At 33.2% G+C, this 67,301-nt stretch overlaps 3 protein-coding genes across 3 annotated transcripts; 2 read left to right on the forward strand and 1 right to left on the reverse strand.

Moving 5' to 3' along the window:
- Window positions 1-1,946: 1,946 nt before the first annotated feature.
- Window positions 1,947-19,693, forward strand: LOC149962845 (meteorin-like protein). Its single transcript, XM_090170373.1, has 4 exons — window positions 1,947-2,466; window positions 8,605-9,077; window positions 11,991-12,047; window positions 19,160-19,693. The coding sequence occupies exons 1-4, from the start codon at window positions 2,354-2,356 to the stop codon at window positions 19,471-19,473; spliced, it is 957 nt and encodes a 318-aa protein (XP_090026499.1). The 5' UTR covers window positions 1,947-2,353; the 3' UTR covers window positions 19,474-19,693.
- A 17,438-nt stretch (window positions 19,694-37,131) lies between these two features.
- On the reverse strand, window positions 37,132-38,662 carry LOC149962846 (uncharacterized). Its single transcript, XM_090164462.1, has 2 exons — window positions 38,614-38,662; window positions 37,132-38,537 (listed from the first exon to the last, which is right to left on the reverse strand). The coding sequence occupies exons 1-2, from the start codon at window positions 38,660-38,662 to the stop codon at window positions 37,132-37,134; spliced, it is 1,455 nt and encodes a 484-aa protein (XP_090020588.1).
- A 3,530-nt stretch (window positions 38,663-42,192) lies between these two features.
- Window positions 42,193-59,276, forward strand: LOC149962847 (uncharacterized). The gene is made up of 3 exons (XM_090170374.1): window positions 42,193-42,579; window positions 43,094-43,208; window positions 59,041-59,276. Exons 1-3 carry the CDS (start codon window positions 42,372-42,374, stop codon window positions 59,096-59,098), a joined length of 381 nt encoding a protein of 126 aa, XP_090026500.1. The 5' UTR covers window positions 42,193-42,371; the 3' UTR covers window positions 59,099-59,276.
- The last annotated feature ends 8,025 nt before the right edge of the window (window positions 59,277-67,301 follow it).

The raw sequence follows: 67,301 nt of genomic DNA on the forward strand, positions 1-67,301 counted from the left end.
TCAGGGTAATCAAGATTAAAAAATCTAATCACGATTTAAACGATATTTAATCATTCTAATCATGATCTAAACTTTTTAACCAGGATTTAATCATTTAAACGAGATTTAATCATTCTAATCATGATCTAATCTTTTTAATTAGATTTAATCATTTTAATCACGATTTAATCAATATAATCGGTCGAATCGAGAATTTATCATTAAAATCAAAACTAAAGTACGATTTAATAATACTAATCACGATATAATTTTTTAATCAGGATTTAATCATTTTAAACAGATTTAATCATTTTAATCAGATTTAATCATGATTAAATCAGATTTAAACATTCTAATTATTATTAAACGTGATTTAATCAACTTAATCGTGATTAAATCGGATTTAATCTTTTGAGGGGTGCGTCGTTAATCAAGGAAGTGACCTGCCCCTCGCTTTTGAGGTATTGAAAGTAGTAGAATTTAATTCTAATTTGCGTACGTTAGGTATTACGATATCGATTCCTCACTTGTGAAAGGGCCAGTTTGAATTTGGAGGGCGGGGGCCTCATCTTCAGGTGTTTTGTCAAACGGAAAATGCCCGATACGTCACGTGACGTAAGCTACATGGATTTTAACCCCAATTTGTCAAACCATTTTATCGACTTTTAAAATTACAACCGTAATAAAAGCCAAAACGTAGCGGCAATTTTCCAAGATGGCGGACAATATAACATGAATTTGAGCAAGACTAAGTGCCCAAATTGTTTCTAATGAACCTTTAATATCCCAGAATAAAGACTTGGCAGCGTGACGTATATAATACGTCACGCATGCTTTTTCCAATTGGAAAAAAAATTACCAGCATGGCGGCTATAAGGTACGGCGTGACGTCATGCTGCAAAGTCCCTATATTGAAGCGATATAGAAGTACTGATGGGACTAAAGCTAGCCACAATTCGGAGTTTACGACCGTCATCTTGAATGCAAGATGGCGGATATGAAAGTTATCCAACCATACGTATATTGACCAATAACCCGTGAGGGCATTTTGATGAACACATTACGTAAGAAATAAATTCCTTTACAATTTGTTCTTGGTCAAACCCGAAATCGGCTGGACATGGCATTCTCAGATCAAATTAGAACAAATTGTTGACCGATGTTTACCCTTCAACGCTTGTAGGCATTTTAGAACCTCAACCGAACAAAAACCGAACGAATTATAATTTCAAAGCCTATTTTTGGTCTACGGGGGGTTTGGGAAAGGTCACCTTTTGAAATCGAAGGTCACATTCCAATGATATACAAATGACCTCTATAATGTCATTCGAAAACAGGGGAACCAACGAAAATTCCGAAACAATTTTTTAGCAAAAATAAGAAATTTGTAGTTGATTTATAAGATATTACAGGAGATGTTTGACAAAATAATGAATAATATAAGATAAATTCCATTAAAATTACAGGAAAAGAAAGGATTCACGTATTTATGAAATGAAAATCCAGTGTTTTTAAATGGAATTCGGCTTAAAGTTAATATTTGTTTCCTGTATTTCTAAAATTATTTCTAACTTTGTAGATTTTGTTATCAAAAGACAATTGCAATCGGTGAAGCCCGAACAATTCCACAAATATAGGAAAAATTAGAAAATATTGTATTTATAGGAACACATTGAAAATAAAGAAAAATAATAAAATATAGTCAATCTGCGAATAAATACACTTAATATTCTAAATTAGTATCAACAAATTCTTAAAATATCTCCAACGCCACGACGCAAAACAACAAAATTCCGTAAAAAATAAACAATATTAGTTCCGAAAGTCGACGATAGATGGCGGTACTGCGGTCGGAATTTTCTCTAACGAAAATAAAGGGGCGTGGCCTGGAAAGAAATCCCTGGGAACTGACTGTGCAGAGAAAACCCACGAGCCGCCGCGCACGAGCCAGACAGACAGCCGCACTTGTTGCGACTTGACGCGTTCAGCTGCCGCTTATTTCGAAAAAGAAACACTCCTTTTTTCGCCAGTCTCGGTAACTATTTGAAACCATCCGCTAACTATCAATATCCTGGTTATACCGTTGCCGCTAACGAATAACCGGCGGATAGTGACATTCGTCGTCAATTTACGATCCAAGGAGCGTTTTAATTCTCGCGTTTTCGTGATAAAAATTGAATATTTCACTTCTCAATCTTGGCAGTCGTCGGTACTGCCCCCTCGCAGCGAGAGTGGAAATAGAAGCGACGCGTTTCGGAAATGCGTCGGAGTAGTTCGCCGGCGAGGATCAAAGTCCGTTTGGGATTCGTGAGAAATTGATTTTCGCGTGTTTGTCTCGTTCGGGACTCGGGTGGTGGTTATTGGCGCGCCGACCATGGGACTTAGAAGTCGGGGAAATATACGTTTTGTGATGCTAGTTTTCGTTGTGTTCTGTTTAAGTATTTGGAATGTCTCAGCCCATCGGGATTCTTGCAATTGGAGTGGAAGGTATGTATTTGCTACAGTTTCATCTTTTCCCCAAATCTAGTTTGTAGGGGTTTTAAAAGAATTGGATTTGGCGCTGGTTCTATATGGCTATTAGAGTAGTTTTTTAGGATATAAGTTTTTGCTACATTTTCATCCTTTAAAAATGTAGTTTGTAATGGTTAATATGGGTTGTCTTGAAGCTTTTAGAATATGGGTTGTCATGAAGCTTTTAGAATATGGGTTTGTTTTGAAGCTTTTAGAATATGGGTTGTCTTGAACATGGACTAATTAATTGTTAATTAGTCCATGGGTTAGGTTAGGTTAGGCTAGTTCAGGTTGGGTTGGGTTGGGTTGGGTTAGGTTAGGTTAGGTTAGGTTGGGTTAGGTTAGATATGGTAGGCAACTATTTCACGTCGGGTCTTATCAAAGTTATTTTCCAAAATTAAACCCGGAAAATATCAAATTTCAAGGGAAAAAGGTCTAAAAATACACGTCGGTACGAAATAATAAATATTTAAGACATAGTTTAGTCCAAATTAGATATACTATCGTCACGGAACCTACGATATATAAATATGTATCACTAACGGTATATTGAATGAAAACCGCGCAAAACGCGGTTTTCGGTCGATTGGAATTCGGTTTGACATTCGGACGAATGGGATTTCGGTCCAATGGTCTACAATCTTTTTAGCTTTTCGGTTGAGATAATTTCTTAGTTATGCAAATTAATATAAAATTTACTCTAATAAAAAATCAAAATATTTATTTTTAAGTTTGAACCCCTTCAATTTCCGAAATAATTTAAAAAAAAAAACTAAAAATAACTTGTTAAAAAGTCCAAAATCCACCCTTTAAAAATTTCCTAAAACAAATCATTTCCCAATGAGATAAACGTATGAAGAGATATAAATATCAACTTCTGATTAAACGGATATTAAACCCCCTCAATGAGAACTTTGTACTCTGTACAATTTTATCTAGGATTACTTATTTCCCAAACGTACTAAACGCAAGCACGTCAAAATACTTTTTTTTTTCTAAATTCTCAATTTTTATCGCTCGCGGTACAAAGTGCTCGGAGCTCAGCAACAACACTTCAAGTGGAGGGAAAATCGACTTTTATCAGTACTTCGTGGGCCCAATATTCGAGAAAACGACCGCCGCAAATTTTTACTCTTATCTAAAAAATGTCCATTTCACGCCCAAGGCACGCTGATTAAATTCACGAGTGTCATTTTTGGTTTATTGCTTTAAAAAACGGTTTTAGAATTTGAAACCAAATACGTGGGTTTAGAATTTAATCATTAATTTTGAAATTAAAACCTTTTATTTAATTAAATATCGGATATTTAATTTTACTAATTTTTATTTTTTTAAAACCGACTAATTTTTTTTATATTATGCTTGTCACTAACTCAATCTAAAATTTAAGTTACTCTCCGTTACTATCTTTGAAAATCCGTTAATTATCTTTAAAAATAAATTAATTATCTTTAAAAATAAATTAATTATCTTTAAAAATAAATTAATTATCTTTAAAAATAAATTAATTATCTTTGAAAATCGATGATATCTGATTGAAAATCGATGATATCTGATTGAAAATCGATGATATCTGATTGAAAATCGATGATATCTGATTGAAAATCGATGATATCTGATTGAAAATCGATGATATCTGATTGAAAATCGATGATATCTGATTTGAAAATCGATGATATCTGATTTGAAAATCGATGACTTCTGATTGAAAATCGATGATTTCTGATTGAAAATCGATGATTTCTGATTGAAAATCGATGATTTCTGATTGAAAATCGATGATTTCTGATTGAAAATCGATGATTTCTGATTGAAAATCGATGATTTCTGATTGAAAATCGATGATTTCTGATTGAAAATCGATGATTTCTGATTGAAAATCGATGATTTCTGATTGAAAATCGATGATTTCTGATTGAAAATCGATGATTTCTGATTGAAAATCGATGATTTCTGATTGAAAATCGATGATTTCTGATTGAAAATCGATGATTTCTGATTGAAAATCGATGATTTCTGATTGAAAATCGATGATTTCTGATTGAAAATCGATGATTTCTGATTGAAAATCGATGATTTCTGATTGAAAATCGATGATTTCTGATTGAAAATCGATGATTTCTGATTGAAAATCGATGATTTCTGATTGAAAATCGATGATTTCTGATTGAAAATCGATGATTTCTGATTGAAAATCGATGATTTCTGATTGAAAATCGATGATTTCTGATTGAAAATCGATGATTTCTGATTGAAAATCGATGATTTCTGATTGAAAATCGATGATTTCTGATTGAAAATCGATGATTTCTGATTGAAAATCGATGATTTCTGATTGAAAATCGATGATTTCTGATTGAAAATCGATGATTTCTGATTGAAAATCGATGATTTCTGATTGAAAATCGATGATTTCTGATTGAAAATCGATGATTTCTGATTGAAAATCGATGATTTCTGATTGAAAATCGATGATTTCTGATTGAAAATCGATGATTTCTGATTGAAAATCGATGATTTCTGATTGAAAATCGATGATTTCTGATTGAAAATCGATGATTTCTGATTGAAAATCGATGATTTCTGATTGAAAATCGATGATTTCTGATTGAAAATCGATGATTTCTGATTGAAAATCGATGATTTCTGATTGAAAATCGATGATTTCTGATTGAAAATCGATGATTTCTGATTGAAAATCGATGATTTCTGATTGAAAATCGATGATTTCTGATTGAAAATCGATGATTTCTGATTGAAAATCGATGATTTCTGATTGAAAATCGATGATTTCTGATTGAAAATCGATGATTTCTGATTGAAAATCGATGATTTCTGATTGAAAATCGATGATTTCTGATTGAAAATCGATGATTTCTGATTGAAAATCGATGATTTCTGATTGAAAATCGATGATTTCTGATTGAAAATCGATGATTTCTGATTGAAAATCGATGATTTCTGATTGAAAATCGATGATTTCTGATTGAAAATCGATGATTTCTGATTGAAAATCGATGATTTCTGATTGAAAATCGATGATTTCTGATTGAAAATCGATGATTTCTGATTGAAAATCGATGATTTCTGATTGAAAATCGATGATTTCTGATTGAAAATCGATGATTTCTGATTGAAAATCGATGATTTCTGATTGAAAATCGATGATTTCTGATTGAAAATCGATGATTTCTGATTGAAAATCGATGATTTCTGATTGAAAATCGATGATTTCTGATTGAAAATCGATGATTTCTGATTGAAAATCGATGATTTCTGATTGAAAATCGATGATTTCTGATTGAAAATCGATGATTTCTGATTGAAAATCGATGATTTCTGATTGAAAATCGATGATTTCTGATTGAAAATCGATGATTTCTGATTGAAAATCGATGATTTCTGATTGAAAATCGATGATTTCTGATTGAAAATCGATGATTTCTGATTGAAAATCGATGATTTCTGATTAGAAAATAACTGTTTTATCTGAAAATAATCAAATCCGGTTATTTAAATCAAATTGTATTAAATAAGACTTTGGAAAAACAAATCTTAAATTTCCAAGCAGAAACTGAATAAACCATAATATAAAAAATGTATAACCTTCGAAAGGTCGTGGCAAATTAGTCACTTTCCAACAACGTATCTCCATAAACACCTTTTCAATTACCCGACTCTTCGCAATAATTGAACATGCAACATGCGATGCAACGATTAAACCAAAAAAATGCATACTAAATGACATAAATTAAGATCTTGGTTATTTCTATGGCTCTGGTCGTAATTATAACTAGCAAGGTGTCAATCGTCACCTCCCATCAACTATCAAGGTGTGAAAAGTAGAATAGTTAATCTTTTTCGCCTTTAAACCTTACCGACGTAATTATAGGTGCCTATTTTTGGTGCTGCCGACATCGGGACGAAAAAATCCAGGTGTCAAATTCGGAATTTTGACAATTTCTTCGAGTCGTCCTTTTCTTTTGGCCAGTTTGGAAATTCGTTTTCTTAATTAAATATGATCCGCTGTACCTATAAATTTGGTGATCCTACCACACCTGCGAATTTTTAGCAATTTTTGGGAAACATAAATTAAGGTGTGGTTTTAGCTCGGTTGTAATTTTGGAAATAAAATTCATTGCGATAGTTTCACTGATTTAAATCAAGTAATTTTCTTATATCATTAAATCAAGTAATTTTCTTATATCATTAAATCAAGTAATTTTCTTATATCATTAAATCAAGTAATTTTCTTATATCATTAAATCAAGTAATTTATTTCAGGTAATTTTTTAAATCAAGGAATTTTTTCTAATTCATTAAATCAAGGAATTTTTTAATCAAGTAATTTTTTAAATCAAGTAATTTATTTCAGATAATTTTTCAAATCAAGTAATTTTTTAAATCAAGGAATTTATTTCAAGTAATTTTTTAAATAATTAATTTAATGTATTACAATGGACGAATTAAAAATGTAAAAAAAAGGAATCTAAAACAGCTCCAACAATTCCCTTTAATAAGGAATTAAAAAACTTGCATATTCCCTTTAATAACAAATTCAAATGCTTCATATTCCCTTTAATAACAATTTCAAATGCTTCATATTCCATTTAATGGGAGATTGAAAACATTCACATTCCCTTTAATGAGAAATTGAAAACATTAATATTCCCTTTAATGAGAAATTGAAAACATTAATATTCCCTTTAATGGGAAGTAAAATTGGTTTATATTCTTTTTAATTAGAAATTTAAAGGATAATTCCAAAATTTGCCCAAACGGAAGCGTTAATTACCACTTAAGTCAATAAACATTTTTAAAATAATTTCCAAATAAATTCCAAAGCAAATAACAACGTGTTAAAATCCAACAGATGTTTTCCCACGAAATCTTCCCCAGAGAAATAATTCCCACCAATTTTTGAATACACAAAACAACTTCTAAAACTATTTAAGAACACGAGAAAATTCCTAATAATAAGAAAAAAATATATATATTGGAAATTTTTTAAGAAATAAAAAATGGTATTTGAAAACCTCCCCATGAAATATCCGGCTCTTTTTGAGGTGATTTCTGTGATTAAATCGCTCCGCTCGGGGGCGTTGAGATCGCTCGCCATTTGATTTGGGTAGCGCGTGCATCCCCAAGGGCTCATGGTGGGGAATCTTCTCCATTCTCCGCCAGGGGGAGCTAGCCGTGGTCAAATGAAAATGATTTGATTGAAATCGCCTGCCTCAAAAGCCCGGAAGTCTGGGACCTTTGAGGCATTGTACTGTCGCTGAGCCTGAGGTCGTGTTGTGTCGGAGAGGACAATTGGTTCGATGTGGGGGGCGGCTAATTATTGTACGCATTGTTGGCTTGGGGAATTTGTTAAATTATATTTCAGAAATAAGAAAGTTGCTGAAAAACGAATTCAGAAATTTCCAAAGAATTTATAGACCTTACTTAATGATTCTTAATTATCAAAAGCGACACACTAACTAATCTTTTAGAAATAGATTGCAAACTTATCTAATTTAATGTTAAAACGTTTACCAAAAATATTTCTACCACAGTTTTTAAATAAAATATTTGAATTATCTAACTTAACTAAGAAATACTCGTTTAGAAATAATTTCCCAGCGATTACAAGGTATCAATCCACTAATAATTAATCGTTTAGAAATCGATTGCCAGCTTATCCCCAAGAAATTTGTCCACTAACTAATAATCGATTAGAAATCGATTGCCAACTCATACCCAATAAATGCGATCACTAACAATTAATCGATTAGAAATCAATTGCCAACTCATCTGAAAGAAAACTGAGCACTAACAATTAATCGATTAAAAATCGATTACCAACTCATCTCCATTAAATCCGATCACTAACAATTAATCGATTAGGTGAAACTATCGCAACTAAGAACTAATCGAGTAAACCCTGTTGGTTATTTACCGAATCGAATAGAAATACATAAAAATTAAATATTATATGAACCACGTCGTCATAACATTCAATTTAGCGTTCAATACTAATTTAACAATCAATTTAGCGTTCAATACTAATTTAACATTCAATTTAAGGTTAAATATAATTAAATTGAATTTAATGAGCGTTTTGATTATTTGCAGTGGTCTGGACAGTCCGGACGTGGTGGACCAGCATTTGGCCTCTTCGCGCGTGGTGCGTCCGTTGACATTGATGTGCTCCAAAGGTCGCGTCAAGTGGGCGTATCCCAGAGGAGGACTCAAGATCCACTTCCGCCCGCGTCCCAGCGGCCACAGAGCGGGGTCAGAGTTCAAAGTGTGCGTGCGCGTGGATCCGGACTTCGCGGGAGCCCGCGTCTACCTCGAAGGACACCGGAAGTTGCACTTGTTGCACGCCGGAAGCGCGGACAGCCGGCCGCACCAGCTGATTCGCTGCTTCGTGTCGGTCAAGGGCGGGGCCTCGCTGTACGTGGAGGCGGTCCAAGTCGAGGGGGAGGGCCATTGGTCAGTTGACAACACGAACAATGTCATTCAAGGTCAACTGGCGCGCAAGATCGCCACTTTCAGCTACGACGTGCGACCCCTCAGTTCGAAAGAATACGATGATGACTTTGAAGGTAATTTACAACTATTAAGTTATCAGATTATTTAGTACCAGAAGTAAATGAACCGTAGTTTTCAGACTGCTATACTCTCCATGTTGGAGGCGTTTACCTTATGAAGTTTCATTTTGACCTCGAATTTGAAATTTTGCGCGTTCCTAGGCCATAAAAAAACGATTATTTAAAATAATTTCAGGGCCCCCAGAGGTCCTATAATTCCTATAAAATCCTATATTTTCCAAAATGTCCTATAACATCCTATATTTTTTGCAAAATCCCCCAAAAGTCCTATAAAATCCTATATTTCGCCCATTTTAAATCCCGCCACTCAGTTAAATTGCTAGATTTAGCTATAGGATAAATTCCTATACCAAGTCATTCTAGTCAATACTTTTGTTATTGTTAACATGGATAGCTACTAGTATATTTTTGTGATAAAATGGTGAAATAGTTTCTATTTTTTAAAAGAAAATCAAAGATTTCTCTAAATATGGAGTTTGTTTTTAAATGCATAAAGTTAGTAAATGAAATAGCTTATTTTGTCCTATAAAATCCTATAATTTTGTAAAAATAGTCCTATAAAATCCTATATTTTTTTAAAAGTAATCCTTTTTATCCTATAAAAAAATTGAAGATTTTAGTGGAGGCTCTGTAATTTATTCAATAGCAAAACGTAGTACCAGAAGTAAATGAACCGAAGTTTTCAGACTACTATACTCTCCATGTTGGAGGCGTTTTCCTTATCAAGTTACATTTTGACCTCGAATTTGAAATTTTGCGCGCTCCTAGGCCGAAAAAAAGTTTATGTTTTTATGAAACCATTTTTTATACATAGAAATGGTTGTATCCACAACTCCCAAGTGCCATTTATCGCGTTAAAAGACGAGGATGGAAATTAGCTTTTATTTGATTCGATTTTCTCATCATTTTCATAAAGAAAACGCCCTCCGATTCTGAGCGCTATTTCGAAAACTTCGGTTCATTTACTTCTGGTAAATGACCTGACTTCCTACATTTTCACCTATTTTCCTATAATTTAACGGCTTTTTGAAAACATTGAAAGAATTTTTTTGTACACTGCTACTTTCGAACAATTTTGTGAAATGTACGGGCTTTGTATACAAAAAAATATCAATACTCTTAAGTTATTCGAGTCAAAGTATACCGATATGCAATAATTTTTTTATTATTGTTTCCTATATTTTCCTATTTTTTCAAACACTATCCACAAAGAGTAGCTCTAGTGTTACACCAGACCAGTGTAGTCAATTCTGCGTAACACTTTGTCTCCAATATTTCGTTCTGGTGCAAACACTATCCATAAAGAGTAGCTCTAGTGCTAATATTTCGTTCTGGTGCAAACACTATCCATAAAGAGTAGCTCTAGTGCGTAATATTTCGTTCTGGTGCAAACACTATCCATAAAGAGTAGCTCCAGTGCTTAATACTTCGTTCTGGTGCAAACACTATCCCCAAAAAGTCGCTCTATATAAAAACCACAAGTTTCCACGGATAAACTATTTAGCAAAAGAAACTCGAATTTTTTTATTTCATCCAAGTGACATTTAAATGAATGTCATATATATAAGTCCTACTAAGACGTCTGACAGCCACATGTGGGTTGAATTAAAGTGTGGGGGGAGGAATCGGGGAAGTTCGCGAGGACATTCTGACACAGTGCAGATGAAATCAGACGTTTTTCTTGACTCTAGCGCATTCCCCTTGAAAGGTTTCTGGAATTTCGGCTCTGTACTCAGCCTAGCGTAAATTCGAGTGCAAAGAGGTCAAGTTTCCCCTTCATTCTGCTGAAACGGAACCGACCGGGGAAGAGTAGTGGTTCGTGTGGTTCGGATTACAGTCTGAGGTGCCGTGGTAGCGTCGAGAGTCTCGGATCTACCACTGAGCTTTTTACTCGGATGGGGCTCCGAAAAAATGAATGAATTCTAAGTACCATATTGTTTAAGTGGGGGTTGATATTGTACGGCTGGTACTTATACCACAACAAAAAGAATCGGCTAGGCTAATCACCCGAGGCACCACCTTAGGCCTAAGTCATCAAGCGACTTTTAAAGCCATTAATTCAGTTGGCCGGGTTTCGATGCGTAGGAGGGTGGTGGCAAGCCCTGCATGCCACGCGAGCCAACAGCTCTCTACTCTTAACTATTATTATTATACGAGGGTACTTAGGATTTATAAATGTAATTGATTCGTTGTAAATAAGGTATTTGTCTAGGATTGAACACTCGATGTAGTTTAGAGTAGTGGTTTGGTTGTGATCAGCTTATTTTCAATGTGAACCATATCCAAATTAAATCTAAACTTTGCACTTAAGAACATTTACAAGCTCCAAAATTTAGTATTACCATAAGTGTATAATATACTTGCGGATGAAGTATTCGGCTACTTATATGGCTTTAAAATCCTATATTTTCAATTATGTCCTATAACATCCTAAATTTTCGCTTGATGACTTGGGTATTAGCCTAGCTGATTATTATTATTATTATTATTATTATTATTATTATTTTGAATGAAATTCTGAACGGTCGATTTGGTATGATCGAATCTAAAAAATGTAATTTCTAAGGATCGAAACTTGAAAAATAAAACCTAAAGGCAGCTAAAAAAATCGTTAGTCTCATTACGTAATCAGAAACTATAATTAGGCAATTCATTATCGAAAAAGATGGGCGTAAAAACGGCTAATTAACGCTCATCAATTAACCAACAAATTAAATCTGCTTCGAACACGTTAACGAAAGAAAAAACATGTCAATTAAATACCCAGCTACTGTGCCGATCTCCAAAACAAACAAATAACCGAAAATTTCGATAAATAAAATAACACTTTAATAACAGTAATTAAATATTATTTATCCGTAACCAAATCTTAATTTGAAATTTATTCCAATTTTTTTTTCGTTACAGAATGCCGTCCATGCAGTGAATCTGAAATTCTGCAATTATTTTGCCAAAGCGAATATGGTAAGTTCAAAATACAAAAAAAATACTATTTTCGTCAAGAATATATATAAAATAACAGAAAAAATAACCTTTATAACTATCATTATGAGGGAACCAACCTAAAACCTCTAATATCCATAAATTTGCGAAACAAGCCAGCTAAAGTATTAACGATGTAGCTGACCTCAATTTGCACAGATTCGGCTAAAAAAAATCTAAAATTCAAATTTTTCCTCAAGTTTTTTCGGTGTGGTTTTTCGCCGCTAGGGGGACTAGATCTTTCTAGTTGGGATGAACTCTCTCTAATAAGAGGACAAGTTCTTATCTGTTTAATTTTTGTTGTTCCGCTTAAACATTTTGGGATGGGTTAATTATAGGACTTACGGGTCGTTAATCTGTTTTTATTGTTTGTAATTAGGAGTTTATGTCAGGGGCGCCTGGTTGGGTGGGGTTGAAACCCCGTCTTCACCAATTTCTAGGCGCGACGTGTTCTAGGTCCGGGTGTATTTTCAATTTGACTTTTTAATTATTAAGAATTTCTTTTTACTAAAATAAATAATTTGTGGAATTTTATTCTGAAGTAAGCATTTAGTAATTTAATTTTCTAAAATAATGAAAATTAATGTTACAGATTTTAAAATAACTAAAATTAGTTATATACTATATTCTAAAATAGCGAAAATGAATTTATTTAGATTCTAATATAATAAAAATTAATTTATTTAGATTGTAATATAATAAAAATGAATTTATTTAGATTGTAATATAATAAAAATGAATTTATTTAGATTGTAATATAATAAAAATGAATTTATTTAGATTGTAATATAATAAAAATGAATTTATTTAGATTGTTATATAATAAAAATTAATTTATTTAAATTGTTATATAATAAAAATTAATTTATTTAGATTGTTATATAATAAAAATTAATTTATTTAGATTCTAATGTAATAAAAATGAATTTATTTAGATTCTAATATAATAAAAATGATTTTATTTAGATTGTAATATAATAAAAATTAATTTATTTAGATTGTAATATAATAAAAATGAATTTATTTAGATTCAAAATAAAGGAAATTAATCATTTTAGATTCTAAAATAACGGAAATCAACTTATATAGATTCTAAAATAATGAAAATTAATTTATTTAGATTCTAAAATAACAAAAATCAAGAATTTAACAATTTAGATTCTAAAATAACGAAAATAAAAAAAATTAATTTATATTCCGTGAAAAATTAAAATTGAATTTATATTCCGTGAAAAATTAAAATAATTTAAAAACGACGGGAATAAATTATTCGAAAAAAACTCGATTTGGAAAAAAAAACCCCCTCGCAATAAAACTTAATTCAAGCATAAATCTGAATTTCAAATATCAAAGCGGAATAATTCTAATAATCAAAGTCGCGAAGAAGTTTCAAATAATAAATATTCAGAACTAGTAAAAATCGTCCATTTCTCATTTTCAAAGAAACATTCTAGCTTCGTCTGAAACACTTGTACATTCGCAGAATGTGAAACTAGGAGAAAAAATATGCCCTGGGGGTGACAAACGGGGGGGAAAGATGATAAAAAAATGAGCCTAGGGCCAAATAACCGCATAGCGTACAGGTTTCTCGCTTAGCAGCATTATTCTAAAGATATCTCTCCCATTTCTTCTTGCTTATATATAATTTATCTGAGGGTGTTCCGTTCCGTGATCGAATTGCCAGCGCTAAAGATACCCTCGGCGCGTTCATTCTACGCTGTGTTTTAACCCTGTCCTTGTTGGCCGCTGATTACGGGTTTTGCCCGTTTCAGTCGGCAGTTAAAGCGTAGGTAGACGGATAATTCCCCAGTCTGACAAGTTCACCTTGGATTTTATGGGATAATAAAATGTTAGTTGGTAGTGTTGTTTAAAACTAGAATGTTACGGTTTTTTCACTGACGATAGTGTCAGGTGGATTCGAGGACTTTTGGAATTGAGTGGTTTCAATGTTGAAAATTACAGTGTCTACTAAGATTTAGTTGAATCTTCGATTTAATTATTGTGTATATATCGTATAGATCGATACAATTTTAATGGTTATTCATGTTTATCAGCATGCTTAAAGATATTACAATTTGATCTTAGCCAAATTAATTTTATTAAAAAAATTAAGAAATATATATTTGTTTATTAAATTTAAAAAATATTTTTTATTAAATTTAAAAAATATATTTTTTATTAAATTTAAAAAATATATTTTTTTATTAAATTTAAAAATATATTGTTTTATTAAATTTAAAAAATATATTTTATTTAAGTTATCTATTTAAATACCCAATTTCGAGTCTACTAATGAATTGACGAGTCGCTTTATAATTGCTGCAATTTATGTGATTGACCAATTTACAATCGATCCAATCAACGCGAGGGGTACCTATAAGTACCGCCTTTTTTATTTCGACGCTAGCGACATCTATTTAAAAAAGAACTACTTCACATCGAGCCACACTTGCTTTAATAAAACTATCTCAATTTTGAGAAAATCTGAACATACGCGAACAAAAAATGTTCATATCAGTTCCAAAAGCACAGTCAATTTAAATCGTCTCGGCCTAGGCGATACCAGCGCATTCGACAAGCTCACTTGTCCGTTGGCGTCAAAGCATATCTTGGTCGTTTTAGTGTCCGGCACAAACAATACGAGGTGTGGTGTGAACTATGCCGGATAAACGGCACCAAAAAAAGGATGGGCTTTTTTTGCTCTTTTCAGGGGAAGATGATGATGATCCGAAGAGGAACAGGGTGGTCCCTCCCGTAATGCTCTTTTCGTGGGGTACTTATGACGCGCCGTTTGCAAATCAACGGGTCGTTTTCCCCCGACGTATATGGTATCCACACCGACCACAATCCTCGATTTAAATCACCTCTTATATACTTCCATATTTTTAGGAAAATAATCAAACTATACGATCTTAGGTACTCTAGCAATGTCAAATACAGAGAAATCTAAATTAAATTTAATTTTAATAATTATTGAATTAATATTTAATTTTTAATAATTATTGAAATAATATTTAATTTTTAATAATTATTGAAATAATATTTAATTTTTAATAATTATTGAATTAATATTAATTTTTAATAATTATTTAATTAATATTTAATTTTTAATCAATATTTAATTTTTAATTAATATTTAATTTTTAATTAATATTTAATTTGTAATTAATATTTAATTTTTAATTAATATTTAATTTGTAATTAATATTTAATTTTTAATTAATATTTAATTTTTAATTAATATTTAATTTTTAATTAATATTTAATTTTTAATTCATATTTAATTTTTAATTCATATTTAATTTTTAATTCATATTTAATTTTTAATTCATATTTAATTTTTAATTCATATTTAATTTTTAATTCATATTTAATTTTTAATTCATATTTAATTTTTAATTAATATTTAATTTTTAATTAATATTTAATTTTTAATTAATATTTAATTTTTAATTAATATTTAATTTGTAATTAATATTTAATTTGTAATTAATATTTAATTTTTAATTAATATTTAATTTTTAATTAATATTTAATTTTTAATTAATATTTAATTCATATTTAATTTTTAATTCATATTTAATTTTTAATTCATATTTAATTTTTAATTCATATTTAATTTTTAATTCATATTTAATTTTTAATTCATATTTAATTTTTAATTCATATTTAATTTTTAATTAATATTTAATTTTTAATTAATATTTAATTTTTAATTACGCCTTCTCATTGATAAAATTAACTCTCACTAATGAGTAAAATACAAAAAAATTAGAACAATTAAAATTTGAATGCAAATTAAAAAAATTTCACAACGAAACAGTTTAAAGTCCCAATCAACGTTTTAGTTTACTTAAAGAGGAACATAAAAATCTCAAAATTTAAACAAAGGGCAAATCTCAAAGGTAATACCACAATTATCCTAAATTAATCAAAGTCGAATTCTTAAGTTCAGTTACCTAAAACGAAGCTCAAATCAAAGCCAGTGTATCATTTTTCTGAAATTTTAAAAAATCAAAAAAACCAATCTCAAAAACCAAAAAAAACAATCTCAAAAACCAAAAAAAAACAATCTCAAAAACCAAATAAACCAATCTCAAAATTTAAATGAAAACCTCAAAGTTAAATAAAAATCTTAAAAATTAAAAAATCTCAAAAAAATCGTTAAAATTAAAAAAAACTCAAATGTTAAATAAAAATTTTAAAAATTAAAAAAATCTCAAAATGTTAACAAACTCCAAATCAAACTATCTACACCGTTAAGAATCAAACCGAACTCGTTCGCGTACGCAACCCCTCCCGACTTTAAAGCACCCCATTTAAATCATCATTTGATAACAAGGCATCCGAACGACGCATTCTGTAAAAATACCCCAATTACAAACACACCCAAACGTCGAATCACACGTCACACGAACTAAATCAGCGCCTCTGGTGTTCGATCTGGGCAGCACGCTTCCGACACCCGCCTCGCTGCCAGACACCGAAAGAAATAAAATACCTATTATCAAGAAAGACAAAAAATTATCCCATTAAATTACAAAGTTAAATAAACTTTGAAAAAAAATTGAATATAAGTTTCGTTTATAATGAAACTATACGCGTAAAATACACAACTGTAATTGCCATTTGTTAACCTTTTAACCTCTTCGTAAAAATCGGGACAAAAAACCGTACTTAGATCGTCTTCCAAACCGGTTTCCTAATAGTTCTTGCCAAAACTACTTATCAAAATAATCACTCTTTGAATACTAAGAAGATTTCAAAAACGATTTTGGTTTTTCTGAAGAAGTAAGTGATTAATTCGGTTGGCGTCCCGCTAGCCAGATGTCGCTCGTTTCGTAATCGGCCCGCGCGCGCGCTCTTAACATTGCGCCCGGGAAAAAAACGCACGTGCTATTTATAGGGTCCACTATTACTATTACCTAATTACTATTTTTGTTAAACCCGCCCGTTTTAAGCGCCACCACGGGGCGGTATTTAGAACTAATTCTGGGATATTTTCAAGGACGTTGTTAATTAGTATAAGAAATATATATTGGTTTACATTTAGTGTAAGGCTAATTTTTCCTTTATTCCTATTTTTCGGTGTAATTTTTTTACGGTTTTTACTTTTACTAGGAATTTACTATTTTATGTCCTATATTTTAAAACTATCCTATAATATCCTTCAATTTCTTGAAATGTCCTATAAAGTCCTGTAAGTGGGGAGTTAATATCATAATTGTTTTGAACCATTAAATTTTAACCTGAAATTTGCATATTTAATATATTTGAGAAATATTTGTCCGATATTATAATAATATTATATTATATAATACATTTTTGTGTATTTAAAAATCCTATAAATTCACAAAAATAATAGTCCTGTATTATAATGTATAAGATATTTTTGTGTACTTAATAATCCTATAAATTCACTAAAATAATAGTCCTGTATTATAATGTATAAGATATTTTTGTGTACTTAATAATCCTATAAATTCACAAAAATAATAGACCTATATTATAATTAATAATACATTTTTGTGTCCTTAATAATCCTATAAATTCACTAAAATAATAGACCTATATTATAATATATAAAACATTTTTGTGTACTTAATAATCCTATAAATTCACAAAAATAATAGTCCTATATTATAATGTATAAAACATTTTTGTGTGCTTAATAATCCTATAAATTCACAAAAATAATAGTCGTATATTATAATATATAAAACATTTTTGTGTCCTTAATAATCCTATAAATTCACGAAAATAATAGTCCTATATTATAATATATAAAACATTTTTGTGTGCTCAATAATCCTATAAATTCACAAAAATAATAGTCGTATATTATAATATATAAAACATTTTTGTGTCCTTAATAATCCTATAAATTCACAAAAATAATAGTCCTATATTATAATATATAATACATTTTGGTGTATTTTATAATCCTATAAATTCACAAAAATAATAGTCCTATATTATTATGTATAAGACATTTTTGTGTATTTTAAAATCCTATAAATTCACAAACAAAAATATTTTTCTGTATAAAATGAGGCTCTGCGTTAAGAAATTTAAACTTTTGGTATTAATTCGTTTAAGAATGCAAGTTATAAAGTTTTACTTTTAAAACACAGCTTCAGTTTGAAAAAATTCTCGAGTCAATTTAAAACATGTAGGCGTATGTGGACTTAATTAGTTTTAATAGGGTCTTTTTAGAGGCGCCACATACGTTTGTTTAAAAAGTTCTTTTCATGGTCAAATTTTAATTGGATGGAATAATTATTGAGTAAAAACTTTCTAAGATAGGATCTCTTTGGCACAATAATTATAATTTTTTTGTAGTATGACGAAACCAAGGTTATTTGCTTGTTAAGTTATTGTAGGCTTAATTAACGAAATTTGATATAAACTAAGCTAGGTCTTGTCAAATATATTAATATCATAAGTTTTAATATTAAATCTCGATTTAAATTAAGTGATTTTTTAAATCATTGATTAATTAGTAATTGAATTGAATGAAGAATTATATTAAACTAAGCTAGGTCTTGGCAAATATAATAATATTATATTAAGTTTACTTAACCACTGCAGTCAAATCATTAATCAAATTGGAAGGCTCTTCAGCAATGTCAGTTCATAGCGAACTAAATTTAATTTAGTTTTTAATAAGTAATTAATTTTAATAAAAATTTTAATTTACATTATCATCGCACTCAAATACTAATCAAATTGTCCAGGGAAAGAGACATGAAACTTTTAAACAATGAATTAAAATCAATTATTAATATTGACAATAAATTAACTTACTTTTAACCATTTTCAACTATTTTGAATTTATTTAAACAATTTTTTTTTAATTTAATTTCAACCATTTTAAAATTTATTTTAACCATTTTCAAATTTATTTTAATTTAACCATTTTCAAATTTATTTTATTTTCAACAATTTTTTTAAATTTTTTTTAACCATTTTCAAATTTAATTTCAACAATTTTTCATTAACTTTTAACCATTTTCAAATTTATTTTTTAATTATCGTTATGGCACCATAATTAAATCAATAACGTTATTAACTATATTATTTTTCTTTAACAGTGATCCGTGGTCGTATGACCTCCATAAAACACAACCAGCCAATGGAAACCAGCGAATTGGGAGTCAAGGTGACCAAAGTAATACGTAACAGCGCGGCGACCAATCAGAAGGAAGGCGGCTTCGCGATTGGCCAGACGGTGACGCTCCACCGACCAATCAAATGCGGCAGCAAGCTAGGGGAAGGAGAGTTTCTCTTCCTGGGACGATCGCGATTGGGCGACTCGGCCGTGACGTGCGCCCCCAGGTGGAAAGATTGGCAACGAATCCGTCGCCAAGCCTTGCTTCAGGATTCGTATCCTTGCCTTTTGGACTGATCCTTCCAATTGTTCATCAATTGTTCAAGTTTCTATTTTTAAATGTGCCAAAGATGTGCCTTATTTTTGTTAATCCTAGTCCAAATGATACAAATCCCAAAATAAAGCAAAAAAGTTTAAGTTAAACTTGTACATATGAAGAAAACATAAAGTATATATTTTTGAGACGCGCGGTTTTTTTTTGACTATCATGTGTTATGAAAAATAATGATTAACGAAGCTTCAAAATCAAAGATCTCAAGTTGCTGATCAAAATTTGTAAATTATGTAAATTAAACAAAAATACGTTTATATCGCTTTTAAATTTCTGTCTCTTTTGTTAAATTATTTATTGATGTGTTACAAACTTAGACAAATTCATCTTAATTAGACATCTGCAGGAGCTATTTTTACTCATACCATAAGTTACAATAAGAATCATAAGTAAACGTCTATAGGAGCCACTCTTACTCGTATCATAAGTAACAATAAGATTTGTAAGTAGACATCTCATGATACGATTAAAAAGGACCGAATGAGATGTCTACTTACAATTAGAATTGTTACTTATGATACGAGTAAAAAGGACCGAATGAGATATCTACTTACAATTAGAATTGTTACTTATGATACGAGTAAACAGGTTACATTGTGATTACCGCGCGATTATTGAAATCACTTCAGCCAGAAAGCAGGGTTCATACAAACATGGAAATCAGTGAAAACCTGGAAATATCAGTGACATTTATTTAAAGCAAAAAAGTCGGGGAAAATAATTATGAGAACTCCAAATTATGTGCAATTTGTTTTTTTGAAATTATGACTTAGTATTGAATTCATACGTTCAATCTTGACTATATTAGAAAGTGTAACAGTAATGCTTTTAACATTTTAGAAACAACTATTGTTTTAAAAAGTACACCTGGAAAATATTCAAAACTACTCTGGAAAACCTGGAAATATCAAGGAAAATGGTTTTTGAAATATTGTATGAACCCTGGAAAGTAAGTAAGTAGTCATCTCCTGGGAATAAGGCTGTTGGATAGAATCGAGGGGTCGGACATTTGCCTGTTTTGTGTACGGGATTTTGGATTTTTTTAAAAATCCAGGTTTTTTTATTGTGGATTTGTCATACAAAGTCTATGGGAACAAAATTCTTGGATTTTGGATTTGTGGATTTGTTTTCCAAATTTTGTACGGCTAAATGACCGACCCCTCGGATAGAATCCTATTGGGTCGAATTCCCAATAGATCGAATCAAAAAATATACTTTCCCAATTGATCGAATTCTAATTTTTCAATCCCATTGGGTCGAATCCCATTATTCGGAAAAGTTTATAGAATATTTTTACCAATCCAAATCGAAGTAAAAAACAATAGGATGATAAAATTGGCGAATCATCCTTTATCATCCTTTACAATGCAGTCCATAGGTGGTTCCTTTTAACTTAAAAAACAATTCCCGAACTGAGAGAAAATAATAATAAAAAAATATTTTTAACATATAAATTAACTCGTATTCCTAACTTGTAAGGTATTTGGTTAGGTAAGATTAGTTTAGGTTAGAATAGGTTAGATTTTATGATTCACTTGTTAACAAACAAAATGTCGGTTGAATGAAAATCAATCCAATGGGACAAAAGCGGTCGAAATTCAGTTTCTTTCGGGCCGTGCCCAATTAACTAAATGAAATCTCAGATTCTCAGTACCGGTCACATTGATCAATCAGTATCGGATCTAGGTAGTAGACTAGGTGGGCAGCCCGTGGGCTAACGCCTACCCGTAATTTTGGAGCCTACGAATTATCCACTCGCAAAGGTATAAGACTAATTTCCTGGCCATAAGGGCAGTGGCGGCGCTAGGGGGTATGCCAGGTAGGCCACTGCCTACCTTCAAATTTTGAGGGGCCACAAAATCACCCTATAAGGGGCCTTAAATTGATCTAGAAAGGGTCTCAAAATTGTCCCAAGAGATAAAATTATTTATAAATAACCATGATACAAATGTCGATAATGTATTTAGAAATTTTTGAGGTATCTCCTAGTAAATAAAACCAGTTCTGTTATATTTGGACTCGTTTTACTGTTGTTAGAACTTTTTTGTTCGTCATGTACATCACTACCTTATTTTACTGAAGCATTTCGTTGAGAAAAGGGGGGTCCCGGGTTGGGGGCCCATTTATTGGGTTTGCCTACCCTCGCGAAAATTCCTGGCGCCGCCACTGAATAGGGGAGGGAATTACCATTTTATCATTTTTCTTTTGGTCACGTCAACTATTACTACTTCCGATCGGAATTAACTTATCCAGTTAACATAGATCCCCAGCATCAAGGCCCTACAAGAGAGGGGGAAGCCGGTACAATTTCCCGGGGCCCGTGTAACAAACGAGCTATAATTGTACAGGGTTTCTCCCCTAAAAAGTATAGCTATCTCCAGTGGTAACGACTCTCTCGGGGCCCGCTCTCGGTGGCCCTGTAGATCCCCTAGCGGTCAAGCCAAAATACTCGCTTCACTGCTAAGCAGACAATTTGTGTTATAAAATGGGAAATCCTTAACTTCGTGGCTAATCGTAGCTTGCTCGTGGGTGTGGTTTGTGTTCGTTGCCATGGTAACACGGCCATGACATTATGACGCTTATGGTGGTAACGTGATTATTTCGCGGAATCGTGTGGCGTTTTGCCTCGTGATCTGTGACGTCAACTTACTGTCATGGCCGCCGTTTGAAGTTGGGGATTAGCTATGAGCAAGCACCCAATACGTAAACTGAAAAAGCTACACCAAAAAAGTACACCCAAAAAAAGCTACACCAAAAAAAGTACACCCAAAAAAACTACACCAAAAAAGTACACCCAAAAAAAGCTACACCAAAAAAAAGCTATACCAAAAAAGCTACACCAAAAAAAAGCTATACCAAAGAAACTACGCCAAAAAAAGCTATACCCAAAAAAGTACACCCAAAAAGCTACACCAAAACAACTACGCCAAAAAAAGCTATACCAAAAAAAGCTACATCAAAAAAGTACACCCAAAAAGCTACACCAAAAAAACTACACCAAAAAAGCTACATCAAAAAAGTACACCCAAAAAAAGCTACACCAAAAAAAGCTATACCAAAAAAAGTTACACCCAAAAAAAGCTACACCAAAAAAAGCTATACCAAAAAAAGTTACACCCAAAAAAAGCTACACCAAAAAAAATAGCTACACCAAAAAAAGCTACACAAAATGCCCCAAAATGGCAAAGAAAATATCAATTAGACACCGATTAAAAAAATCGTAAGAATTGGAAAAAGTGTACTCTCTTAATTTCCGGTTATAAAAAACACCTACACTTGATCACGACGAACTTTGTAATAACAATAAACGTTTTCGAGTTGGATGCGTCATCGAATCTACAAAACTAATTCCGAGACACGAACCCAAAACAATAGGTGTTTTTACAAAAGATCGGTGGTCACGTGTTTTCAGTAAGTTTGCGTCACTACGGTCAAAATGAAATCTCGAAGTTGGCCGATAATTTAGTGTCGTCCGCTATTTAAGACCAGGCTTACCTGTCGTTTAGTTTAACAGTAAAGTGAAAGTTCTAACTGCTATAAAAGATTATTTATTTTTGCTGAGTATTTTATATCTTTCAAGGTTAGTAGATAAGAAATAACTAAAACCAGACTACCTTATAATATACATAACACATAAAAAGATACTTTTAATACAACCCTAGCCTTATCTATTTATCTATTTGTAACGCTGTTAATATTTAAAACTAAAATTGTCTATACGCGGGCCTTAGTATCAGCAGCCGGATCTTAGCAGACGATGCCTTGCTCAAACATACTGAATTCCCATGAGCCTCTATAGCGAAAATCTTTTGTAGAACCACCTATTATCATTATTTTTACTTGCAAGTAATAATGGATTTATTTGTACTTAGGAGAATGACTTCATGTTGAGTCTATATACAGCGTTGCTCCCAATTACTCTCACGCTCCAACAGTAAGCTCCTCCTCCCTCAAAATAAATCAAATTAGAGCAGTATGATTGGTTCCTTACAACTGACGTCTTGCAGCGCGATTGAAGAGCACCCTGGTGACGTTACTTTACCCCTTCTCGTGCCAGTGGTAAATTCGAGCATGGTACCCGCGAATAGACCATTCTATAAAATACTACTTATGTCGTTATTTACTTTTGTGTATAGAGAGGCAGAAGGTTTGGCCCGATTTATAATGAACCAGGGAGGCTCAAGAAAGGATTATCTGGCAAATCTGCCCACCTAGTTTTCTGGATAAATAGTGGATTTTTGATCTAAATCCTACTCATTTAACGGTTATAGTTTTATACAAACCATTATAAATAGTCAATTAACTATATCACATTAATTTTGTAAATAGTTCAGTTAAGGACTTACTATATTTTGAAATATACTATCTTCATTTAGGCTACCTTAGCTATCACTTTAAACCTTTCTTGTTTCATATCTAGCATTTATTAGTTAAATGCACCCTTGATTAACATATAAACAACAATATCCGAACTATAAATTAATTTTTTTCATTATAGTTTGGATATGTAATCAAAACTAATTTCTTAATAATGAGGTACCTGATTTTAGATTAATGAAAGGCGTTCTCTTGTAGATATGAGAAAATAAAGTACTCTCAAAACGGGGATACCTTTAGCGGGATAACTCCTCAAAAACCATTGTATTTCAAATTACGTATAACACGTGGTTAGAAAAATGAGGGCAGGGAATTGGCTCATATAGCCGAATTACGGTTTCATTTGTCCGAAAATTATTTTGTATAATGTTTTGGCAATTTAACCGTTCTATCCGTTTGTCAAATGTCCGAAATGTCATTTGTCCCAACGTGATACATTGGCTTTAGTCAAATTCGAAATAATCACATTTAACCGAATCCGTAAAAATAGAGTCCCAAACGTGCGGTTTTTTTAACTTAACATGAATAATTGTGGAACTTCAATCTAAGCTAAATTCCAATGAAAACAGACACCTAACCTAACCTAACCTGACCTAACCTAACCTAACCTATTTAACCTAACCTAACCTAACGGAATCCAAGCCAGAAAACTTCGGACATAATGCATATACGAAACACTATTTTTGCGATGGAAATTCGAACAAATGCTATACTACTCGATCACACAAACGACACTAAAGGTCATTAAATTCGTACAAATGGAACAATTTCGGTTTCGAGTTCGGACAAATGAGTATTCGGACGAATGAAATTCGCGCAAATGCTACTACCCCGGGAATAATGTACTGCCCCAAATTCGTGAAAAGGTTTTACTCCTTTTAATATATATCCTTGTTGTAAGTAAGTCAACACTTCGCAGCAGTTTGTGATGCATCTGGTGATCGTCTCGTATTACTGGCAATTGCGCAAAGGGTGTTTTCGTCTGGTCACGTGACTCAACGCAGCGAGACGCAGTTTCCGGTGACGAGGCGACATTCCGCTCTCATTAAGGACACTTTAATGCAAAAGCTACTGGCGCGAGCCTTTTTTCGCCGTCCGTAATTGGAACGAGTGGGAAGAAACGCGCTGGCGACAGTTAGGCCTCCCACAGACAACACCATTCCATAAGTGTGTCACTTAGTTCCAAATAATTAAAGACAGCTAATTGTGGAGTGACGTTGAAGTTACGCCATACCAGTGCCGGATTTAGGACTAGACCTACTATGCGCTGGGCCTATGGGCCCCCATCAACAGAAGGGCCCACCACTGATGAAAACAATGGATTTTTCTTCGGGACACGCGAGTTTTGCGTTTTGGTGCTTTCCTTCGTTTATTCCCTTCGACCGAAATCCCATTCGACCGAAATCCCATTCGACCGAAATCCCAATCGACCGAATCCCATTCGACCGAAATAATTTTAAAATGTAGCCCAATTGGCGGGGTGATTTGGTATTTTATTTATAAGGTATGTACTATCGAAGATCCATGTTTAGGTTAGGTTAGGTTAGGTTAGAGTTGGTTAAGTTTACTATTTCAGTTTTGGTTCAGTTACTTTTCTTGACTAGGTGCAGATAAAAATATAATTCATGCTCATTCCATTTTATTTTCCAATTTATATAGCAGCGTTCGGTCGAATGGGACACATAAAAGCGTTCGGTCGAATGGGACACATAAAAAACCGCACGTTTCGGCAGAATTCGGTCGAATGGGACACCTCAAAAACCGCCTTCGGTCGAATGGGATTTCGGTCGAATGGGACTAAAGCCTTTCCTTACATAGGCCCCCACCAACTGACGAGGAGACTACCCGAGGTGATAATCACCGATTTTGTTGAAACTAAGTGGGTATGTAGACCTTATGGTAACATGATATTTCACCAAGGGAAAAGTTGCATTAGTTTTGCCATGGCAACCGAAAATGTTTTTGACAACACAGTCAAAATGCCATGTTATTTTCAATGGGAAAATTTCCATTTGTTGTTGTCGAAAAGATTTTTCGTTGCCATGGCAAAACGGTTGCCCATTGAATAAAATCCTTTTAGGATTTTTCAAGTTACACGAAGGTCTACCAATCCCCCGAGTTTAAACAAAATCGGTGTGTAACACCTCGGGTAGTCTCCTTGTGAGTAGAGCAGTGGCGTAGGAGCGGTGGGATGTTATATTGAAGCGTCTATTACTCACCGATGTTTTTGGTGAGCGTTGCTGAACGTACTCCTGATAAAATCGTCCACTTATCCAGAATGTATCTGGTAAAATGACCCCATGTAGCCATTTTAAGGAAAGTAAGACGACTCCAGCAATTCTACACCACAGAATCGGAGTAAAATGACGTCATAGAGTTACTATTCTTATAATTATAAATTTTAAAATTACGTTCCATAGTTACTTTGCAATAATTAAAAGTTTTATAAAAGACTGATACTTCATGGAATTAAAAACATTTTATTCTTACCCTACTCCTAAATCCTGGAACAAGCCAAAAACAGGGCTTGCCACCACCCTCCTACGCGTTGTAACCCGGCCACCTGAATTAAAGGCTTCAAACGTCGCCTGATGACTTAGGCCTAAGGTGGTGCCAAGGGTATTAGCCTAGCTGATTATTATATTATTAACTAGCTGATTATTATTATATTATTAACTAGTTGATTATTATTATATTATTAACTAGCTGATTATTATTATATTATTATTTAACCACCTAAAACTATCCGTAATCGGTGTACACGTCAGTAGCTTTGACTGTACTAAAGTGATTCCGAAATCGATTACAGATTTAGCACTACCAAAGGCAGTACTCGCTGTAATCGGTGTACAGAATTTTAATAAGTGGCTAGCCCCTCGCTGTAAGCTCTCCCTAAGTTTTTATTGCCTTAACTCTAAAAAGTTTAAATTGGCGCCATCTATTATAAATAACAGCCTTAAAATAGAACCTATAATGGTTTCGCTCTAGATGTTTGTTTCCCTGTATATAATTTGCGAATCGCGGGGCTGGAATGACCAGTAAACGAGATAAGCCATTCCCAAACTTACATAGTTAAAATTTAAGAAAAAAAGATTCGTTGAAAAGCAAAATAAATTTGTCACTTTTGCAAAAAAAACTTACAAATCAAGGTTAGTGATCGCCCAAAAAGTACGCTGGGAGGGCATACTACAGCCAACTATTTAAATATGCATTACTAATATCTCTGCTATTTAATTTTTTATTTCCAATCGGCCATAAATCGCATTCGAATAAACGTGTTTTTATCGACGATTAAAATTATCAGAAAGGTTTAAAATTGAGACTAGTTAGGCTTACGAAAAACATTTAAAAACCATTAATAAGCTCCACGTGTACCCTTGTAGAATTTTGTCGACTTAAACTCTTTAATAGCTCACTCTTGATAATCGAATCGACAAAAAATGGGTCCCATTAAGATAATCCGGTATGCAAATTAGAGAATCATTTATGGGTGCAGGAACCTTGATACATATTGATATATGCTAATAGGGTTACTATTTTACAAACGAATGGTATAAGCTCTTTAAAGATTAATATTCAATATGATCTAAGCGGATCTGGTGTCGTGATTGAAATCAGACGATATTAAATGAATATATTTCAAAATTAATCTACATACTGTCGGGTAGATTTGGTGTTTCTGTCTTATGGAAAGTTAATTTAGTAGCGTATGTTATAAATAATTGGCGACACCGAGCTTAATTAAGGAAGGTAATATCACAAGTAGATAAAATATATCTTGCAACCGAACTAGTCATCTTACTATCAGTGCCGTATTTCCGCCTAGGCCAACCTAGGCCCATCCTTGAAAGGGGCCCTCCAGTGACCGTAATTACTGTATTCGAAGGCATAAATCTATAATAGCAATCGTAATTTATATTGGAGAAATTCCTAGGTAGAAGATTTTGTTTTAAAATTACCAAATTTCTGCCTGGCAGTTTACGGACGCAGCCTTAAATCTCAATGTTGCATAATTATCGCGTATTTAGCGACGATTGTTAAGAGTTTTTATTTAGTAATATAACCGTAGAGCTCAGACTTCTACGCTGAATCAGGGAAATTCAGGCACAGCCTAGTTCCAGGGATAAGAGTAAATGCAGCGCGTGAAAAGGGGGCCCAGACTCCTTATCTGCCTATGGGCCCAGGATCTCTAAGTCCGGCCCTGCTTACTATTGTTATTCGCAGGTTCCCCGTTGATTTCTCAAAATACGTTTGAGAAGAAAAAATAGTACAAGGCGAAGACCACCATATTTAAATTGTTTAATACTATCAGAAGTAAATTAACCAAAGTTAGCGAAATAGCGCTCGGAATCGGAGGGTGTTTTCCTGATGAAAATGATGAGAAAATCGAGTCAAATAAAAGCTTATTTGCATCCCCGTCTTTTGACGCGATAAATTGCGCTTGGTAATTGTGGGTATAGCTATTTCTATGTCTAAAAAATGGTTTCATAACAACAAAAACGTTTTGGCCTAGCAGCGCGCTAAATTTCAAATTCGAGGTCAAAATGTAACTTCATAAGGAAAACGCCTCCAACTTGGGGAGTATACGAGGGGCTGATCACTCCGCGTAATCGGTGTACAGAGCCGTACCTTTGACTGTACTAATGGGATTACGGGTAATCTTTGAAGTCCCTGCCTTTGGCAGTGCTAATCTAAGCGTAATCCGGTGTACAGACTTTCTAAGAGTGGTTAACCCCTCGGGAGTATAGCAGTCTGATAACTTTGGTTCATTTACTTTTGATACTATTTAATCGGTAAAATATGCTTTATAAATAGGTAAACATCCCAACATAGTGTAATTCTTACATTTTAAATCTTTAATCGAAGTAATAATTATTAATTTAAGGCTTAGCTTTTTAGATAGTAGCTTTGTTAATATTTGAAAATTTATTTCCCCCATCACTTCTACTCTACCCTAAAAATGTTATATTTTTAGTTTTATAGTTTAGAGATAAAATATGATCGTGCAAACGTAGAGACACTTTAAAAAGTCACGCGACGTATATTAAAAAAAAACCTGCAATCTCCTTGAAGAGTCTAAAATTAAGCGCCCACACAGGAGATACGGTTAAAAATTCGTATCCTAGCAATCAGTGCCGCGCTAATCAAGCCTGAAGGAGAGTCAGCCCAATCGGCGAATAAAATCTTCAATCAGCGCGTTTAAAACAACTGTAACACTTTCCGCTCTGGGGAGATGGAAACGACCTCGACATTCTTTAATTCCCTCTTTCTAACCTAGCATTAGGGAGATTAAGCACAGACGTTTGGACAAGGTCGAGACTCGAGAGTACCTAGAAGTTGTTTAAAATCGGTTAAGCAAGCCTTTGGTTCAACGGATACAGAGAATGACTACGGTTAGAAAATAATTTTAACACGTGTTAGACATTTTGCTAAATCGGGGTACACGACGTAGATAAAACAGTGTTTGAGCAATACTAAATCGCGCCTTATTCAATTATACAGCTTAACAAATCGAGATGAAGTTATGGTAAAATGTATTTATGCGTACATGTTAAATATCATAAACACTAGTTTAAATTTAAAACTAGGTAAGCTTTGTATACTTGTAATCGGTATGAGCATAAATTTTTATATTAGACAATATTCACAGCCCAGTATAAGGCAAGTTTTGGTATTTTTCAAACACTTTTTTTATTTCGTCGTGTACCCTAGTTTAGAATAATATCTAAGATTTGTTAAAATTTTAATCAAATCATACTAATTTCCTTGAGCAAAATGTATGTTTCGTGTACCCTGGTTTACCGCAAATATCAATCCTCGTTTACTCGTACCGATTTCGCTCGAATTATACAAGGCTTAGCTGTTTTTAAATGTAAACTAGTATTTACTCTTTTCAACATATACGCTGCTACAAAATAACATTTAACCATAACTTCACATCGATTTGTTGAGCTGTATAATCATAAAAATCAGTACTTTTATTTATACTGTATAAATATTATACATAAATGTAACATAAGGGCAACAAAAATATGACGCGAAAATTATTACGTGGTTCTCGACCAAAAAATTCTCTAGGAACCTTGGTTCTCGACATTGTCGTTCAAAGTTTTGGAGAGAAGTTTGCTTAGTCTCTCTTACTCTACAGACACGCAGCAATCTTATTGGAGGGGGACTCGCGATATTAAGCAGATAGAAGCAGTTAACCTAGATTCGATGTCAAATAATTGCTAGGGGGGTGTCCGCATCCCACAAATTACACCTAACTTATAAAAGCTGGTTCTTTTTTCTCTTAACGTTGACTCGAGGTTTTATTTTTTTTCCATCATTGTGTAATTATCTCGTAATTCATTAGAAGAGCTGGCGCTTGCTTAGCGGCGTCGATTCAAACTGGAACGGAAGCGAAACCCGATTGCATTTATTATCACCGTTAGATGGGGACACGCTCGTTTACGAAAGGGAACCCGTAATTATCTACTTTTTATAAGTAGTTTTTTCGCTTAACTACGCCTGGTTTTCTTATCTAATTTTCATTTTTCTTTCAAGTATGATATTGCGTGATCTCTTAGATTATATTTAAATATATTTTTATGAGGGGGAATCGAAATGTGGGAATAATAAAATTTCCGGTAGATGGGGTTTGACGTTAGGGGGCGTGTTTTGAAAGGGAAAGTTGATAATTGTTTTGAAATCCTGCAGCGTTCTTAGTATGATGTGGGAATACTAAAATTTCCGGTAGATGGGGTATAACGTTATGGGGCGTGTTTTGAAAAGGGAAAGTGGTTCATTTTATAAGAATATTTCAGAATATAAGCAATCGATGCAAAAATTATATTAAAATGCAAGTATCTTTATGGTGTTGGTCCATTTGATCGAAAAATATGTGATCGACAGTCGATCATTATACGTTGCAATTGATCGAAATTCCATTTGATCGAATCCCATTTGTCATTTGTTTCATAAGATCGAACCTTCAAATGATCGAATACTATTTGCTCGAATTCAAAAGTATTTATAGTACCAGTTGGTATGTTTTTATTTTACCGAATGTCAATATGAAGTGCAGAAGGAATAATGATGGAATCATTCATTGCTTAAGTGCAGAAGGAATAATGATGGAATCATTCATTGCTTAAGTGCAGAAGGAATAATGATGGAATAATTCATTGCTTTAACTGTATTAAGCCACAAAGATGAAGAGATTTTTACTTTATACACTATATGATGGAATTTTTTATGACATCGACGATAACGGCCCTTTGTTTTTGATATATATAAATAGGGTCAGGTTAGGTTAGGTTAGGTTAGATTAGGTTGATGTACGCGCGCCATAGGCGCGTATGCACCGTTGTATACGAGGGGTCTGACCACGTTCACGGCCCTTCTATTGCTAAAAATTAGGTACAGAGTTCGTTTTTTAATAGGTCGTTCTATTAATTATGTCCGAGATAATATTTTGTTTTCTACGTCACTGCGCTCAGGCATATTTCTGTTGTCTGTTTTAGTTTCTTATTGTGGAGAAGTACTATGGTTATTTTTCTTTAGTACAGTTTAAAGAAATAATTATTATTCATAGAGTCTACTGTATCTCATTCTGACTAGATGTTGCCTTTTCGATTTACTCCCAAAAACTAGTAGTTTTACCCTACAGTAGCTTTCGATCAAATTTCGATCGATCAAATGCAATTCGATCAAATGGAAATTCGATCAAATGCGACCCGTTCGATCATTTGGGAATCGATCAAATAGACTCAAACCATCTTTATATATAAAGTCAAATTTACGAATAACGATGAGGAAAAACTAATCTAGGTTTCAATGGCAAACCAAAGGGGGCGTAGCGATAGTTTTCGGTCGCGAATACACGCATTATTGAAAACAACAAAATAATATGAATGAATTAATACGCTATATATTATTTTTACAAAAGGTAACGTATTTTTTAAATAATATATGACTAAAAATCAATTAATATAATAATACTTAAGAATAATGTTTCGTATTCGATTCAAGAGATGGCACTCTAGAGCTAAAATCAAAATGGAGCCTTAAAAGGGGCGGGGTGTCGGTATAACCACATAATACCGAAGCTATAAACTGCAGTTAAAGGTTCTTCTGTACGTAAAGAAATTAATGCGGATTATGTTTTCGCGCCTTGGCGGGAAATTCACACCTACCTCGAAGCTGCTTGAAATATTTTAATTATTTTCAAGAATTACTCCACTTCGCACTTAAAGTTGCTACTAAATCCAACTTCAAAAAAGCACAAAATTATGTTAACAGATCAGTTTCAAAGAATTTTAAATGCTATCACTAGGTAAGGATTTTCAGCTCTATTTTGAAAACGTCTATGTGGCCCTTTAAGGAACAAAATAATGGGATTCGATTTGGATCACAAGCACACGGGCTCATAGGCTTGAGCTTTATTCGGGGACTCGTGACTTTGCTGGTGCCTCGTATCGGGTCTGTCCACCATTTGGAAAGTTACGGGCCCTTAGGATTAAACCTACTCAGCCTATTGGTTAAGGCGCTACTGATTACGGAATTATTACGGAGCAATTACAGCGATAACGATATGATTACCGAGTACTTACGGAATGATTACTGAGTCATTACAGAGTTATTACAGCGATCACAATATGATTACCGAGTGATTACGGAGCGATTACAATATGGTTACAGAGTTATTAGGGGTGGGTAACGGAATGATTATGAATTGATTACTGTGATTACAATATGGTTAGAGTAATTACGGAGCGATTACTGGGATTGAAACATGGCTACAGAGTAATTACGGAGCGATTACAGCGATTACAATTTGGCTACAGAGTAATTACAGAGCGATTACAATTTGGCTACAGAGTGATTACGGAGCGATTACAATATGGTTACAGAGTGATTACGGAGCGATTACAATTTGGCTACAGAGTGATTACGGAGCGATTACAGCGATTGAAATATGGCTACAGAGTAATTACGGAGTGATTACAATATGGCTACAGAGTGATTACGGAATGACTATGGAGCGATTGCAATACGATTACAGAGTGATTAGGGTTGGGTAACGGAATGATTATGGATCGATTATAGCGATTACAATATGATTACAGAGTGGTTACGGAGCGATGACTGTAATAACTTTAACCACCGGGTACCCAAGCAAGTGGTCTGCGGGCCGTCGACAAGATCTAATAAACCTAGAATAAACGTACATTTATGGATTCTTGGCGGTACTTAGTTAGCATTAAGTTCTTTTCAATCCTCAACATGTATTGGAAATCCAAGAAAATAAACGGTTCTCGAAAGTAAGAGATAATTTATGCTAACTACAGTCGGCGAGTAGAAACCATTAAGCCATCCTTTGAAATTCGTAGATTAAACAAGCAATCCCCAAAACGCGCCTTCCGACAGGCAGCTGAAACCGCAACTACCGTCCATTACAGCCAAGGAAATAAATACGAACATTAAAAAATAGCGTTTAAGAAAACGAAACGTTCCCCTAAAAAATTCTCGATAAAAAATAAGCAGATATTTATCTTTACGGAAAAATTGATTTAAGCGAAAGAACGACGTACCTATTTCGTCTTAGCGATATTCGCCTCGTTTTCGAGTCGTAACGCGCTATGAGCCTCGTTTCGGACCCAGCTTCGGTAGCGTATTTAAGCCTAATTCGAATCGCGTCGGCGGAGCGTCTATAAAAAAAAGGGGCGGGCAGGTGGTGCACGCGATGCGTTGAGGCACGCTTCTTAAATCAAACTTAACTAACGCCCTCCAGCGGAAAATGGCGGTACTAGAATAGAAAACGCCCGTCGAAATGGGTCATGGCTTCGGCGCACGGAAGTTTTCGCGTCTGATTGAGTTTTGAATTTTGATACGACGCGTCTATTCTTTGTATGGTAATGATAACGGGATATCCTTGAAGACATCGTCTGGGGACAAATTAGCGAAGAGTACCCTTAGGCCCATTTAATCGCGGTGGGTTTTAAAAGTTTTATTAGCTTTGCGACAAGTGTATTTCGGAAGTTGGGACGTATCGATAACAGTGACATCTGGCGGGGAGTGAACAAGTTCGTATTATTCGAGATATTAAAAAATTAAAGAAATAGATAAACGTGAAAGTCGCCATTTTGGTCAAAACACGACGGCAGCAGTGTATCATCTAGGAGCAAAAAACACAAAGAGAACGCAGCTAGCCTTTAAACACGCCAACGCAGTGTTGTGTACGATTTTGTTTGGACGAACCATTACGCTCAACGTTTTACGGAAAGGGGGAAGACAATTTCCGAATTTTCCCCTTCCGACGGCAGCAGGCGCTAAAGCATCTAACCAATGAAAAATGTACTCAAGAAAATGCACGTCTTTTGACGGGTTGCGTTCTCCTTGTGTGGGGTGCTGTGTTTGTTGCTCCTAGGTATCATGAGAGTTTTGTTAGTAGATAGTATAAATAATCACATACCACCTACCCTAAGACGGACTTGCATCAACTTCGAAATTAAGGTGTCTCAAACAAAGAATATAAAGCCCCAGGAATGGAAGGATTGTTATTATTGGCCGCGTGTTTCGGCTGAGCCTGAAACTTCCGGCAAAGCAAAACAGAGTAACCGGAAACGGTTACCGCAACCCGGTCTCTATTTAAAAACGAGAGGCGCAAAAGTTCCACTGGGGTTTATATTCTTTGTCTCAATCCATTAATTCAGGTGGCCGGGTTACAATGCGTAAGAGGGTGGTGGCAAGCCCTGCATGCCACGCGAGCCAACAGCACCCTACACTAACCAACGCTGAGCGCTATAATAACTGTCTGTTAATCATGTGACCTTACGTCAAGTCGACTCGTTTGACGGGATGACTTCAATGTCTTCGCATGTTTGCCAGAAATTCTAAGGAAGGAATTCCGAATGTGGTTACTTGCCGCATTTTTATACAGAAGTGAACGTTAAAAAATTGATATCGGCTCTTCGGCCACTAAATTATCGATTTATAGTACGCCGATAACGAATTATCTAAAAAAGAGTACTATAATATAGCACGCCCTTTAAATTAAAGTATTGCACAAAAATTCCCCCGAAATTATTGAAAAGTCCCTTAATTATAGAGTATTGACACTACCCCTTAGCTCCGCCTCCGTTGCCATAGCAACGGAGCGGCGTCTGTTTCTAAACCCGAGATTTGAAATTTTGGAGGGCAAGCAGATTTTGGCAAACGTGAAATAGCATAAGAGTACCTATAAGTAACGTGTTTAAAGAGTTTATCTGTAATGTTTTAAAGAACCACTATCATGAGTGACTATTTTAAAGAATTGTTGAAGTCTAATAAAGACGCTGCCAATCGGTATAAAGAGAAAATTAAGATTATTAATGGCATCGATCCATATTTATTTAAGCCTAAGGAAAGTGTTGAGCTTAGGCTATGGCCAGAAATCTCGTATCCTGATGTATTTACTTATCTAATCCACAATATAAGTACCTACACTTTGGGCGAATTGAAGGCATATAAAAGCCTTGAGTCATATAAATTCTATATATCTGGTTTTGTTCGTCAACTAATTGTGAAAGAAGTTGACCAATATTTTGTATTCCTGGGAAAAGTAAGTGTTTCTTTTTTGCTAGAGCTTGAATCTAAATTTAAATTAATGAAACAAACATTATTAGGTTAAGCATTCTCAATGTTTTGATGTTGCACCCACTCAACCGTGGATTATCTCAGACAGAATGGGCACTATTGTTTGTGGACATTGCACGTGTGTTGCAGGGCTAGGCGAAGTATGCTCGCATGTTGGAGCTATTTTGTTTTTCATTGAATATGCCATTAGACAACGTGAAGGGCCAATGACTTGCACTGAGCTGTTATGCCAGTGGAAAGCTCCAAGTGATCGTGAAGTAAAGTATGCCAGAGTTAGAGATATTGATCTTTCCTCTTCAAAGAGAAAATGCCAGGCTTTGGAAAATGGAGAAACTCCTAAAGAAGGAAAGAAGAGACGTAAGATACCTCTTCCATCTGAATCAGAGAAAGCAGATATCTACGCACTGTTAAATTCCTTAAATCCAAAACCAGTTGTGCTAGCCTCTACATCATCATACTCCAACCATTTTGTTCCAAAGCCTCTCCCGACTAATTGCCTCAAGGGTCTTTTCTCAGAAGATAATACTAAGCTAAATTATAATCAACTTGTTGAACTAAGTAACAATACAGCTCTCAGTATTACGGAAGAAGTTGCCTCTGAAATTGAAAAGAACACCAGAAATCAAGCAAAATCACAACTTTGGTTTGATTTCAGAGCTGGGAGGATAACTGCGTCCAAGTTTAAAGCAGCGTGCAATACAAAATCCGCTCTATCTAGTCCAAGCCTTATCAAGTCAATTTGCTATCCTGAAAAATGCAAATTTAAAAGTAAAGCTACTGAATGGGGGTGCAGCCACGAAAATGTAGCTTTAAAAGCATACAAGAAAAAATTAAAGTGTGATCATGATTCTTGTGACCTAAAAATTTCACGGGCAGGTTTGGTAATCAACCCTAAATATCCGCATTTGGGGGCTTCCCCTGATGCATTAGTCAGTTGCAATTGTGATGGAGAAGGTTGCGTAGAGCTGAAATGCCCTTATTGCATCAAAGGAGAATCTGTGGCAGACCTAGCCATGAAAAAAAATTGCCTAGTCAAAAGTGGAGACGAGTTAGTACTAAATAAACAACACACATACTATTATCAATGCCAAGCTCAAATATTCATTTGCAGTAAACAATACTGTGATTTTGTTGTGTGGGCTGAAAACGGAGAAATATTTTTACAAAGAATTCATCCTGATCATGAGTTCTGGGAGAAAAATTTGGCCAAGGCAACTTGTTTCTTCAAGAATGCAGTCATGGTGGAATTATTGGCAAGGTATTTCACAAATGGCAATCACAAGAATACATCTTTGCCATCATCAGTAACTGAAGAGCCTGCAGCTAACAAAAACCCTTCACCCGCCGATGACCCAAATTCAAAAACTTGGTGCATTTGCCACGGTAAAGTTAGTAACGAAGAAAGAATGATTTTTTGCGAAGCTCCTGGCTGTGATATTATATGGTACCATACTAAATGCATTGGGCTAAAGAGAATACCAAAAGGATCCTGGGTCTGTAAAACCTGTCGCACAATATAATTGTTCCTATTTTCAACAAAAGCAATATTTTTAAGTACAAAATGTGGCGAGTTATTCCTATTTTGAAATAAAAATTTCTACGATTTTACAGTTTTAAAAGCGTTGAGTTTATTCATTAATAATTGATGGACACACATTAAATAATGCACAACAAACTTGGGCAATTTTGTCAATAGTAGCTAATTTTTCGTTATTATCAGAGACATCATTTAGCATTTCAATCGGGACAGGCCCTTCGAGAATAGTGTATTTTTGTCGTACACACCCAATTACCCTTTCCACATGAATTCTTACACTAGCTAATTTACGGGTGTCTTCAATTTCATAAGGAGATAGCTGCTTTTTGTCTTTTTTAAATGCTGGTAGTTTGACTTCAGCACAATGAAATCCAACTGAATCAGCTATATTAAAGCCTCTATCAGCCAGTATCATGTCTCCGGGTAAAAGTTTATCTAATAATCCACAATTTTCTGTAATATGTTTATCCGATACTCTCCCACCCCAAGCCTCAGAAAGGAAAGAAACTGAACACTGCGGAGTTACACCGATTAAAAATTTCACTGTGTGATGGTGTTTATATTGAGACCACAGCTGGCCTCTTGCTAATAGGTTAGAAGGTTTTTCAGTAAAAACCTCAAAGCAGTCGATAATCACAGTTACTTTCCTCCCAAAAACTTGTTCAAAAGATCTAGGCATAGTTTTATATAAATTGTCCCGAGAGGGCCACACAACTAAATGACCGAGTCTAGAAAAAAATACATCCAAGCATGAATAAAATACACGTGATGCTGTTCTGTTAGATACATTAAACCTGTAGCCTAAATCTAAAAAATCTACATTAAGCCTTATTTTCATTAAAAACATTATCATTTGCTGAAACTTGGTGAGTGAAGAAAGCTGATTAACAACTAAAAAAGGTTTAACTATGTTAAATATAACCATTAATGATTCGAAAGAGTTTAAACCTGTGTAGTATTTTACTTTCGCATTATCTTCAAAGCTGTCCTCGCAAATGATACTAGATTTTAATTGATTCTGCATTTTTTTTAACTCTAAACGAGCTTGAACTAAATCACTTTCTAGTTCGCCTAATTTTTCACCCGTTAAATCAGTCTGGCACTCTTTTGTTTGAGTGCATACTGAAGTTTGAATACATTTGTGAGATGTAAAGGAGTAATTATAATGATTAAGAAGTGATCTTGCACGAGATAAGTCTTTTAACTCTTCATGACAGCGTATTGTTGAATTACTATTTTCAATTTCATTTCTACCTTCATTTAACTCATTTCCATCATCACTAATATTCGAATCAACTTCACCATCACTAATGTTTACATCGACTTCAGAATGTGAGGGAATCATCTTTAATGTAGGGAATTTGTTTTGAGCTCTTTTCAATGCACGTTCTTTTCTTTGCAGTGAAACTTTATCCTCTTTTAGCTTTTTCCCATAACCTAGGTTTAAACTAGGAACCCAATCTGGATTTCTATCATCTTTCAAAGAAGCTGGTTTTCCTGTAATAACATATACTTTAAAATCTACCCAAAAGCAATTACATATAATTATTATTAAAAGTTACTAATATCTCACCTGTAGTAAAATGTAAGGAGCATACTCTGGCATATTTAATCTTCTCCATCGTTAAATCTTTCCTATTTATTGCATTAATCCATTTTTTCCGCCTTAAATGTGCTAGGTTAACCAAGGCCCGGTTTTTACTATTTTCTTTCAGGCCAGGAAACCGATAAAATAATAAATTAGAACCGTCTCTGTTTGCCCGTTTTGAACATCCATAAACAGCACAAAAACTAACCATTTTGATTAAAAAACTTATTTAAAATCACTTAAAAAAGGTAGTGAAAATTACCAAACCCCTAGCCAAATTGCCTCCAAATTTTCTGTTTGCCCTCCAAAAACCGATTTTGAATTACGGATATGACGCGTTAGTCATGTGACTTTTCTTAGCCCCGCCTAACGTCAATGCTCTATAGAACGTCTGGCAACGCTGCCGCAGAGTCACTCGGAGGAAAACGCAAAAACCAAAAGCACGTGCTACTTCACTCGGCGGCCGAGTCGCCATGGTTACGTTTGGGATTCGCCGGACGCTATTTAATATTCATCAAAGTTTCAGTAGAGGTCGCTACCGTCGTCAAGAAATTAAAGAAAACCAAACTTAAGAAATTTGTAAAAAAACAATTAGAGATGCACCGATATGGGTACAGCCGATACATTGGATATTCGTGGCCGATAATATCGGCTGATATATCGGTGGTAATAACAGTAGTGTATATGATAAAGTAATCATTATAAAAGACGGTTCAGTACACAATGACTGTCATGCCATTTTATTATAATTTTTCATGAAAAAAAGGTTTGCAAGAGCATATCCGAATATGTTTCTTTTCATTTTACGTGATACATATTTTCTATCACAAATCGAATATCGTTTTTTTTATTTGTGTACACTCGTAACCCCCTATCTATAAAAAGTATGATCTAGATTCTGAAATCTGGCGTACGTGGCGCTGCCAATCAAAGAAAATATTATCATTAGTTAATCGATAATTTTCTTATTTTTAAAGGTTTTTCAGAAAAAACATTTTCATTGCCAACTCCAAGCTAATTTTTTCGAATGATTTAGTACAGGAATCCATACCTTTACTTGGAATGCTTATCGCGGCAGATTTTAAAATACAGTTTGAAAGATCCGCCACTGAATCCAAACTTGGAATGCTTATCCCGGCAGATTTTCGTCTCGATGTGGCTGACAGTTTTTTATGACGTAGCTATGTTAACTTAACAAACAACAACGTGAGAGGGGAGCACGCGCAGAGGGGTTTTTTTATCTCGTAGGCGGGGCCAAAGCCGTCAGAGTGATCTAACCATACGCGATACGCCAGGATAAGCATTCCTGTTTAGCGAAATATTTCTGGGAATTTTTCTCTAAACAAATTGTTAATTTTAGCAACAGGATAAAAGTGTTCATTATTTTGTGTAGGTTGCACTCGCATTGTCAGTCGGGAAATTAATTCCACATATCCTTTTCGAAATCACACTATCAGAAATCCGGCTTGCGGAAGAATATCTACAAGTACGTATGTAGGTTGTTGAGAACATTTAGAGAATCTAGGTTGCACATCTCAAAGTGACTTAAACTAAGGCTTGTATATTGAAATATACTTCAAAACCATAGTCTTAAAAATAAGATTTTTTGACATCTTGACGCACCCTTCCATTTCTATCCACATAAAACAATAGGTCCTTCAATAAAACATCTTCAAGGAAATCACCAAGAAAAATATGTTTCCGAAAGCCAGGACCTGCAAGACACTGTTTATATAGTGCTGGTTGAAACAATTTAAGTGTCCCCTTTTAACCAGGTAGCTTTTTTTGACATACTAAGGCTTAGAAAAACACAACCTTCTGTTTGAAGGTGAAAAGTTTCCATTATTTCAAAAAGTACTAAATAATCAGTAACTTGCAGGTCCTGGCTCTTGGATATATTACTTCTTGGTGATTTCCTTGAAGATGTTTCATTGAAGTGCCTATGGTTCCATCGGAAGCACCAGTGGCGTAGCCAGAAATTCGTCAAGGGGCGGCTCGAAGTACGTGAATGTTAAGAGGGAGGTCAAGGAGGGGGTGGAAATTTAGTACAGTCAAAGGTAGGCCCAACGAGGGGTCTGGACCCGGAAACGCCCCCCCCCCCTTGTCTACGTCACTGCGAAACATGACCTCGATTTGAGACCAAGCTTAAGGTGAGCCCGAGACCAAGCCTAGGTGTGCAGTTATGAATGGGATTGAATTTTTCTATTGCCTCCGCAAGTTTCTATGGAAAGGGGTGTAAAACTCTTAATTTTCTGTCTAAAATTTTGATTAATCGAGTAATTTCCCAAACAAAATAAATCAAAAGTGTCCCTTACGACACATTCGCGCTAAAACACGCCACTCGTTAGTTAACCACAGACCACCTACCCCAAGAAGGACTTGCATCGACCTCGAAAAAAAGGTGTGTCAAAAGTGACGCGACTTTTGTTATACAGCAAACTGAAAATAGCGCGTCAAAATTCTTTATTTTACGAAATAATAATAAAAAAAAGCTTCTACAACGCATCATAAAGGTGGGGTGGTGGAGTCGTTAGCGCTTTCGCCTCGAGGCAATAGGACCCGGGTTCGATACCAGCTTGTGACACTGGGCAAAAAACTCGTAACTACTCCTTCTGCGTTGAGTTTGCAAGTTCTCTCCCCATTGGTTAAAATGGCTTTACCCATTTCCATAAAAACGTTTTGAGGCTAACGGTAATAGTGAGTGTATTGAGCTGTTGGCTCGCGTGGTATAAAGGGCTTTCCACCACCCTCCTACGCATTGTAACCCGGCCACCTTAATTAATGGCTTTAAAAGTCGCTTGATGACTTAGGCCTAAGGTGGTGCCTCGGGTGATTAGCCTAGCCGATTGTTTTTTGTTGTGGTATAAGTACCAGCCGTACAATATCAACCCCCACTTAAACAATATGGTACTTAGAATTCATTCATTTTTTCGGAGCCCCATCCAAGTAAAAAGCTCAGAGGTAGATCCGAGACTCTCGACGCTACCACGGCACCTCAGACTGTAATCCGAACCACACGAACCACTACTCTTCCCCGGCCGGTTCCATTTTATTAATTAATTAATGCCTTTAAAAGTCGCTCGATGACTTGGCCCTAAGATGGTGCCTTGGGTATTAGCTATAGCTGATTATTATTTATTATTATTACTACTTTGTACCTTTAAAACTGCCTTTACACGCCGTGAGATGGCGTGCTCTTAAAAAAGACTTATCACATTCTAGACATAAAACAAAGGAAATTACTACTAAATACACGTCCCTCTTGGGGTAAGTGGTCCGTGGTTTAACGCGAAAGGAAGCGAGCGGAATTTCCGCACGAAAATAAAATACGGCGAACAAAACAGAAAGCGATATTGCACACGGACTTGAGATAATTACATGGCGATGTATACAACAGGAAAAGAGCTGGTTTGCCAAACACTTGACTTATACACAGGGAGAAGACTGATTAGTGCTCTATGAAAGTCGCGCGTTGACCCTCGATCAAACGAAACTAGAGCTCCCCCAAACTTCGATTATAAGAGAGCCTTATCATCGTTGATAACGTTAAGTAAGACAACAATTTGTTCATTTGTCGATTGTACACAATACTATAGTCGCGACAGAGATCGAAGATTGGCGAATTTTATTATCTCTCTCATTTTACGATCAGCATTTTGTTCCTTTTGGTACGGGGGCGATGAAATCGAATTAGGCTTAACGGGCGTCGAGGCTTTCGTTGATTATTGAAATTTGAGACGACGATGGAAGTGCCAGCGCTGTTGTGTTTGTTTCTGGCGGGAAAGGTCGCGGGTGACGTCATCGTGTTACCCAACGTGCCCGATTGGTTTTGGAGACAGTTGGAGAAAGTGTATCTGCGGAACGCGACCATCCCAGCCCAGACTAACAGTTTCAACCAACGATTGTACAAAAGTGATTCGCTAAGTTTGGATCTACAGGAGGATTCCCGTGGTAAGCGTTTTCTCGTTTTCAGGCGTTGTTACACTTAAACGCACTCTCGCAAGCTCAAAATTTGTGTTAGCGTCGAGTTCGGGACTACTTATTTCCTTTCAATTTTTTCCATTAGATAGTAGCGGCTATGAGAGTAGCGGATGTTTCTCTAGCTACGCCGTACAGCCAAAGGTAGCGGAGAGAGGATTTTCCGCCCCTGGAGTGGCTGATTTCTAACTCTTTGGGGCATATAGTTCATTCCTTCCACACATATACTTTGACTCTAAGGTTCGACTCTCACAATAAAGATTGAAGTGAGAGTGGAATAGCTCGTAGCACGCGTCGCGATAGACACCAACGCCATCTCTTTTTCATAAAACAACTAAAAGCTACCTATGTGAGGAAATTCAGCTGGTGAGAGTGCGTTTAAGGTTATGACTTCAATCAGGAATCCATACCTCTACTTGGAACGCGTGTGTATCGCGTATCGTAAGAAGCGTTACGTAGAAAATAAAATTCCTTTTTATTTGCGCAGGACGAGTGGATTTCGAGGACAAGGACAGTCTGTCGGCAACGATCGTCGTCTGGTGCATCGCGTCCTTCATGATTCTCACTTCCTTGGCCGCTATTGCCTTCTTCTTCATTAGCCGGTATTCCGTTTGGTATTCACTGAATCAGAGCCATCTGTGAGCCAAAGCTGAAAGCTCTACATACCACTCCCACGAAAATAAATATAAAAAATAATTTTAGGGAAAAATAGGAAACAAATTGGGATTGAACTATTTATTTATTTTTAATTTATTTATTATTCGATCTAAATTATCGAAAAATAACTTACGTCGTTAGAGGGAATATAACCTCAGGTATTTGATGTGGAACACCAACGTTTGCAGCTCTGGCCGCTCTTGCCTTTGGCTCTAGAAATGTTGGCGCCACTGTACAGGGATATTTTAAAAATGTAAGGGGTCTTGCTTTGCAGGTTATATTATCTTATAATATCGGATCCCAAAAACCAACGGGTTTTAAATATCGGATCCCAAAAATGTATACAGTTTTTAATTAACCCAAAAACCAACTTGGGTTTTAAATAACGGATCCCAAAAATGTATACAGTTTTTAATTAACCCAAAAACCAACTTGGGTTTTAAATAACGGATCCCAAAAATGTATACAGTTTTTAATTAACCCAAAAACCAACTTGGGTTTTAATTATCGGATCCCAAAAATGTATACATTTTTTAATTAACCCAAAAACCAACTTGGGTTTTAAATAACGGATCCCAAAAATGTATACAGTTTTTAATTAACCCAAAAACCAACTTGGGTTTTAAATAACGGATCCCAAAAATGTATACAGTTTTTAATTAACCCAAAAACCAACTTGGGTTTTAAATAACGGATCCCAAAAATGTATACAGTTTTTAATTAACCCAAAAACCAACTTGGGTTTTAATTATCGGATCCCAAAAATGTATACATTTTTTAATTAACCCAAAAACCAACTTGGGTTTTAAATAACGGATCCCAAAAATGTATACAGTTTTTAATTAACCCAAAAACCAACTTGGGTTTTAAATAACGGATCCCAAAAATGTATACAGTTTTTAATTAACCCAAAAACCAACTTGGGTTTTAATTATCGGATCCCAAAAATGTATACATTTTTTAATTAACCCAAAAACCAACTTGGGTTTTAAATAACGGATCCCAAAAATGTATACAGTTTTTAATTAACCCAAAAACCAACTTGGGTTTTAAATAACGGATCCCAAAAATGTATACAGTTTTTAATTAACCCAAAAACCAACTTGGGTTTTAAATAACGGATCCCAAAAATGTATACAGTTTTTAATTAACCCAAAAACCAACTTGGGTTTTAATTATCGGATCCCAAAAATGTATACATTTTTTAATTAACCCAAAAACCAACTTGGGTTTTAAATAACGGATCCCAAAAATGTATACAGTTTTTAATTAACCCAAAAACCAACTTGGGTTTTAAATAACGGATCCCAAAAATGTATACAGTTTTTAATTAACCCAAAAACCAACTTGGGTTTTAAATAACGGATCCCAAAAATGTATACAGTTTTTAATTAACCCAAAAACCAACTTGGGTTTTAATTATCGGATCCCAAAAATGTATACATTTTTTAATTAACCCAAAAACCAACTTGGGTTTTAAATAACGGATCCCAAAAATGTATACAGTTTTTAATTAACCCAAAAACCAACTTGGGTTTTAAATAACGGATCCCAAAAATGTATACAGTTTTTAATTAACCCAAAAACCAACTTGGGTTTTAAATAACGGATCCCAAAAATGTATACAGTTTTTAATTAACCCAAAAACCAACTTGGGTTTTAAATAACGGATCCCAAAAATGTATACAGTTTTTAATTAACCCAAAAACCAACTTGGGTTTTAAATAACGGATCCCAAAAATGTATACAGTTTTTAATTAACCCAAAAACCAACTTGGGTTTTAAATAACGGATCCCAAAAATGTATACAGTTTTTAATTAACCCAAAAACCAACTTGGGTTTTAATTATCGGATCCCAAAAATGTATACATTTTTTAATTAACCCAAAAACCAACTTGGGTTTTAAATAACGGATCCCAAAAATGTATACAGTTTTTAATTAACCCAAAAACCAACTTGGGTTTTAATTATCGGATCCCAAAAATGTATACATTTTTTAATTAACCCAAAAACCAACTTGGGTTTTAAATAACGGATCCCAAAAATGTATACAGTTTTTAATTAACCCAAAAACCAACTTGGGTTTTAAATAACGGATCCCAAAAATGTATACAGTTTTTAATTAACCCAAAAACCAACTTGGGTTTTAAATAACGGATCCCAAAAATGTATACAGTTTTTAATTAACCCAAAAACCAACTTGGGTTTTAATTATCGGATCCCAAAAATGTATACATTTTTTAATTAACCCAAAAACCAACTTGGGTTTTAAATAACGGATCCCAAAAATGTATACAGTTTTTAATTAACCCAAAAACCAACTTGGGTTTTAAATAACGGATCCCAAAAATGTATACAGTTTTTAATTAACCCAAAAACCAACTTGGGTTTTAAATAACGGATCCCAAAAATGTATACAGTTTTTAATTAACCCAAAAACCAACTTGGGTTTTAAATAACGGATCCCAAAAATGTATACAGTTTTTAATTAACCCAAAAACCAACTTGGGTTTTAAATAACGGATCCCAAAAATGTATACAGTTTTTAATTAACCCAAAAACCAACTTGGGTTTTAAATAACGGATCCCAAAAATGTATACAGTTTTTAATTAACCCAAAAACCAACTTGGGTTTTAATTATCGGATCCCAAAAATGTATACATTTTTTAATTAACCCAAAAACCAACTTGGGTTTTAAATAACGGATCCCAAAAATGTATACAGTTTTTAATTAACCCAAAAACCAACTTGGGTTTTAAATAACGGATCCCAAAAATGTATACAGTTTTTAATTAACCCAAAAACCAACTTGGGTTTTAAATAACGGATCCCAAAAATGTATACAGTTTTTAATTAACCCAAAAACCAACTTGGGTTTTAAATAACGGATCCCAAAAATGTATACAGTTTTTAATTAACCCAAAAACCAACTTGGGTTTTAAATAACGGATCCCAAAAATGTATACAGTTTTTAATTAACCCAAAAACCAACTTGGGTTTTAAATAACGGATCCCAAAAATGTATACAGTTTTTAATTAACCCAAAAACCAACTTGGGTTTTAAATAACGGATCCCAAAAATGTATACAGTTTTTAATTAACCCAAAACCAACTTGGGTTTTAATTATCGGATCCCAAAAATGTATACAGTTTTTAATTAACCCAAAAACCAACTTGGGTTTTAAATAACGGATCCCAAAAATGTATACAGTTTTTAATTAACCCAAAAACCAACTTGGGTTTTAAATAACGGATCCCAAAAATGTATACAGTTTTTAATTAACCCAAAAACCAACTTGGGTTTTAATTATCGGATCCCAAAAATGTATACATTTTTTAATTAACCCAAAAACCAACTTGGGTTTTAAATAACGGATCCCAAAAATGTATACAGTTTTTAATTAACCCAAAAACCAACTTGGGTTTTAAATAACGGATCCCAAAAATGTATACAGTTTTTAATTAACCCAAAAACCAACTTGGGTTTTAATTATCGGATCCCAAAAATGTATACATTTTTTAATTAACCCAAAAACCAACTTGGGTTTTAAATAACGGATCCCAAAAATGTATACAGTTTTTAATTAACCCAAAAACCAACTTGGGTTTTAAATAACGGATCCCAAAAATGTATACAGTTTTTAATTAACCCAAAAACCAACTTGGGTTTTAAATAACGGATCCCAAAAATGTATACAGTTTTTAATTAACCCAAAAACCAACTTGGGTTTTAATTATCGGATCCCAAAAATGTATACATTTTTTAATTAACCCAAAAACCAACTTGGGTTTTAAATAACGGATCCCAAAAATGTATACAGTTTTTAATTAACCCAAAAACCAACTTGGGTTTTAAATAACGGATCCCAAAAATGTATACAGTTTTTAATTAACCCAAAAACCAACTTGGGTTTTAAATAACGGATCCCAAAAATGTATACAGTTTTTAATTAACCCAAAAACCAACTTGGGTTTTAAATAACGGATCCCAAAAATGTATACAGTTTTTAATTAACCCAAAAACCAACTTGGGTTTTAAATAACGGATCCCAAAAATGTATACAGTTTTTAATTAACCCAAAAACCAACTTGGGTTTTAATTATCGGATCCCAAAAATGTATACATTTTTTAATTAACCCAAAAACCAACTTGGGTTTTAAATAACGGATCCCAAAAATGTATACAGTTTTTAATTAACCCAAAAACCAACTTGGGTTTTAAATAACGGATCCCAAAAATGTATACAGTTTTTAATTAACCCAAAAACCAACTTGGGTTTTAAATAACGGATCCCAAAAATGTATACAGTTTTTAATTAACCCAAAAACCAACTTGGGTTTTAAATAACGGATCCCAAAAATGTATACAGTTTTTAATTAACCCAAAAACCAACTTGGGTTTTAAATAACGGATCCCAAAAATGTATACAGTTTTTAATTAACCCCAAAACCAACTTGGGTTTTAAATAACGGATCCCAAAAATGTATACAGTTTTTAATTAACCCAAAAACCAACTTGGGTTTTAAATAACGGATCCCAAAAATGTATACAGTTTTTAATTAACCCCAAAACCAACTTGGGTTTTAAATAACGGATCCCAAAAATGTATACAGTTTTTAATTAACCCAAAAACCAACTTGGGTTTTAAATAACGGATCCCAAAAATGTATACAGTTTTTAATTAACCCAAAAACCAACTTGGGTTTTAAATAACGGATCCCAAAAATTTATACAGTTTTTAATTAACCCAAAAACCAACTTGGGTTTTAATTATCGGATCCCAAAAATGTATACATTTTTTAATTAACCCAAAAACCAACTTGGGTTTTAAATAACGGATCCCAAAAATGTATACAGTTTTTAATTAACCCAAAAACCAACTTGGGTTTTAATTATCGGATCCCAAAAATGTATACATTTTTTAATTAACCCAAAAACCAACTTGGGTTTTAAATAACGGATCCCAAAAATGTATACAGTTTTTAATTAACCCCAAAACCAACTTGGGTTTTAAATAACGGATCTAAAAAATGTATACAGTTTTTAATTAACCCAAAAACCAACTTGGGTTTTAAATAACGGATCCCAAAAATGTATACAGTTTTTAATTAACCCAAAAACCAACTTGGGTTTTAAATAACGGATCCCAAAAATGTATACAGTTTTTAATTAACCCCAAAACCAACTTGGGTTTTAAATAACGGATCCCAAAAATGTATACAGTTTTTAATTAACCCAAAAACCAACTTGGGTTTTAAATAACGGATCCCAAAAATGTATACAGTTTTTAATTAACCCAAAAACCAACTTGGGTTTTAATTATCGGATCCCAAAAATGTATACATTTTTTAATTAACCCAAAAACCAACTTGGGTTTTAAATAACGGATCCCAAAAATGTATACAGTTTTTAATTAACCCCAAAACCAACTTGGGTTTTAAATAACGGATCCCAAAAATGTATACAGTTTTTAATTAACCCAAAAACCAACTTGGGTTTTAAATAACGGATCCCAAAAATGTATACAGTTTTTAATTAACCCCAAAACCAACTTGGGTTTTAAATAACGGATCCCAAAAATGTATACAGTTTTTAATTAACCCAAAAACCAACTTGGGTTTTAAATAACGGATCCCAAAAATGTATACAGTTTTTAATTAACCCAAAAACCAACTTGGGTTTTAAATAACGGATCCCAAAAATGTATACAGTTTTTAATTAACCCAAAAACCAACTTGGGTTTTAATTATCGGATCCCAAAAATGTATACATTTTTTAATTAACCCAAAAACCAACTTGGGTTTTAAATAACGGATCCCAAAAATGTATACAGTTTTTAATTAACCCAAAAACCAACTTGGGTTTTAATTATCGGATCCCAAAAATGTATACATTTTTTAATTAACCCAAAAACCAACTTGGGTTTTAAATAACGGATCCCAAAAATGTATACAGTTTTTAATTAACCCCAAAACCAACTTGGGTTTTAAATAACGGATCTAAAAAATGTATACAGTTTTTAATTAACCCAAAAACCAACTTGGGTTTTAAATAACGGATCCCAAAAATGTATACAGTTTTTAATTAACCCAAAAACCAACTTGGGTTTTAAATAACGGATCCCAAAAATGTATACAGTTTTTAATTAACCCCAAAACCAACTTGGGTTTTAAATAACGGATCCCAAAAATGTATACAGTTTTTAATTAACCCAAAAACCAACTTGGGTTTTAAATAACGGATCCCAAAAATGTATACAGTTTTTAATTAACCCAAAAACCAACTTGGGTTTTAATTATCGGATCCCAAAAATGTATACATTTTTTAATTAACCCAAAAACCAACTTGGGTTTTAAATAACGGATCCCAAAAATGTATACATTTTTTAATTAACCCAAAAACCAACTTGGGTTTTAATTATCGGATCCCAAAAATGTATACAGTTTTTAATTAACCCCAAAACCAACTTGGGTTTTAAATAACGGATCCCAAAAATGTATACAGTTTTTAATTAACCCAAAAACCAACTTGGGTTTTAAATAACGGATCCCAAAAATGTATACAGTTTTTAATTAACCCCAAAACCAACTTGGGTTTTAAATAACGGATCCCAAAAATGTATACAGTTTTTAATTAACCCAAAAACCAACTTGGGTTTTAAATAACGGATCCCAAAAATGTATACAGTTTTTAATTAACCCCAAAACCAACTTGGGTTTTAAATAACGGATCCCAAAAATGTATACAGTTTTTAATTAACCCAAAAACCAACTTGGGTTTTAAATAACGGATCCCAAAAATGTATACAGTTTTTAATTAACCCAAAAACCAACTTGGGTTTTAAATAACGGATCCCAAAAATGTATACAGTTTTTAATTAACCCAAAAACCAACTTGGGTTTTAATTATCGGATCCCAAAAATGTATACATTTTTTAATTAACCCAAAAACCAACTTGGGTTTTAAATAACGGATCCCAAAAATGTATACAGTTTTTAATTAACCCAAAAACCAACTTGGGTTTTAAATAACGGATCCCAAAAATGTATACAGTTTTTAATTAACCCAAAAACCAACTTGGGTTTTAATTATCGGATCCCAAAAATGTATACATTTTTTAATTAACCCAAAAACCAACTTGGGTTTTAAATAACGGATCCCAAAAATGTATACAGTTTTTAATTAACCCAAAAACCAACTTGGGTTTTAATTATCGGATCCCAAAAATGTATACATTTTTTAATTAACCCAAAAACCAACTTGGGTTTTAAATAACGGATCCCAAAAATGTATTCAGTTTTTAATTAACCCAAAAACCAACTTGGGTTTTAATTATCGGATCCCAAAAATGTATACATTTTTTAATTAACCCAAAAACCAACTTGGGTTTTAATTATCGGATCCCAAAAATGTATACATTTTTTAATTAACCCAAAAACCAACTTGGGTTTTAAATAACGGATCCCAAAAATGTATACAGTTTTTAATTAACCCAAAAACCAACTTGGGTTTTAATTATCGGATCCCAAAAATGTATACATTTTTTAATTAACCCAAAAACCAACTTGGGTTTTAAATAACGGATCCCAAAAATGTATACAGTTTTTAATTAACCCAAAAACCAACTTGGGTTTTAATTATCGGATCCCAAAAATGTATACATTTTTTAATTAACCCAAAAACCAACTTGGGTTTTAAATAACGGATCCCAAAAATGTATTCAGTTTTTAATTAACCCAAAAACCAACTTGGGTTTTAATTATCGGATCCCAAAAATGTATACATTTTTTAATTAACCCAAAAACCAACTTGGGTTTTAATTATCGGATCCCAAAAATGTATACATTTTTTAATTAACCCAAAAACCAACTTGGGTTTTAAATAACGGATCCCAAAAATGTATACAGTTTTTAATTAACCCAAAAACCAACTTGGGTTTTAATTATCGGATCCCAAAAATGTATACATTTTTTAATTAACCCAAAAACCAACTTGGGTTTTAATTATCGGATCCCAAAAATGTATACATTTTTTAATTAACCCAAAAACCAACTTGGGTTTTAAATAACGGATCCCAAAAATGTATACAGTTTTTAATTAACCCAAAAACCAACTTGGGTTTTAATTATTGGATCCCAAAAATGTATACATTTTTTAATTAACCCAAAAACCAACTTGGGTTTTAATTATCGGATCCCAAAAATGTATACATTTTTTAATTAACCCAAAAACCAACTTGGGTTTTAAATAACGGATCCCAAAAATGTATTCAGTTTTTAATTAACCCCAAAACCAACTTGGGTTTTAAATAACGGATCCCAAAAATGTATACAGTTTTTAATTAACCCAAAAACCAACTTGGGTTTTAAATAACGGATCCCAAAAATGTATACAGTTTTTAATTAACCCAAAAACCAACTTGGGTTTTAATTATCGGATCCCAAAAATGTATACATTTTTTAATTAACCCAAAAACCAACTTGGGTTTTAAATAACGGATCCCAAAAATGTATACATTTTTTAATTAACCCAAAAACCAACTTGGGTTTTAATTATCGGATCCCAAAAATGTATACAGTTTTTAATTAACCCCAAAACCAACTTGGGTTTTAAATAACGGATCCCAAAAATGTATACAGTTTTTAATTAACCCAAAAACCAACTTGGGTTTTAAATAACGGATCCCAAAAATGTATACAGTTTTTAATTAACCCCAAAACCAACTTGGGTTTTAAATAACGGATCCCAAAAATGTATACAGTTTTTAATTAACCCAAAAACCAACTTGGGTTTTAAATAACGGATCCCAAAAATGTATACAGTTTTTAATTAACCCCAAAACCAACTTGGGTTTTAAATAACGGATCCCAAAAATGTATACAGTTTTTAATTAACCCAAAAACCAACTTGGGTTTTAAATAACGGATCCCAAAAATGTATACAGTTTTTAATTAACCCCAAAACCAACTTGGGTTTTAAATAACGGATCCCAAAAATGTATACAGTTTTTAATTAACCCAAAAACCAACTTGGGTTTTAATTATCGGATCCCAAAAATGTATACATTTTTTAATTAACCCAAAAACCAACTTGGGTTTTAAATAACGGATCCCAAAAATGTATACAGTTTTTAATTAACCCCAAAACCAACTTGGGTTTTAAATAACGGATCCCAAAAATGTATACAGTTTTTAATTAACCCAAAAACCAACTTGGGTTTTAAATAACGGATCCCAAAAATGTATACAGTTTTTAATTAACCCAAAAACCAACTTGGGTTTTAAATAACGGATCCCAAAAATGTATACAGTTTTTAATTAACCCAAAAACCAACTTGGGTTTTAATTATCGGATCCCAAAAATGTATACATTTTTTAATTAACCCAAAAACCAACTTGGGTTTTAAATAACGGATCCCAAAAATGTATACAGTTTTTAATTAACCCAAAAACCAACTTGGGTTTTAAATAACGGATCCCAAAAATGTATACAGTTTTTAATTAACCCAAAAACCAACTTGGGTTTTAATTATCGGATCCCAAAAATGTATACATTTTTTAATTAACCCAAAAACCAACTTGGGTTTTAAATAACGGATCCCAAAAATGTATACAGTTTTTAATTAACCCAAAAACCAACTTGGGTTTTAAATAACGGATCCCAAAAATGTATACAGTTTTTAATTAACCCAAAAACCAACTTGGGTTTTAATTATCGGATCCCAAAAATGTATACATTTTTTAATTAACCCAAAAACCAACTTGGGTTTTAAATAACGGATCCCAAAAATGTATACAGTTTTTAATTAACCCAAAAACCAACTTGGGTTTTAATTATCGGATCCCAAAAATGTATACATTTTTTAATTAACCCAAAAACCAACTTGGGTTTTAAATAACGGATCCCAAAAATGTATACAGTTTTTAATTAACCCAAAAACCAACTTGGGTTTTAAATAACGGATCCCAAAAATGTATACAGTTTTTAATTAACCCAAAAACCAACTTGGGTTTTAATTATCGGATCCCAAAAATGTATACATTTTTTAATTAACCCAAAAACCAACTTGGGTTTTAAATAACGGATCCCAAAAATGTATACAGTTTTTAATTAACCCAAAAACCAACTTGGGTTTTAATTATCGGATCCCAAAAATGTATACATTTTTTAATTAACCCAAAAACCAACTTGGGTTTTAAATAACGGATCCCAAAAATGTATTCAGTTTTTAATTAACCCAAAAACCAACTTGGGTTTTAATTATCGGATCCCAAAAATGTATACATTTTTTAATTAACCCAAAAACCAACTTGGGTTTTAATTATCGGATCCCAAAAATGTATACATTTTTTAATTAACCCAAAAACCAACTTGGGTTTTAAATAACGGATCCCAAAAATGTATACAGTTTTTAATTAACCCAAAAACCAACTTGGGTTTTAATTATCGGATCCCAAAAATGTATACATTTTTTAATTAACCCAAAAACCAACTTGGGTTTTAAATAACGGATCCCAAAAATGTATTCAGTTTTTAATTAACCCAAAAACCAACTTGGGTTTTAATTATCGGATCCCAAAAATGTATACATTTTTTAATTAACCCAAAAACCAACTTGGGTTTTAATTATCGGATCCCAAAAATGTATACATTTTTTAATTAACCCAAAAACCAACTTGGGTTTTAAATAACGGATCCCAAAAATGTATACATTTTTTAATTAACCCAAAAACCAACTTGGGTTTTAATTATCGGATCCCAAAAATGTATACATTTTTTAATTAACCCAAAAACCAACTTGGGTTTTAAATAACGGATCCCAAAAATGTATACAGTTTTTAATTAACCCAAAAACCAACTTGGGTTTTAATTATCGGATCCCAAAAATGTATACATTTTTTAATTAACCCAAAAACCAACTTGGGTTTTAAATAACGGATCCCAAAAATGTATTCAGTTTTTAATTAACCCAAAAACCAACTTGGGTTTTAATTATCGGATCCCAAAAATGTATACATTTTTTAATTAACCCAAAAACCAACTTGGGTTTTAATTATCGGATCCCAAAAATGTATACATTTTTTAATTAACCCAAAAACCAACTTGGGTTTTAAATAACGGATCCCAAAAATGTATACAGTTTTTAATTAACCCAAAAACCAACTTGGGTTTTAATTATCGGATCCCAAAAATGTATACATTTTTTAATTAACCCAAAAACCAACTTGGGTTTTAATTATCGGATCCCAAAAATGTATACATTTTTTAATTAACCCAAAAACCAACTTGGGTTTTAAATAACGGATCCCAAAAATGTATACAGTTTTTAATTAACCCAAAAACCAACTTGGGTTTTAATTATTGGATCCCAAAAATGTATACATTTTTTAATTAACCCAAAAACCAACTTGGGTTTTAATTATCGGATCCCAAAAATGTATACATTTTTTAATTAACCCAAAAACCAACTTGGGTTTTAAATAACGGATCCCAAAAATGTATTCAGTTTTTAATTAACCCAAAAACCAACTTGGGTTTTAATTATCGGATCCCAAAAATGTATACATTTTTTAATTAACCCAAAAACCAACTTGGGTTTTAAATAACGGATCCCAAAAATGTATTCAGTTTTTAATTAACCCAAAAACCAACTTGGGTTTTAATTATCGGATCCCAAAAATGTATACATTTTTTAATTAACCCAAAAACCAACTTGGGTTTTAATTATCGGATCCCAAAAATGTATACATTTTTTAATTAACCCAAAAACCAACTTGGGTTTTAAATAACGGATCCCAAAAATGTATACAGTTTTTAATTAACCCAAAAACCAACTTGGGTTTTAATTATCGGATCCCAAAAATGTATACATTTTTTAATTAACCCAAAAACCAACTTGGGTTTTAAATAACGGATCCCAAAAATGTATTCAGTTTTTAATTAACCCAAAAACCAACTTGGGTTTTAATTATCGGATCCCAAAAATGTATACATTTTTTAATTAACGCAAAAACCAACTTGGGTTTTAATTATCGGATCCCAAAAATGTATACATTTTTTAATTAACCCAAAAACCAACTTGGGTTTTAAATAACGGATCCCAAAAATGTATACAGTTTTTAATTAACCCAAAAACCAACTTGGGTTTTAATTATCGGATCCCAAAAATGTATACATTTTTTAATTAACCCAAAAACCAACTTGGGTTTTAAATAACGGATCCCAAAAATGTATTCAGTTTTTAATTAACCCAAAAACCAACTTGGGTTTTAATTATCGGATCCCAAAAATGTATACATTTTTTAATTAACCCAAAAACCAACTTGGGTTTTAATTATCGGATCCCAAAAATGTATACATTTTTTAATTAACCCAAAAACCAACTTGGGTTTTAAATAACGGATCCCAAAAATGTATACAGTTTTTAATTAACCCAAAAACCAACTTGGGTTTTAATTATCGGATCCCAAAAATGTATACATTTTTTAATTAACCCAAAAACCAACTTGGGTTTTAATTATCGGATCCCAAAAATGTATACATTTTTTAATTAACCCAAAAACCAACTTGGGTTTTAATTATCGGATCCCAAAAATGTATACATTTTTTAATTAACCCAAAAACCAACTTGGGTTTTAAATAACGGATCCCAAAAATGTATACAGTTTTTAATTAACCCAAAAACCAACTTGGGTTTTAATTATCGGATCCCAAAAATGTATACATTTTTTAATTAACCCAAAAACCAACTTGGGTTTTAAATAACGGATCCCAAAAATGTATTCAGTTTTTAATTAACCCAAAAACCAACTTGGGTTTTAATTATCGGATCCCAAAAATGTATACATTTTTTAATTAACCCAAAAACCAACTTGGGTTTTAATTATCGGATCCCAAAAATGTATACATTTTTTAATTAACCCAAAAACCAACTTGGGTTTTAAATAACGGATCCCAAAAATGTATACAGTTTTTAATTAACCCAAAAACCAACTTGGGTTTTAATTATCGGATCCCAAAAATGTATACATTTTTTAATTAACCCAAAAACCAACTTGGGTTTTAATTATCGGATCCCAAAAATGTATACATTTTTTAATTAACCCAAAAACCAACTTGGGTTTTAAATAACGGATCCCAAAAATGTATACAGTTTTTAATTAACCCAAAAACCAACTTGGGTTTTAATTATTGGATCCCAAAAATGTATACATTTTTTAATTAACCCAAAAACCAACTTGGGTTTTAATTATCGGATCCCAAAAATGTATACATTTTTTAATTAACCCAAAAACCAACTTGGGTTTTAAATAACGGATCCCAAAAATGTATTCAGTTTTTAATTAACCCAAAAACCAACTTGGGTTTTAATTATCGGATCCCAAAAATGTATACATTTTTTAATTAACCCAAAAACCAACTTGGGTTTTAAATAACGGATCCCAAAAATGTATTCAGTTTTTAATTAACCCAAAAACCAACTTGGGTTTTAATTATCGGATCCCAAAAATGTATACATTTTTTAATTAACCCAAAAACCAACTTGGGTTTTAATTATCGGATCCCAAAAATGTATACATTTTTTAATTAACCCAAAAACCAACTTGGGTTTTAAATAACGGATCCCAAAAATGTATACAGTTTTTAATTAACCCAAAAACCAACTTGGGTTTTAATTATCGGATCCCAAAAATGTATACATTTTTTAATTAACCCAAAAACCAACTTGGGTTTTAAATAACGGATCCCAAAAATGTATTCAGTTTTTAATTAACCCAAAAACCAACTTGGGTTTTAATTATCGGATCCCAAAAATGTATACATTTTTTAATTAACCCAAAAACCAACTTGGGTTTTAATTATCGGATCCCAAAAATGTATACATTTTTTAATTAACCCAAAAACCAACTTGGGTTTTAAATAACGGATCCCAAAAATGTATACAGTTTTTAATTAACCCAAAAACCAACTTGGGTTTTAATTATCGGATCCCAAAAATGTATACATTTTTTAATTAACCCAAAAACCAACTTGGGTTTTAAATAACGGATCCCAAAAATGTATTCAGTTTTTAATTAACCCAAAAACCAACTTGGGTTTTAATTATCGGATCCCAAAAATGTATACATTTTTTAATTAACCCAAAAACCAACTTGGGTTTTAATTATCGGATCCCAAAAATGTATACATTTTTTAATTAACCCAAAAACCAACTTGGGTTTTAAATAACGGATCCCAAAAATGTATTCAGTTTTTAATTAACCCAAAAACCAACTTGGGTTTTAATTATCGGATCCCAAAAATGTATACATTTTTTAATTAACCCAAAAACCAACTTGGGTTTTAAATAACGGATCCCAAAAATGTATACATTTTTTAATTAACCCAAAAACCAACTTGGGTTTTAAATAACGGATCCCAAAAATGTATACAGTTTTTAATTAACCCAAAAACCAACTTGGGTTTTAATTATCGGATCCCAAAAATGTATACATTTTTTAATTAACCCAAAAACCAACTTGGGTTTTAATTATCGGATCCCAAAAATGTATACATTTTTTAATTAACCCAAAAACCAACTTGGGTTTTAATTATCGGATCCCAAAAATGTATACATTTTTTAATTAACCCAAAAACCAACTTGGGTTTTAAATAACGGATCCCAAAAATGTATACAGTTTTTAATTAACCCAAAAACCAACTTGGGTTTTAATTATCGGATCCCAAAAATGTATACATTTTTTAATTAACCCAAAAACCAACTTGGGTTTTAAATAACGGATCCCAAAAATGTATTCAGTTTTTAATTAACCCAAAAACCAACTTGGGTTTTAATTATCGGATCCCAAAAATGTATACATTTTTTAATTAACCCAAAAACCAACTTGGGTTTTAATTATCGGATCCCAAAAATGTATACATTTTTTAATTAACCCAAAAACCAACTTGGGTTTTAAATAACGGATCCCAAAAATGTATTCAGTTTTTAATTAACCCAAAAACCAACTTGGGTTTTAATTATCGGATCCCAAAAATGTATACATTTTTTAATTAACCCAAAAACCAACTTGGGTTTTAATTATCGGATCCCAAAAATGTATACATTTTTTAATTAACCCAAAAACCAACTTGGGTTTTAAATAACGGATCCCAAAAATGTATACAGTTTTTAATTAACCCAAAAACCAACTTGGGTTTTAATTATCGGATCCCAAAAATGTATACATTTTTTAATTAACCCAAAAACCAACTTGGGTTTTAAATAACGGATCCCAAAAATGTATACAGTTTTTAATTAACCCAAAAACCAACTTGGGTTTTAATTATCGGATCCCAAAAATGTATACATTTTTTAATTAACCCAAAAACCAACTTGGGTTTTAAATAACGGATCCCAAAAATGTATACATTTTTTAATTAACCCAAAAACCAACTTGGGTTTTAAATAACGGATCCCAAAAATGTATACAGTTTTTAATTAACCCCAAAACCAACTTGGGTTTTAAATATCGGATCCTAAATATTTATACAGTTTTTAATTAACCCCCAAACCAACTTGGGTTTTAAATATCGGATCCCAAATATTTATAAATTTTGTAATTAACCCAAAAACAACTTGGGTTTTAAATATCGGATCCCAAACACTTTATTTATCCTATAATGCTAATTTTGAAACCATGCAAAATAAGACGTTTCAATTTTGGACAGCAGATGTCTCTGATATTAATCAAGTTCCATTTCCTACTAAACAATATTACGTCATTTCATTCGCAGAAGAAGGTATCAGAAATTCGTAAAAGTAGATGACGTTCAAACGACCTCCAAAGCATAGATAATTATTTACGAAATTTTTAATGGTTTAAGTAATATTTCATTTTATATAAACTACGATTTTAATATAATATTATTTACTTATTGAAATAAAACATTTTGAATACATTTAAATGTCGCTCTTTCCAACGAGTTCCCATATTACCCGCTGCCTCCTTTGGCCTTTGATATTTTTGGCGCTGCATAGTGGTTTGTTGCGGAAATTGTATTAATATATTCTAAATCGAAAAATCGTCTGCTACCACTTGGTAACTAACGCCATAAGTCTATAATATTATTTTATAAGTTTGTCACTTTGCGGAATATTTTACCGAGAGCTAGTAACGGAGTGACGTCATCACAATAAGAAAATCTCCCCCTAGCGAGGCGCTGTCAAAGGCTACGTGTGACACGTTAGCGAGCGGACGCGAAACTGCGACGAAGCCCGTAATGTAGTCTGTCTTGTGAATAGCTCTCAGTAAAACTTTTGCATGTGAAGAATAGGAAGTGTCACACTTATGTATTAATATTATACACTTATGCTAGCGCCAATCACCATTAACTTCCGTTAAAGATGGTGCTAGAAATTCAACAGAAGCCAGATTTGATATATCGAGATTCACAATTATGAATAAAATATGTATTTAATAAAATATAAAAGTAATAAATATTATGCAACGAACCAATTTCGCCACAATATAAAGCTTGCAAATTGTATGGTATTTCAAATTTAAAGTTGTCTAGACAGAATTAGTGAATTAAAATTCCACGACCCAAGCTTCTTCCATTAATTTTTTGCTTCAACGGAAATTTATAGAACAGCAATTCTTACAAATTTCTTCTTCCAAACCGGATACATGAACATAGACTATCACAAAATCCATATTTTCCATAAAGTTGTGAATTTTCAAGAAAATACGAACGCAGATCATAAACAGCCAAATATTTAACATTATACAGGTTAAGCCATCCCTGGAAAACTTGAAGGGATAACTTGTACACTTCTAGAAGCTTCATCTACACGTTATCGAGGAGAGGCTTAAGGGGGATAGAATTCAGTAAAAGCCTCTTTTTCGTTCAAGCTGAACGTTTCTGTTTTAACAATTACAGAATTTAATTATATTTTTCTTATTAGGCGGAACCTTCCTCTAGTGCTTAAAATAATTTTTATAATTCTAATATTAATAGTTAACGAGATATAAGGTCCTAACTAAAGGGTAGGTTGGGCGCTTGCCCAACTTGTTTAGCTCCGGGGTCCGAATTAAAACGTAATAACTTTTAAATTTAAATTTGTCAAAATTATGTTAGTCACTAAACAAGAGGCTGTTGTACACTTAAATATGAATTTTATAAGTTAAAATACAAAATTAAAAGAGTTCAGCTTGAAATAGCGCGAAAGTAGACAATGGCCACTGTAGTCTTCCCCCTTAAGTTATTCTAAACGTGTACAAATATAGCTTTACTCAATACTTAAGTTAAGCCTAACTGAAAAATACCTCACCGATTGAAGCTAATAATATTCCACGCGTTTTTCCTTACACTTAAACTCCTTACAAACGTCCATAACGAATTTATAAATGTACAATAACCACCTAACACTAACGCAAAAGCCATATACCCAAGTACAGTCTGGCTTACTTTCATCGCATCCTTTCAAACCGAAATAACGACCAGCTCTAGAAATATCGTACGATAAAATTCTGACAACCAAATAAAAATGATTTTTTTTATTCGCTCAATAAAAATGGGCAAACACGGTGCGACCCCTGGCGTGCTTTAGTGGAACTAAGAATCCGGGTACATTCTGGCATCTTACGTCTGCGTGCATCCGAAAGTAATGCTCGCCTTTGCATCGCATTTCACAGACTTCAATGTCTCGGCAGTATTTTAGCGCCCCCTATGATTCTCGGATTTCATTTCAAATTCTTTCGAGTTTTCAATTTTTTTTTCTCCATCTTTTTTTATATATATAAGGCTACGAAGGCGTTTGATGTTTTTGGTGCTCAGTATGAATTTCAAGAAATTTAGCCAGGTGTGATGGGTAGCTCATAATTCCAAATGTAAATTCCATTGGGTGTTCTCCGATGGGGGGTAATCGGGGTTTGTACCATTGTTCGATCAATTTTTTTCCTGTGGATAAGAAATTGTTGAGAGCAAGGGTGCGTCAAACTGTCGAAATAAATATTATTTTAGGGCCGTAGTTTAGTAAAAATAATATTAATATATATTATCAAGAATAAGCAAGGTATGCTATGACCCACTTTTGTGGGTTAACTTTTAAATTCGTTATATATCTATAAAATATTATAACAGGGAGAGTAGATATTGAAATTTTCAGTATGAATCACCATGTTGTCATCATTGCAAACCTGAGCAAATCCATTTAAGATATATAGAAATTAAATTCAATTAAACTTTAGATTACACAACAGATAAATTAGACAAGAAAATTAACATTCATTAATTCATAAAAATTTGTAAAATTAATTCAAAAATAAAAAACAGTTTAAAAAAATTTATTTAATTTAAATTATGATTTTTTATTTATTTTTAATATTCGGAAATGCTTAACTTTGAATAGGTATAACAACAACTATAAAATGGGACCGAAAATCGTTGATTTTTCTATATAATTTAAACGTCAATTTTTTCCTCACAAGCTCGAGTGAACAAAATGTAAATTGTGAGGTCGTTGTTAGAAACAAAATGAAAATTTTGAGGTCGTTGTTAAAACCAAAATGAAAATTTTGAGGTCGTTGTTAAAAACAAAATGAAAATTTTGAGGTCGTAGTTAAAACCAAAAATGAAAATTTTGAGGTCGTTGTTAAAAACAAAATGAAAATTTTGAGATCGTTGTTAAAACCAAAAATGGAAATTTGGAGATCGTTGTTAAAAACAAAATGAAAATGTTGAGATAACCAAAGCTGCTTCGACCATAGGTATTGCATAGCGCCATCTACTTTAATACCCGTCAACTAAATGTCTGAAGAAATAGCAGACGATATTTGGATTTAAATGTTTCTAGGCTATAACACAATTTTGAGCGAGCAGAAAGCTTCCATACGTTCAATTTAAAACTGGGTCGGTAAGCGGAGACACTCGTGGCCAATATTTAAACTACTTATAAAATCCATAAGAGTGAAAGCTCTATAAACATGACGAAGCCACCTCCTTTATAAAAAGCGTGTTTACCAAAATAGTAGCCAGCAATCCGTGTCGTAAGCGCATGATACGGTGTCACTTCAACTTAACGCAGACTTCATATTCGTGTTCACGCGCGTATTAAATTACCCGTCGTTCCTCGCGCGTGGAAAACCGGGCCCAACAGACTCGCCTTTCCGTCGATAGAAGGCGCTGGCTGTATCAATCTTTTTATTTTCATTTCTCAGCCATGATAGCGAAGCCTGTGATATTGAGTTTCAATTTTCGCCTCGGGCCTAACGAAGACAGCGTGTAGTTGATTTTTTATCCACCAGGGTTCGTTTTGAGTGACTTGTGACAAATCAGCGGCACGTGTTCCGAACGAAGGCGAGTCACACCGAGAGACCCGGACCACGGCGGGTCAAAGGTCGACTCTTTTACCCACAGACATTTAGATACGCCAAATTAGGTTAAGCCTTCGTTATAGTCTGTCTGCTTTTGCTTTTTTAACAAACTTGTAACTTGTAATTTTTTTCTACCGCATCTTTAATTTAGTGCAGAGATGGGCATTTCTGATTAACAGTAGCTCGCTCGTTTTTGAGCGGCGACATTTGCGCTCTTCTCTTTTGGCTCTTTTTTAAGCGGTAAAATTTTCGCACCTCAATTTTACACTATTTTTGGAGTGGTGAAGTTTTCACTCCTCAAATTTTCACTATTTTCTGGGTGGTTAAATTTTCGCTCCTCAATTTTTCACTATTTTTGAAGCCGTTAAATTTTATCTCCTCAATTTTACACTATTTTTGGAGCGGTTAAATTTTATCCTCAATTTTACACTATTTTTGGAGCGGTTAAATTTTATCCTCAATTATTCACTATTTTTGAAGCGGTTAAATTTTTGTTCCTTATTTTCAACGTCGAAATTTGCTGTCCTCTCTTTTTCGTTTTGCGCTCAATTTCGCTCAAAATGAGCAAACCCGCTTATTCAGTGGGGGAATTGAAAAGCATGAACTGAACAGCGCCATCTTGATTTCAAAACTCGAACATACCTGATTAGGAGTTTCTACTCGGATTCGCAATGTCCCTTTAACAAGCGGCTTTCACAATTCTTAAAGTTCTTAATCCAATAACATTCCCTAGCGGCTAACGCGAGAAACTGCTGGATTATCGTTAGACAAGCAGACGCAATTTTTATTTATTTTCTGATTAACAGACGAAAATTCCGGCAGTTTATGATCTATGTGGCTACAAAGGCTGTTTGTTTTCTTCACTTGAAACAATAGGCAAAACTATAAAGTCCAGGGGAGCTGAAAAGATGGTAGTCACGTGACTTTTTGAAGAACTGCAGCGCCATCTATCCTAAGAAATACGAACTATTATTAATTTTATTTTGCTAATGGTGGTTTAAATTTTAATCGTTTCAGCTAAATTATCTAATTATTATTATTATTTAAAACATCTTGTAATAGAAAAGTGTAAGTTAATTAGCTGTCTGCAGCATCTGGAAGGAATAACTATGAGCACAAGTTACCGAATCGAAGTTGGCTGTGAAATGGTTGTCACGTGATTTTGTTTTCCCATTTTAACAAGTTGGTTAAGATCATATTTTCTCTATAGTTTCGCCAATTGGGAGGTTAAGCCAGAGCCCGAAAACACGTTGATGGAACTTTAAGGAGTGTAGACGTTCCTTTGTGTGTACAGCCTTCACCTCCTACACGTGTTCGATTTTATTAAGTTAAGAAAAAATATATTTTCACTTAAAAATCACAAAAAAGAGGGGACCAAAATAAAATACTAAGTTTATATAAAAAAGTGGCAAAAAATGTGAAATATGATGCTATTCCGATCCAGACACAAAAGGGAGCGGTTGGAAAACGTCGGGAATAAAGAGGCATTCAAAATTAAACCCGCTTCGCCACGTGAGGGACACACTCCACAAGCGACCCCTCCCCCTTAAGAGGCACCTACCACGCCGGCTCCCCAAAATGTCCAGAGATCGCCGGCGCAGATAAAGTGCATTATCACTGATAGTAAGGATTTTCTGATATTTTTCGTACTTGTTGTCGACTATAGAAAGTGGAAAAATATATTTTCCTTTCCTACTTTGACCCGGGTGACAGGTAGGGGGCGCTGATTCAATCACGCGCTGATAGTTTAGCGCGGTGTTGCCAGGTTGATCGTTTCTAGCCCACTTGGGCGTGTTTTCCTGGAATATTGCTATTAATAATTGCGAAGGATTTTTGACCCCGGGCCAAATTATGTCAAATTTCCAAGAGAGGCGATGGGTCCCTAAAAACCCTTCTGCACTGCAACCAAACGGAAAGCCTAAAGGTCATTGAGTTCATGCTGAAGTATGACCTTCAAGTACCAAATAAAACATAATATACTTTTAAACGAAAATTTGCAAAAAAATCCTTATTAAAAAATGTGGTAATTTAAACTTAATTTTAATTAAGTTTAAATTACCACATTTTTTAATAATGATATTTCCCCTATATGGGATGTAGAAAACAGTATCATCGTCTCTCCAATTATATCTACGGTATCGACATGTTGCTCCCCGTTATATATATACCGTGAAAAAACATGACGTCATTATACTATGCTCGACGTAAAATTGTTACAATTGACAAAGAGTCTAGTTAGACTCGAAACGTTGTGTCCAGCTTTGTTGTAATGTATTAAGTTGTAAATAATGTATTATCTTTGTTGATTTTATTAAATCTTAATTAAATACACTCATGTGTATTCCGTAATATATAATAAGTTCTATTACGGTTACCACCATGACAAAAATCAGTGCTTCTAAAACATAATATTTTTAACCGAAAAATTGACTATTAAGCACTACAATTTATTTTATAATATAGATAAATTAATGTATAAAAGTCAGGAGCGTATCTAAGGGTTCGAATTGGGGGGCGTCAATATGGCCAACTCTAAGCTAATTTTTCCGAGTGATTTAGCGAAATATTTCTGGTAATTTCTCTCCAAACAAATTGTTCCAAATATTTTATTTTAGCAACTGGACATAAATTTACCAACCCCAAAGGGGCGTCACGAATAAAAGTATTCATTATTTTGTGTACCACAAACTTATTTTAACAGATCTAAGGAACCGTATCCGCTCAGTGGTGTAGCCAGGAGGGGGCACAGAAAGTGGGTACACCGTACGCAGGTTTTTTTAAATTACTCTTGTCAATGGAAAATAAAAAACACCTTTGAATTTTGCTTATGCATATGGATGACGTCACTAAAACCCTGAAAGTATGTGTTTTCAGCACGCCTCACACTTCCAACAGTGATTACATGTCTACAGTGACGTCACAGATATTGTACCATAAAACGAACATAAATTCCATACCACATAGTTATCTTTTAAACCGATAGATGTCGTTACTAATATCTTAGAGTTCATTTTATTTATATTTATTCCCGCAAATATTTATTTTTAATTCTATTAACAAATAAATTATTCTTTCAACGTATATTAAGCGTTTTTAGAAGTAAGTGCAAAATTGGGCGTTTTCGGTCAAGATTTGGGCTAAAAAAGCGCGCGGGGCAAACATCTTGAAGTTCACTTTCCCCCGTCACGAGGGGGCGCTGTGGAGTGGGCGAGGGCGTCCGCGCTTTAAATCTCTCGGCTGACATGTCACCGAAGGTCCCTAAGAAAAATAAACTTTGAGCCGCCTATACATACCTAGATTTTTTTGATTTTTTTTGTCCCGTTTCGCCAAAACACATGAATTATTCAAGATATTTTTTTTATTTATTTTCGAGAAGACGAAATTTTTTCAAGAACGCGGTATAGACATTTTTTAAGGGATTAGGGTTGAAAGTGGGCAGATGTCTTCGGCGAAATGTTCAATTTTATTGGTAGTCCGCTTGATAAGAGGTTCAGGGTGCTTTATGGCGTCGCCGATGAACTTTTTAAGTGACAAGAAAATTTATGGTCGCCCTCTGTCGTGTGGGTTTGAAATTTAAGACGATGATCCGTGTAATAAAGACACTTGGACAAATTTGGTTCTCTTCGAGTTCTCTTGTTTTTGTGGCCGAAGTAACCTAACACCCTAAAAAGTAATTTATTCTTCTAATCGAACACTGCTAAGAAATTTATTTCGAGATTATCTCAATAGATAAATTATTACTTTGGTTCAGTTGAAAAATAGAGGTGCAGTTGGTATAATTAATTTGACACCTTGTTTTGAGCCTTTCAACATCAAGTATTTCATGTGTCCATTCCCCCCCCCCCTATACGACCTTTTTGGTACGACCATGACCTTTTACCAGATGGTACAATAAGGTAAGGTTGACTATTACTAATATTGCTGGAGATAAGGATAAAGAAGTGGATTTTGTTTTCATAATTTAATTGCAGAAATTTAAGAAATTCGTTGCAAACATTTCAAAATTCAATTGCAGAAATTTAAGAAATTAGTGGAAAACATTTCAAAATTCAATTGCAGAAATTTAAGAAATTAGTGGAAAACATTTCAGAATTTCATTACAGAAATTTAAGAATTTCGTTGCAAACATTTCAAAATTTCATTGCAGAAATTTAAGAAATTCGTGGAAAATATTTTAAAATTTAATTGCAGAAATTTAAGAAATTCGTGGAAAACATTTCAGAATTTCGTTGCAAACATTTCAAAATTTCATTGCAGAAATTTAAGAAATTCTTGGAAAATATTTCAAAATTTAATTGCAGAAATTTAAGAAATTCTTGGAAAACATTTCAAAATTTAATTGCAGAAATTTAAGAAATTCGGGGAAAATATTTCAAAATTTAATTGCAGAAATTTAAGAAATTCGTGGAAAACATTTCAGAATTTCATTACAGAAATTTAAGAAATTCGTGGAAAACATTTAAAAATTTCATTGCAGAAATTTAAGAATTTCGTTGCAATCATTTCAAAATTTACTTGCAGAAATTTAAGAAATTCGTTGCAATCATTTCAAAATTTAATTGCAGAAATTTAAGAAATTCGTGGAAACATTTCAAAATGTCATTGCAGAAATTGAATAATTTCGTTGCAAACATTTCAAAATTTCATTATAGAAATTTAAGAAGTTCGTTGCAAACATTT

This window comes from Leiobunum rupestre, chromosome 1 (genome assembly GCF_980474605.1).
Source record: "Leiobunum rupestre chromosome 1, qqLeiRupe1.1.hap1, whole genome shotgun sequence".
In the NCBI taxonomy this organism is placed as follows: domain Eukaryota; kingdom Metazoa; phylum Arthropoda; class Arachnida; order Opiliones; family Sclerosomatidae; genus Leiobunum; species Leiobunum rupestre.

What these genes read in the sequence shown, in the direction of transcription:
- LOC149962845 (XM_090170373.1), top strand. Translation starts at nt 2,354, where the DNA reads ATGGGACTTAGAAGTCGGGGAAATATACGTTTTGTGATGCTAGTTTTC. An exon ending in TCTTGCAATTGGAGTGGAAG is followed by an intron (nt 2,467 to 8,604) that starts GTATGTATTTGC and finishes GATTATTTGCAG; the next exon opens with TGGTCTGGACAGTCCGGACG. An exon ending in ATTTTGCCAAAGCGAATATG is followed by an intron (nt 12,048 to 19,159) that starts GTAAGTTCAAAA and finishes TTTCTTTAACAG; the next exon opens with TGATCCGTGGTCGTATGACC.
- LOC149962846 (XM_090164462.1), bottom strand. Translation starts at nt 38,662, where the DNA reads ATGGAGAAGATTAAATATGCCAGAGTATGCTCCTTACATTTTACTACA. An exon ending in CTCCTTACATTTTACTACAG is followed by an intron (nt 38,538 to 38,613) that starts GTGAGATATTAG and finishes ATGTTATTACAG; the next exon opens with GAAAACCAGCTTCTTTGAAA.
- LOC149962847 (XM_090170374.1), top strand. Translation starts at nt 42,372, where the DNA reads ATGGAAGTGCCAGCGCTGTTGTGTTTGTTTCTGGCGGGAAAGGTCGCG. An exon ending in TCTACAGGAGGATTCCCGTG is followed by an intron (nt 42,580 to 43,093) that starts GTAAGCGTTTTC and finishes TTATTTGCGCAG; the next exon opens with GACGAGTGGATTTCGAGGAC. An exon ending in GCCTTCTTCTTCATTAGCCG is followed by an intron (nt 43,209 to 59,040) that starts GTATTCCGTTTG and finishes TTTCATTCGCAG; the next exon opens with AAGAAGGTATCAGAAATTCG.